Source organism: Cavia porcellus, unplaced genomic scaffold, assembly GCF_034190915.1.
Source record: "Cavia porcellus strain 051 isolate PalLab524CR breed Dunkin Hartley unplaced genomic scaffold, mCavPor4.1 scaffold_11, whole genome shotgun sequence".
Taxonomy (NCBI): domain Eukaryota; kingdom Metazoa; phylum Chordata; class Mammalia; order Rodentia; family Caviidae; genus Cavia; species Cavia porcellus.
The window spans coordinates 12,117,189-12,189,277 of record NW_026947494.1 but is presented as its reverse complement, the minus strand read 5'-3'; the positions used below and the strand labels follow the sequence as shown (position 1 = coordinate 12,189,277).

The window sequence follows — 72,089 nt, the reverse complement described above, 5'->3', positions numbered from 1 at the left end:
TATGAATAATTCTTCTGTGTCTATTTTTAGTCTCTATGTAAACATGTTTTCATCTCCTCTGGGTTGATACCCTAGAGCAAGATTGCTGTGCAATATGGTGCAATGATTAATCCTGGTTATCAACTTGCCTGGGCTGAGACATGCTTAGGAAATTGGTAAGACACACTTGAGAATGTGCCTACATGGGTGTAGTTGGGAAGCTTTGTATATAAGTCAGTGAGTGATGGAAGGAAGGCCTGTTATGTACATGGGCAGCACCATCTAGCAGGCTGGGGCCTAGACACAGTGAAAAAGTAGCAAAGGATGAAGCTCCCACGCATATGTATGGGGCTCTTCTTGAGCATGTGCACTTTTCGCTGCTCCTGTGGCCTGTGGACTTCAGACTCCAGATACTACATCATTTGAACATGTACTTGCATCAGTGACTCAATCAGAAACTTCCAGGCCTTTATCCTTGCACTGGGGTGGCACTGCTAGTCTGAGGCTTCTGCCTTCTTAAATTAAGTGGTTCCTGCATTCCAAGGTTCTCTACAATGCATGTGGCCTTCGTGGAGCCGCCCAGCTGCTGATCATGTGTGCCTGTACACACTTACCCAGTGCATCCACATTTACAGTTGTAAGTAGGTGTGAAACATATACATATTCATTCTATTGCTTCTGTTCCTTTGACAGCGTACCATGCATGGTATGATTAGGTTCAGTTTTGTAAGAAGTTGTCAGGTTGTGTCACAAAGTGGTTGTACCAGTTTCGATTCCCATCAGCAATGAATGAGCGCTCTTGTTGCACTAAGACTGCATCTTTGCTAGAATTTGTTATTCCCAATGCTCTGGAATTTGGTCATGTTAATAGGTTCTTAGTAGTATTACACTGTTCTTTTAATTTGCATTTCTGTGATAACATGTCATGGGTCATATTTTTATATGCTTATTTGCCATCTGTGCATCTTCTCTGTGGACGTCTCCATTAGATTTTGACTCACGTAAAAGAAAATCAGGTTATCTGTGTCTTACTGTTGTATATAAGTTCCTTTTCCATTGCTATAAAAAAGTGCCCAAGGCTGAGTTACATACAAAGTCTCATTCTTGTGGAGGTCCAAGAGCGTGGTGCTGGTTTCTGCTCAGCTCTGGTGTGTGCTTCCTTGGTTGCATCACAACATGGCAAATAGCATCATGGGAGACAGGGTGAGATTAGATGGAGAAACAGAAATAAAGCCAGAGAAATTCAGGAATGGCACTTGTTATCTTAAGACCACATCTTAGGGGAGATATAGTCACTCCACAAGACCAGCATTAATCTCTCTGGACAGCAGTGTCCTCCAGTGGCCTAATTCCTTTCTACCAGACCTTACTTAGAGGCTCCATTGCCTCTTGGATCTCCCTGGTGGGAATCATACTTCACATTCATCAATTATTGGAAGAAAGATTATATTCAAGTCAAACACATACTGGCACAAAGTTTAAAGAGCTCTTTGCTTAGGCAAGGAAGAGCAAAAGAAAGTAAATGGAATTGTATGAACATAGAAAGCTTATGCACATCAAAAGTAAAAATCAGCAGAGGAAAGAGATGGTCTGTGACCCGAGGGAAATATTCACAAACTATAAACTTGACAAAGGGTTAATATTCAAAACATAGGAGTAACTCGAACAACTCGAAAATTTTTTAAAAAGTCAATTTAAAAAATGGAAAATGATACAGGTGTGGTGGCACATGCCTGAAATCCCAGCCCTCTGGGAGGCTCGGGCAGGATCACAAATTTAAACCCAGCCTGGACAACCTAGCGACTTAATGAGACCCTGTGTTCTTTAAAATTGAGTCCAACAAAAAAATGCTTTAACCCCACTAAAGATTACAGTTAGGCATTCATGTAAATGGCTATGTTACAAAGTCCTATTCTGTCCAGAATTAAAACCTTCCATTCTAAGAAGAATATATGTTATTTATTTAGAAATATAGTATAATTTTAAGACCATGGGAACAACTCCAACCCGGGTACCCTGGGAATGGTGAGAAGACGTCTCCTGAAACAGAAGATAAAACACTTCAGTTCCACCCAGAAGTCCAGTACGCAAGCAGGAGGATTCTAGGGAAGAATTCACTAAGTCATGCAGCACTTCTTGACCATTGACTCTTTCGAGGGCCTGGGAACAAAAACATCTAAGAATCTAGAGGATTCTTTAAATCTTGCTTCTGGGTTATCGCACCCGTAATGGAGGCAAGAAACAAAGTTCCATCCACGTTCCACTTGCAACTTGGAGCACATTAATATTGGCTAAGCTGTCATCAGGAGAGCCTTCAATGGTTTCAAGGAGAACTGGAAGAACAGCTGGACCCTACACCACCCTCCTGAGAGTCTCAATCTCTCAGTGTATGAGCATGGACTATAATCCAGCAGTGTATAAGTATGTGCTTACTTTTTTCTGTTCTCTGTTACTTCATTCTGGCTTTCCATCCAAGCTGCCAGACCCAGAACCACCTCTTCCACATTGTCTGGAGTTCATTCTTCAGCGTGGTCTCAGGAGCACGCACCTACACTCACCTTTCCCGTGGCTAGGCCGAGACCTCTTCTCCCACTTCTTGTGGATCTCTGGATGTGGAGGGAGTATCAAGTTTCCTAGTCTAAAAGCTGCTGGCATCCTGTTATCCCCATTTAAAAGCATCTTTAGGCTCCACACTCTGATACTATTGCTCTTGGAAGTTTAAATTGGCCATATGATGACTGCTTCTCTGGACTCACTTTTAGTTGAGGTCCTTGGCCACTGTCACAATGATCAGGGTCATCAATATCCCACTAAATCCCTTGGCCTTTCAACTTCATTCTCTTTTAGTGAGCTACTCCCAGAACCAAGTCATCATCCTGCAAAACTGATTTTTCTCTGAATCCCGAATCCTTTCATGCATCATCCTCAGACACGTTATTTCTAACTGCAAAAGAAAACCTGTGTCCCTAGGTGAAGAAAGGCAATGTCACTGCGGGTGAACTCTCGGAACCTAGGCCTGATTTACAGTTTCACCCAAGAACAACTTCATGCTTCTACTCTCGGTTCTTGGATTTCCTCTCAGGATGATTCTCAGCACACGCATTTACTTCTTCCTCCCTCAGCTCTTCCCTGCAGCAACTTCCCGATTCCTTCCCTCATCTAATTTCTCAGTCTTCATTTTTCTGGTTGTATTCATATTCCTGCTCTGCTGATTCAAGCTCGCCCTGTTCTCTGGAACACATCTCCATCCGCCTCTCAAAGGATTATTTTCCCATTAACTCTCCCCACTTTCTACAGGATCTGAAAATTCTAGCTGCCGACAGTCTTCCCGCTTGACATTTAAAAAACCTCAATGTAATCTGTTTCTGTTCTTTCCATCACAGATAATCTTGGTGACTCATTGCTCCCAATCCCCATGTCCCCTTCCCTTTCCCACTCCTCAATATGCCATCACATGCACGCATCCCACTAGAAGAACCTTTATTTTGTCAACAGCAATAGCAGGGTGCCAATCAAGGGACAGGTTTCTTTGCTCACAGCATTGGATTCTGCAGCATGTAACATTGTGTGACAACCTCCTGCCCTCATTTCTCCCTGTGCCTCAAATAGCTATTTCCTGGTCTCACACCAAAGCCCCCTTATTTCAATAGTTCTTTTATATTATTATGGTCCATGGACCACAGTGGTTCATCTGCTTTTCTCAACCTAATCAGTGAGGGCTTCAGAGACCACCTTCATAGCCCAGATTGATAGATCTTGAGTTAAGCTCTCAAGTTGGACAACTTAGGGTAGAAACCTGGAATCAACATGTAATGAATGCAGCTCCTCCTATGAGCAGCACTGTACATTCTAAGCAGGTGGTCATCTGTATGCAGCAGTGCTGTTTGTACAGCTCTTGGGCTGCAGAAAGGGCTTTATGGGAGCTCTACAGGGAGGCCAAATGCTGTTATCACCTATGGAAAAAAATTCTAATTTCATTTTGAATTGAATTTCACACTTCCACACAGTTGATATAATGAGAAGGGCCAAAGCGTTCCCTTATTTTTGCAAAGAGAGCTTTGTTACTACCTTGCTTATTCACAAACTTTAGAAGCCAAGTGGGTTCTGCTTTTTTTGTTAATTTTATTTGTTAATTTTATTGGCATACTGTTGATATAATGACGATCACATTCATTGTAGAATGTTTGTACCTGTACATAATTTATCTTGATTCTTCTTTTTTTCTCCTCCCCCTCCCACCACTTTGGAGAGAAACATGGATAGACAGCACAGGTCATGCTGCTAGGTTGGCTCTGCATTGGGATATGGAGTCTTGGGGCACACAGTGCTCTAACCCACTCATAGAGTGAGAGGCAGCAGCGTCAGGTAACATCATAGTCTATAGAACAGTGGGTTCCTTGCAGGATTCTTCAATCACAGAACTATTCATGCTTAGGTCAGACAGCTCTTTGTAATGGGAAGTTGTCTTATGTTTTATAATAGGATGTTTAGAAGCATCCTTGGCCTCTGCTCAGTAGATGTTAATGGCACTCTTTGCCCCAAGTTGTGACAACTAAAATATTTCTAAACATTGTTTCATATTCTTGATAAACTGAAAACTTGACCTTAGTTGAGAATGACAATTGGTTGAATGTATTCCTGTACAAGTGGTATTAGTGATTATAGCAGGTTGCCGGCCAAAAATTCAAGGCTTGGAAAATTTTGCTTTTGCAGTTCCCAATTTTTCTATACTTGACTTGCTTACATCTGTGACATTTTAGAGTTGGGGTTATTCAGGGTCATCAAATTTGAAAAACACCATTAATTCTGAAGAGCCAAATTTAGGGTGATTGGAGTAAGAGTCCAGTGAACTGGTGGATTTGTTACCCTGGGAGAAGACTGGGACGTCTCACCCTCCAGGGTGAGCTCCAGGGTGTGTTAGGTGTTGTGGAGTTGGTGTTCTCTACTTTTGGACAATTTTAGAGGCCCTGGAGGCTGTGGTGCCGGTATTCCCATTATTATCACCAAAAGTGTGCTTCCAAAGTGCTGTAGATGGGCTAAGAAAGCAACTGGATCGTAATGTGAGTGGAGCAATTTAAGTTTTCAAGAGCATCTTTTCAGCCAAGCAAATGGTTTTTCCAATCAGTGTTCAGCTCAGTTATAAAAGCAGAGAATGATGTTTAGATTAATCTGAACTGAGGTTTTAAATGGTATGTGTGACTGATGGGGTCTTGAGAAAGCCAGATCAGAAACCTCACTTAGAGAAATTCCTAGTATACATATTAATCATCCTGCTTAAAAGGAGTAGTACAAATTATTTGCCCAGTCATAGCTAACATTCAAATCAGTACTCCAATGCCAGGAAAGCAAAGACAGAGAGGAAATGTAAAGCCCTAGTAACTTACTTATAAAAATTAAGTAGGAAGAGAGTCCCAGGAAAGAATCAAGAACTTGAGAAATGGCCAACGGTAATTCTAGTGTTTTCAAAGAAACCTGCCGTGTTTCAGCATTTACCAAGTGAAGGCAGAGTTTGTCCGGTTAGTAGGCACCCATTCATATACACACATACGGTGACACTGTGTCTCTTAATTTTGAAAAATTATTATTTGTATGTAACTGACCTGAAAGAGAATGAGGAGAATTAAAATCATCAGCCCTGAAAATAGTCAAGTTGGGTCCAAATTCTGTGCTTGACGTTTCTGACTTTGTGATCCTAAGTATGACATAGAATCTCTGTGTCACTCAGAGTCCTTACCTGTGAAACGGAGATTATTGTAGCATCTATTCATTAGGGAGATGTGAGGATTATCTGAGTTAGAGTATATAAAACACTTGGATCAGAAACAGGTTTATAAGTGGTATGTTGCTGTCATGCATTAGTCACCAACCTGTGATGTGATTAAAAGGTTAATGTTTAGTTAAAATATATATAAAATACATATAGAACCTATGTTAAAATGTATTGAACCCATTCTCCTGCAATAAGGAAAAGAGGCAGATGTAATGGAAGCTTCAAAGGAGCGATCAGTAAAGCACACAGTTTCATGAAAAAAAGAAATTCTTGGATGATGTTGAAAATGGAAGCAAAATCAGTTTCTTCCCCAGAGGACAAAAAACAAACCTCTACAGGTCAGGATTTACATATCTTTGAGCAAAATTCACTTGCATTTGATCAGTTACATTGGCTGTACTAGAAAATCACTTCCATAAACCAAGTGAGATTATCTGGAGGATCACACCTGAATACAGACAACACTAGTTTCACAATGAACCTCAAATTCTCAGCTGTAAGATAAACATCTTCTTGGTTGACCAGTTCTTTCCAATGTAGCAAACATTTACTTGAGTCTATGATTCAGAATAACATATATGAAAATTGTAAGTCTAGAGATAGAGGTTTGGAGAACAGTAGGTTTTTGAGGAACTGCTACTAAAATAATTGGTAGAGTGTGTGTTATTATACTGGCTATATTGTGTTTAGGATTTTTGGGGGGTTTCCTGTACATTTTTTTTCAAGCATGGCTCAGAAATGCTTGCGTTATTTAGTATCAAAATGTACTGCACTCTGAAAAGATGGAACATACAAGTGACATTGGACAGTTCTGCTGGAGTCAGTATCATACATCGATGGTATCCATTTTCCAATGACAGCAGCAGACAATTCTGCCCAAAAGGAATGCTATGCCAATTAAATAATCACAACTAAGAAACACAGTTGTGAGATACAGAAATGCATACAATTATGAATAGGATCTGAGGCTTAAAAACATAAGGAGAGCCAGGTATGCTAGTGTATACCTGCAATTTCACTATTCTGGAAGGCTGACGCAAAAGGATTGCAAGTTTGAGCCAGCCTGGATAACCTAGCAACTTAGAAAGAACTTGTCTCAAACTTGAAAATAAATAAATAAATAAAAGGAGTGGGAATATTGCTCAGTGCAAAGGTTCTGGGCTTACTCCTCACTACTGATAGGGGACAGTCTTCAGTTTAAAGGAAATCAAATCCAAGTTTAAGTAGAGATCACTAAGAGAAAAGAATGCAGCAGACCTGGAGGGTGGAAACCAGCGCATCACAGAGGGTGGGCAGAGGCAGGGTTGTAACCAGTGTGCACATACGAGCTGAGACTGCAGTCCAGGTGGGTGAACTCCTAATTCTGCAGCTCTGGGGAGGCCCTGGGCAGCTCTGGACTCTGGATCACTGTGTGAGCCCCTTTTGCTCACTGCTTCTCCGCGATGCATGACCTGCTTCTCCCACCTCATAGCCTTCACTAGCACTGCCTGAGAAGCACAGCGCTCCTCTGTATTCATCTCTGAGGGCTACAACATCGAAATTCAAACTTCAAAACCTGCTTATCTTGAACAGAAATTAATTGTCTCTAATTCTGGAGGTGTGAAGCCTCAGCTGAAGTGTTAGCAGGACCCCTGATCCCTGACTGCTCTTGGACACAATCCGTCCTTGCCCCTTGCAGCCTACACTCTCAGTGGGTCACTCCTCGGCAATCCTGAGTCCTAGCTTTTTAGCTCTAGGTGTACGGGCAGCTCTGCTCTGTGCTTCCTCACATGGTCTCCCTTCTGCATGTGCCTTTGTGTGAGGCCACCAGCCCTGAAAGATTAACATCCACCCGAATGAACTTGACTTGATTGTCTCTGAAAGATGGTTTCCAAAGGTCACACACTCTGAGGCACTGGAGATTGCCACTTCAACGTACCCTTTAGGGGGAAGAAGGTGGGGGGAGCACAGTTTAATCTACAGCCCTCTAATAAATGTATTTAAATCAATTTGTACACCTTTAGACTGATTTTCTATGATCCTAACCTCAGATACAAAATTTAAAGCAGTATCTGGGCCACAAATCCAAAATGATACAAAACTTTTTAAAACACTGAGTTTGAGAAATAATTTCACTGTAAGATCTGATCCCTGTCAGCACCCAAATGTCCATCCATTTGTTTATCTGTCCATCCATCTTTCTTTCTTTCTTTAAATAAAGACATTCAGTGTAACTTTTGATGGAAAGTGGTAACACTTATGATTTGTGAACTGAATTATTCTATCCTATGAACAAGGCAAATGTTGGCACAGGAGTTTGGCACTCGACCAGCTAAATAGGGTCCTTTGTGGCTGCACAAAGCCAGGTTTTACTTCAGAGGGGAAGCTTTTCCCCCAGGCAACACATGAGTAGGGCTATGGGAAAGTAAATGTCACACTAAAATTAGGATGATTTTACTTTTTAAGGATACTCATTACTGCCAAAAGAATCGCCCAACTTCTCTGTAAGTTTTGATCTTATTAGAGCAGAAGAGCAAGAGGGAAAGAGAGACGGGGTGAGGGAAATGTACATGCACACAGGGTGCATTTTCCTCACTTTCTCCTAAGGTATTGTTGGAGCATAATTATAAAGTAGAAACACATTTATGAGGTGGCAAACTTAGAGACGTTTAGTGATCAATCAGAGGTCTCTAACCAAGTTTCTGCTGTTTCTGCTGAATTCGATTGACCTTGACAGTGTCTACAGCCCAGCTGCACAGCTCTGATGAGTGCTGAGTCAGAGTAACTGTTCCTTAAGGCACCCTGTGCTAATTCAGCAGCCCCTCCCCAGAATGCTCCTAGATTGTGGTAATGCCTTTCACTATGCTCACTCTGTAAGCTCCCTTCCCTTATTCCAAGTGTTTCTATTGTTTTAAGACTTGGTTTTGGAATTTTTCTGTACCAGTATTATCTGAGAGTACTAACACTCTACCTCTTGTTTTCCAGGCTCCTGCCTTACTGCATTATTCTCTCTCCCTGATTCTACATTTTCAGGTCCCTTAAGATACTTTAAACTTGTCTCAAAGTATCCATACCTTACCCAGGTTTTACTTCCACTGACCGCTTCTCGGTTTTACCATTATTTAACTCTTACCCATTATTAAAATGTTGATAGTGTATTTGAATCATTTCACTTCCACGCACTCAGTATTAATGTGATAAAATCGGTGATTTTTCCTTCTAAATTAGAGTTTTAATTTTTTAATTTAGCTTCTTCCTTTCAATTATTTCCTAATAAGTCTCTGTATTCACTGGGTTCTGCTTATGTACTGGTCACTGTGCTCAGCACTTCCCAGCTCCTACTATTCACGTGACTAAAAGTGCACTTAAAATTCATTAGATTATGGATCCTAGGATTTATAATTAAAGAGTTGGAAGATAAAATTGAGAAAACATGATGTAAAGTGAGTCACTGTAAAGGAGCAAGTTTAAACCAAGAGTATCAGTTCTTAAAACCCAGCACTTTCCTTAAGACTTCTAGACAGACCAGAGAACATGAGCAAGAAAGTTAATTTTTAATACTAGAAGAGACATTTCCACAGTGGAAAGATTGTGTGTATGGGTTACCTCTATGGTCAGCAAAAGCAAAAAAGAAGTGATGGAGACATAATCACGTCATTATAAAATATTTTTAAAATCTCCAAATATAAAGATACATTCATTAAAGTTCTCAGAAACGGACAGAAAAGTCAACCTCTGTGTAATGTGTGTCAGATTAGAATTCAGCTTCACGCTAGCAATACCAGCTCTTTGAAGGTGGTGAACCAATGTCTCAAAAGGGGTCTCAGGAGAAAAAAATTTTTATTTTTCACCTTGAATTTCTTCTCCAGGCTACGTTTTACTCATTAGTTATTTTGGGAGGACAGATTAAACATATTTTTGTGTACGTAAAGTCTGAGAAATTTTATTGTCTACATATTGACTTGGATATTGGCTCTTTCTAGGAATAATCATAAAAAGAGGGAAGGATCAAAAAATGACTTACCAAAAAATTCCCAAAATTTGACATTTTTTCCATGAACCAGAGAAACATGAGACTATACGACATTATCCACACACAAATAAAATGAAAGGCCAGTAGGAATTCTAGGAGAAAATAAAATATAGACAAGAGCAACAAATTGTCAGATTTTCAACAAATAATATGCACATCATTGTCATAATGTAAATGGTTCTGCATTATATTTTTACATTTGGAAGGAAATAAGAAGTTAATTGGTGTTATAGCCATAATGCAAACGGTTCTGCATTATATTTTACCATTGGAGGGAAACAAAAGTTAATTGGTGTTATAGTTTGGATCTAGATGTCCCCTACGGACTCATGCAGTCCTAGGTGGGGCTTTTTCAGAGGTGTGTGAATCTCGAGTATGTGATGCTGGGATTAAGGGTGATTATGAAATCAGTCTGCTAACTGGTTTGGCACCACATTGATTCTGGTAGTCTGGGGACAGTATAAGGGACAGAAGGAGACTTATTTTCTCCCTTGCTTGCTTGCTTTTGCTGCCTTTGGCTGCCATGAACTGTTGCTCCTTTGTGATGCCCCTCTGCCAAGACATCCTGCTTTGTCCCCAGTCAATTATGAACTGAAATTTCTACAAACTGTGAGCTAAATAAACCTTTCTTCCCTTTAACATTGGTTGTTGGGTATTTTGTCTCAATACAAGAAAAGTAACTAAGACAATTATCTTGGTACCATAACAGAATATTGTAGACTGAATATGATGAATAGAAATTAACAGCTCACTGTTTTGCAACCTGAGAAGTGAAGGTGTTTGTCTACACCTATGATGACGCCTACGTAGTTGTGGAGTATGAACTTTTGGATGATTTGTTGAATTCTGTGGGCTAGTATCTTGATGACGACTTTTGTATCTATATTCATTAAAAAAGATATCAATAGTTTTTGTCTTTTTGGTTGGATCCTTGAATGGATTTGAATTCAGTGCAATGCTAGCTTCCAGGAAAGACTTTGGAAGTACTTCTTCCTTTTCAATTTCATCAAAGAGCTTGAGGACTATTGATGTTACATCTAAGTTTTTGTAGAATTCTGTAGTGAATCCATCCAAACCTGGTCTTTCCTTAGATGGTAGTTTTGCATTTTTATTACTCTTCAATCTTTTTATTATTCAATCAATCTCACTGATTGATACTAGATTATTCAGGGTTTTTCTATCTTCTTGGTTCAGTTTGATAATCCATATGTATCCATCAACTTATCCATGTCTTCTGAATTACCCTTCATTTTTTGGCATACAGCTTTGCAAAGTAGTTGTTAATCTTCTGAATTTTGGCATTGTCTCTTGTGATTTTACTTTTTCCATTTCTAACTTCATTGATTTGGGTCTCTCTATTCCTTTTTCTATCAGGCTGGTTAAATGTTTATCTTGTCTACTTACTTTTTTCATGGAACCATCTCCTTGATTCACTGAATCTCTGTTGCTATTGCTGCTGCTGCTGCTGTTATTGTTTTGATACTGATTTTCATAGGTTTCTGATTTTTATGATTTCCTTCTTTGTAGTAGCTTTGGATTTGGATTGTTCTACTCTTCTGGGATCCAAGATCCATAATAAGGTTGTTTATTTGGGCTCACTCTGTGTTTATGCTGTAGCTATTCACAGCTATAAACTTCCCTGCTAGGACTGCATTGGTTACCCTAAACTATCTTAGTGTGGAGCAGGTATGACCAATCATTGGATGCTGTCTTAGTTATTTTTCTCATTGCTAGACTAACCACTTAAAGAAGAAAAGGTTAATATAGCACAGTTTGTAGAACTTTCAGTCCATAATCAGCTGGCTCCAAGGCAGGGTGGCATGGCAGAGGAGAAATAGTTCATGGTGGGCAGAAGATACCAAAGCAACAAGGAATGATCACAGCCTTTCCTGTTCCTTACATTTTATGCAGGCTACTTAGGAAAGGTAACACACCCTTACTGCTAGTGCTTTTGATCCAAGCATTGCATCATGAATCAACCCCAGCATCATGCATACTAGATCTACATCCAGCCACCTCTGAAAAAACCCAACCTGTGACTGCCTGAGACTTTGGGGGAACTTCCAGCCACAAACCGTAGCAGATGCAGAGTCCACTGAACTCAAATACAATTCTAATTATTTTTTTCTTTGACTAGAAAAAATAATAAGTTACCTGAGCTTATTTTATTTCCATACTTTATTTTCTGTAAAAATAGAGTAATAACAACTTCATTGAAAGATTGCTGATCATTCGAATCAGAAAGTTTCTGGTATAGTGGATTTCCAACATGTATATTCTCTTAAGACCCTACCAGTCTTTCAGTTTTAATCTAATCCTAGTGTAAGGTATTTTTCCCATATCAGAACATCAGGTCTTTGTTTTATGTTTATCAAGGTAGCAGCTAATAATCAGAAAACTCAAACCAAGTGCTAGAGTGTGCAAAGAAATGCTTACTAGCTGAGAGTGTCACACAGGGAAGCACTAATCACAGAAGTCCTTAATACTTGTCCTGACTTAAACCTTGTGTGTCTTGTATGAATCACTTCTCTTTCTGAGCCTGACGTAAAATATATGAATGAATGCATTTTGTTAACTATAAAACAGCACATCAGCCTTTTAATTATTGTTTTATTACATTTCCCAATGTTACCCACTTTTTAGCAAAAATATGGTTTTCCAGGTGATAAAACTCTTCAGGAAAAAAAGAGCACTTATCATAGTAAAATTTCGTACCCCTTTTGATCAACACAAAGGTATTTTAGGCAAGCGGTCATCTTTACAAAACAGATAAACTGACTTGATAATAACTTAGTTTTGACCTACGTTTCTTTGGATTTATGCAAAAGAAATGCAGCATGAGCTATGGTAACAGTCTGTTGAAGGTCACAGACTCCTTTCCAAACATTTGGGGTTCAATAAAATTCCAGATGTATTTGGCCCTGAGCAATTTTGTTTTGTTTTTAAACCCATGTGCGTTTTAAAGAAAATTTCATCCATATGCTTTTGATTCATTTACACTTCAATCATTAAAAATTGGTTTATTTCATAGTTATCTAACGTCCAAGAAATTTTCATTATAAGTGTTTAGAAATTCTTTCCTTTAAAAAAAAAAAGTCATTCCACAGAAAAAGCCAGATGACTGGAAGTTATTTGCTTGCCAAGTGTAAATAAATTTTACACACCCAAACTTTCTACCTTGAGTCCAAACTCCAAACTGTTGGTTATCTCTGTATTATACCTAAAGGAATCATAGCACAATATGTTCTCTCTACAATAAGTAGGAAAACATCAGATGAAAGCAAATTTTTAAAAAGTTTAAAAAGCAGGGTGCTCAAGTGACAAATGCATACATATATTGGCTGAATTCTACATAGATATTAGCTATGGATCATGGAATCAAGCAGAGTACTTAGGTTCCTCTATAAATGGGTAACCTTGGGAGACTTACTTCATTTGACAACATTTCATCTTCCTACTTAGGAATATGAGGTAATCGGGTCAGCCCTGCATATGTCAAAGCTTTGAAGACATAGTTAGCTTGCATGCAGAATAAAAGAGCAATTTAAAGATTTTAACGATATGATTGCTTTGTGTCTAAAGAACAAGAGAAAGTGTGTATAATATTAGTATAGATCAAAGAATATAACATCACTTTCTTAATTTTAGTGAAATATTATTCATGGAAAATAAATATGAATTCTGATGCTTTGGTTCTTTAATATTCAGTTGATAAAGTTCAGACATTTTTCCCCATTATATTTCTCTTAGTCCAGAAATATCCAAATATTTTAGTGTAAGTGCTGCCGAAGCGAGCATGGTATTCAAATATTTTAAGAAATTTAAAATCTCAAGCTAGTAGTAAATGCCCATTAAATGTGTATAATTGGCTAGCTCCTTTGATATGCATTTCTTGTTTAATCTCATTTAATCCTGTTAATAAAGTTCATGAGTCTCAATTTGTAGATGAAGAAATTAAATGAAACTAGTTCAAGGTTACACTGTAAGATTAAACAGCGCTCAACAGATGCAGGCTTTGGGATCCAAATCTTTCAATTTCCTTCAATAAAGTTGTGTCCAATTTCTCAGAATGTATGAAAAATTTTTCAGCTCTGAAAACATTGTATTCTTCAGGGAGCAAGTTACAAATGTAATACAAACAAATAAAACAATTTTATAAAATGTTGGTTTATCATCACAGGAGTGTAGCATACTCCTGGTGGAGAGTTGATCCATGTGCATTTAATGCACATAACACATTTTAATTGTTTTGTGCATCCTGTTTCCCTTCCTTCCTCTCCCTTCACCCATCTCTTTATCTCCTTCCTTTTTCGGTATGTTTGCTGTACAGGATGGTTGCATGCCTTGTCTTAAGTGCATTTATTTACATAATACATCCAATTCCTTCCGCTCATCTCTGCTCCCTTCGTTTCCTTCCCATTTCCTCTATAACTTGATTCCCTTCCCCCTTGAGAACGATCTATCTCCCTGCTTCCTATTACCTGTCTTTTATTTTGCTTTTTATTTTCACACTGGGTTTTTCACGTAATCTTTAAGCTTGTATAGATGATTAATTTCACTTAATAATAATTTGGTCTCAAGTTACACCCAAGTTCCTGCAAATAACTACAGTTATTCATTATTAATACAGCTTCAAGCCTGGGATTGTGATGCCTCTCACTTTGCACTGTTTCACTCAGGGTTGTTTTTGCTCTTCTTGCTCTTTTCTGGTTCCATAAAAATTCTGGGATTGTCTTTTCCCATTCTGCAAAGAACGCTGTTGGAATTTCGATGGCGATTGGGTTAAATCTGTATATCAATTTTGGACAAATGGACATTTTGACTAAATTGATTCTGCTTATTCAGGAGCAGGAAGCATCTCTGTTTTCACAGGTCATCTTCAATATCCTGTTTCAGAGTATTGTAGCTTTTGCTGTAGAGGATTTTCACTTCCCCCGTAGGTTAATTCTCAGTGTTTAATTTTTCATTGTGCGATTGTGAATGGTATTTTCCGCTAATTTCCATATTAGTAGATTTGCTATTAGTGTACAGGAACACTGTTGATTTTTGTATGTGGATTTTGTATCCCTCTACATTGTTGAATTTGGTTATTAATTCTAAGATCTTCTGCTGGATTTTTTTGATATCTTCCATGTAGAGGATCATTTTACCATAATAGTGATAATTTGACTTCTTTCTTTTTTATGCATATGTCTTTTTTTTTCTTGCTTAAATGCTCTTGCTAATCTTTTGAGGACTATATTGAACAGGAGTGGAGGACTAAAAATAGCTCTCTTTCATAAATATCAATTCAAAGTCCCTTGGAAAGATACTGACAAGTAGAATGCAACAAATCATCAAAAGTACCATAGGTCATGGCCAAGTTGGCTTCAACCCAAGGATGCAGATATGGTTCCATATATACAAATCAGTGAATAAACATCACATAAACAGAAGCAAGGACCAGAATCACAATGGGCTTAATACACACATAAAATCTTGACAAAACCCAACATTCTCTCACGACAAAACACTAAAGAAAATAGATACAGAAGGATATTATTTCAATCTGATAAAAGCCATCTACAACAAACCCATTGCCAATATCATATTAAATGGGGGGAAATGAAACTTTCCCTCTAAAATTAAGAACAAGAAAGCAATCATTTTTTATCACTTTCCTGGTTCAATCTTCTCTGGTCTCTGGTGAGGGACTGTTTATACAGTATCTTTAAATAGAAAGTTTAGCATAACTGTTAAATGCTGCTATGATACAATTAACAAAAGAAATTTTATTGTTTTTATAATGCTAGGATTTACATCTTGTTCTCTCCCTGAGTAGACATAAGCTATTTTATTTTCCTCAATTTTAAAACATTCAGTTATGCTGTTTTATATTTTTTGAAATCCATGGCAAAAGAAGTCATCATAACATATTCTAGAAAACATGAGCCAGTTCAGAAATACACACACACACACACACACACACACATATATATATATATATATATATATATATATATATATATATTTGTTTGCTTGCTTTGTCTTTTTGAGACAGCGTCTCACTATATAGTTCAGGCTGGCCTTGAACTTACTTTCTAGAACAGGCTGGCCTCAAACTCATAGCAATCCTCTTGTCTCAGTCTCCCAAGTTCTGGGATTATAGGAATATGCCACCATACCTGGAAAGAGGTATTTTTGTTGAATTCCCAGAGCATAGACTATGGTGATCATATTTCCCAGCAGTTGCATTGTGTTTATGTCTATGGCTTGCATGTCATTGCTAGCTTCTATAATTCACCACATTTGTTCAAAAAAGTTCTGTGTCAGCATTTCTGACATAATACAACATTTCAGCACTTAATTGCTTTAAATAACATTAATTTTGTCTGTGACACTGTGTCTTATTTTGTTATGCTTCTGCTCTGGGATGGCTTGGCTCATTTAGGCAGCTGGCTTGTTGGCTGGCTGGTGAGCTGGTAGCTGATGGTCTAGGATGGTTTCAGTGAGATGTCTGGCAGTTGGCATTAATGGTGGAGTCACTCGGCTGTGTGTCTTGGATCATCTGGCAGGCTGGTCAAGGCTTCTTCATGTAGAAAGTGTCACATTCCAAAAGAGAAAGCTGGGAGATACTTGAGGACTTAGCATGACACAGGTGCAATCTCACTTCTGCTAATTTTTTATTAGCTGGAGGATGTCACTGGCACGACCTACACTCAAGGGTGAAGGAAACAGACTCCACCTCTTGTGAGGAGGGGTTATAAAATACAAGGCAAATTTTACTATTTATCACAAGTTTTCTCATCCATTTTAAACAGATATTTCCCCCTAGACTACCTTTAGCATTTTATGTAGCCTTCAAAATATGTATCTTATGTCTGTGTCACCATTATAGTTGGAAGTGTAGTAACTTGCTTTGATTTCAGAGGCTCATAGCTAGAGGGGAATTTGTCTTAAGATGAATCGTGTCCTGATTTCACTACTGTGATTTAGATGAGACTCTGGTTATTTGTTTGTTTCTGGCAAGACTTTTTCCCAGTGTGTGTGTGTGTGTGTGTGTGTGTGTGTGTGTGTGTGTGTGTAGTGTCACATTAATTTAAGAAAATATTGGAATTCATTGTGCCTTTTACATATATTCATATAACACATTTGGATGCTACCCATCCCAACTCATCCCCTCCCCTAAACTCCTTCCTAACTTCTTCTACTTATCTAATAGTGTCATTCCTGCTTTCCTGACATTTGGATTTCTTTCTAGATTCCATGCACAAGGAAAGTTATTATGCAATGTTTCTTGTAAAACTCATGATTTTTGACTTTTGAGTGGATGCTGGCATAATTTAAGGCTTTTGGGCTATTGGAATAGAATAAATATTAATTTGCACGTGAATAGACATGGATTTGGGGAACTTGGAGCATTATGCTATGGAGTTCACATGTTGGAAATTTAATCCTGAACACAAAAGAGATGAGACCATGAAGAGGTAAATAGGTCATGGATCCTCTGCCCTCATGAATCGATTGACAGTGTTATCACAGGAATGGATTTCTCATCAAATGATGAGTTCACTTCTTTCCTTTCCCATGCAGTATCTTCTATCATATTATGGTGTAGCAAGATCTTCATAATAAGCTGCACATTGATCTTGGACTTCCCCACTTCCTCCAGAACTGTGAGTTTCTGTTCTTTATAAGTGACCCAATCTCGGATATCATTATAGCAGCACAAAGTGGACTACAACAAAGAGTGCATGGAAGGGGACCCCACTGATACCTGCACAACATGTCATCTGTCTGCCTTGCCTAAGATTCTGCTGGGCACTCAGAATGAATTCACTATGAATTAATACAGATTTGGATCTCTGAGCTCTCCTTCCAAGGAAGAGAAGCACTTGTGAGTGCCACTCAGAGTTCGTCCCAGGGAATGTGACACTCACATATATCCAGTCCCAGCCCACTGCTGGGAGACAGTTCTGTACGGGTTGCTTTATTTCTAGGTGTCTGCTGACTCAGTCATTCATGGTCTTATTCTCTTCTCAAAGACGTTTGCATATGAGCAACCTTGTAAGAGAGATAGTCTCCCCACTCCGAGCAGAAAGCATGACTGTTTACTGTCTGTCAAACACTGAGATGTCATCAGGCATAGTGGCACATGCCTGCAACCTCAGCATTCAGGCAGCTGAGGCAGGAGGATCACTGTGAGTGCAAGGCCAGCCTGGGCCACATGGCAATACTCTATTTTTAAAAAAACAAAATTCTGTGAAATGTCTGAAACTGTACCCTGCGTGTGAGCTAAGTTCATCTGTCACAAGTTCATGTAAAGTAAGATGCAACCAGGCTCACCGCTATGCTTTTGAACATTCCATTTCCCTTTACCTGTAACATGTATGGGCACTGGGCCATTCTGCTTTGTCCATTCTGGCATCCTAGTCAACTGTCCTCAAATAGGAATTATCAGGCTAGAGAATCACAAGACCTGACCTTCATGGTCAGAGGTCGGTGTTAACAAAAGGCTGACAGTGAACCAAGAGCTACTTTTCAGAGCCATGTTGGTAGCCACATCAGAGAGACCATGAGTCGGAAATTCCAAGTAATGTCTGTAAGTGAAGGTTGCTCCCCTTTGCCAGATGGTAAAACCATCAGTCACAAAGACTTACAGTTCACAGAGGTCACAGGGGATTATGGGTCCCAAAGATAAAATGAACATGCCACAGGTCTCTGAGAAACTTCTTCTACTGGCTGTTGGTTTGGCTTCCACTCAACCATGCTGATTTATGGGTTGGCTGGTATAAATGAGACAGTGGAATGCTCAAGGGAGTCACATATGTCCCAGTACCTTAAGATGCTAAGGAGATAGAGCAGTTTTTCTTCAATTTCCAGGAGGATTAAGCACTGTGAATTCTACCACATACCTTTGAAGAAACAGTTTGGCAGGCAGGATTCTGAGTTTTGTCAGCCACCCCAGATAGGAGAGGTACAATGACACTACAGCCAGGGCAGTGCGCAGTGAGGTCTCTGACTTGTCAGCCAACAATACGTAACCTAGAGGGGGAAATCTTTGAACAGGGGAGGAAAAAGGCACCCATTTTAAATCCTTAATCTGCCCCCTCCCGATGTTAGAGCAGGTGATGGGGCCTTTGTTGCCCTGGAACTTCCTGATGGGAAAAATTCTCTATTATGGAACACACCAGCACTGTAATTGCTATTACAGGATTATACATATCTTCCTTTTTCTCTTTTCCTAAGGTAATAGAAATTTCTGAGCCACTGAGCCCTAAGATGCTTAAGAAAAGATTTTTGCTAGCTATTTATGTCAGATTTATTTAATCCCTTTCTGGTATTTCACATAACTTACCTATAATATCTTATCAAACATAAAATCACATGATCCTCCAAAGTTGGGGAGGTATTAAAGACAACAAACCTGTGGCCAACTCTCTCAGGATGTATGAAGCAGCTCAGAGCATTAGGAAAGTGTTTTTATGACTCATAACTAGTTAGCCTGTTTGCTTAATCCAAAGACACCTGGACTAACCTTGTGTTCGATCCTTTTCTACTCCTCCAAAAATGATACTGTCCCATGCAGGTAGGTGTATGTTACCTACTACTGGGCACACTTGCCCAGTTTTTTGTCTTTGTTTCTTTATTTTATTTTAAAAAGTAAAACAGACACTTACCTGGCAGGGGAGACACCATGATCACGAAGGTAGTTTTCCCAGAGCGAGGCTCATCCATCGCACTGCGGATATGCTGACCCCTGCAATTTCCCCAAATGCAGGAAACTCGAGAGCATAATTTGTGGTAGTGGGCGACTGCGTTCGCCCTCTTCCCTGTTTAAAAAAAAAAGAAGTAGAACAGAAAAAAAGCTTACAAGTGGTACAGAATTTTTAAAAAATACTAGGCCAGTTTTTATGGCTCTTTAATTCTACTTCTTGTGTCAAATGAAATATAGTTGAAAGGCAAGAATTCTAGGTACAGTTTAATATAAAAATTTCTGGTTACTTTCCTTCTCTCTTCTTAAATGTCCCACATTTCCTTAGAACTGTGAGAATTCTGTGTGAATAAAGACCTCTGCAAGGAAGAGACTTTGTGCCATCCTAATTAGGGTCCAGCATCTTATCTACTGAGTTCCAAACTGCCTGGGACATCTGCCCTGCTTAGCATTACAGAGATTCCCCAAGTACTGGAAAACATGTTTCTAAATCACTCAAGTGGGCCCCCATAGCTGACTTTGTACCTTTTTCTTATTTGTGTGAAGATTTTGGCTGCCTGCTTATCACAATATATGTGCTAAGTTTCACCTTCCCTTAAATATGTAATCTAAATCACCTTTCCTGCTCAGTGGTTTGTTAAGATTTGGCCACCTGGAGGGACCTTAAAAAGATGATGTTCTAAAAATACTGAGCTTTCTGTCAGTTCCAGATTCCGCTCATGAGTCTGGGACTGGAAATTCCACAACTTAACATTTCAACAATAGTTCTTAATTATTTCAGAAGAACTAAGATACTCCAAGGAATGCAAAGACAAGTTCTTACATACATGATCCAGAGGTGGTGGGGACATGTGCATTTGAAATCACACAGGGCTGACTGTGGTCCAAGCCTTGGTAGAAGCACAGTTGGAGGGAAAGGACTCTAAAAAGTCCTGGAAGAACCACAGCAGATCAAACGTTGAGCGAAGACCACAAGGGCCAAAGTCCTTGGGTGAATGTCGACTTGTGTGCTCCAGGTACCAAGGCTGGGCTGAAAAAGAAGTCAAGGAACAGTCACAGTGCACTTTGAATGTTAACCTATAGGTTGTGACCCTTGTGATTTGCAATAGTGACTCATACAAGTTTTGTGCAAAAATGTATCTTTACCAGGCCCAAGACAGGATGTGTACGTGATCACAGAGGGGCGATTTCAAGTAGCAAAGCCCTGGAAACGGAGCTAAAAATCTGTGTAGAAAAGACACCTGGTAGAGGTGTAGAAAAGACACATGTGCTTGTCTTTAATGCAATGCCAGGCACTCATGACTTTTTCTTTTAAAACAGTTCCTCGGTTTCCCTTTTAAGAACCACATTTCTCCAGGTAATGTAGCTCAAGTGCTGTTGATTACACTCTTGGTTTCAGAGCTGGACCTGTGGCTTTACGACTCCAGAAAATCATTGTGGCCCCCTAACTTAAGTGATGGGTTCTGTAGTGAGAGTCATAAATAATAGAGGGATTATTCCTATTAGGTTGTCAAGCTTCACTTCAAAATCTAATTCTTTTGTGAGTAAAAGACCCATCACTTATAAAACAGGGAATCATAAAACCACAAGAAAAAGTCTTTAGTTCAGGAAACTGGCTTCAAATAAGAGTCTATCAGTCAGCTATTGCCATAATAATGTGGCATAAAAAGGCATTTCAAAAATCAGTGGCTTAAAATAGTTACCACTTTATTCTTGTTTTCTTTTCCATGAGGAGGCTGGAAGTCAGCTGAAATGGACTGACAGCTGCAGTTGCAACTTTGCCTTAATCTGTGTATTGGACTTTTCCAGATTCCCCACCATACATTTGAGTTGGGTCAGTTCTGTGCTTTATTCTAGGCTCCATAATGAGGCAATAGCTTCGCAGGGAAAGTTCTCATAGTAATGACACAAATGGAAGAAGAAAGACCCAAACGTGTGCATATACCAAGTCTTTGTTACTGGGCCAGACACAATTTCCTTTTAGACAAAAGCAGGATGCTTAGCTGAAACCAAAGCCATGATGCAGGGATATATGTTCGACCTATGTGAAACCAAAGCAAAATTCACATGGCCAAACCCAACCTCACTGGGAAAGGTTACTATATGCTGAATAAGATGATGAGAAGGAAACTAAGTGTTTCTGAACAAACATTTATTCCCATGCATCATTTTTACTACCTAGATAGCGATTTATCCAGAACTATAAAATAACTCAAAGAATGAAGAGATCATTCTAGAGGTCATCATGAGATAAGTCGCTCTCAAGTACCACTGGCTCAGCTTTGAACACAAAGTGATAATTCTCCAGAGGCCATATTAAAGTAAAAGTGACAGTGGGGCATACAATTAAGTGACACTGTCAATTAGAAGGCTGGGAATACTGACCTATAATCAGCTAGGAGAAAATGTATGCATTGAGAAGAAAGAGGCCAGAATATTACATTTAAACAGAGGGAAAGAAGTAACCAATCAGAAAGAGAGTAACAATAATTAGAGAACCAAAGCACTCAAGGGGAAAAACTACTGGAAGAAAAAACAGCTTTGAGATATTTGATGTAGTTGTAAAAGGTTAACATATTAAAGACTTTGAAAAGTTCAAAAGAATAAGAACTCAGAAAGCAACATTCTTAGTATTTGAAAGGTAGCCTTTCAATGCCCTTTAGAAAATAGCTGTACAGCAAATTGGGGTCAAGAAAATTACAAAGCACACGCGGAAAAATTGGAGTAAAGAAAGTATATAGTTACTGGAAATATCTTACATTTTCTTAAAACAGAATAAAACAAAACAAAACAGAACAAAGCAGATCAGAACAAAACACTGCAACCAACGTAGGATTTCAAAACAAGACAACAGGAAATCGGCAGTGCTGCTGTAACATGGGTGCACATACATCACTGTGATGTGATGTTTTCAGTTCTTCTGGGGAAATGTCCAGAAGCAGGATAGCTGGGTCAAATGGGATTTCCAATCCCAACTTTTTGAGGAAACTCCAGAAGGATTTTCACAGTGTTTGCACCAGTCTACACTCCCACCAACAATGCAGAAGAGTTCCTTTTCCCCCACAGCCTCTCCAGCATTTGTTGTCGGTGGTTTTCTTGATCCTGGCCATTGTTTTTGGAGTGAGATAAAATCTCAGTGTTGTTTTAATTTTCCATTTGCCATTTGATTTCTTCAGCTGAGACGTGTGTACTTATCTCACATGCCCATTTTTGATTTGGGTCTTTGAATTTCCAGGATCTGATTTTTTAAAAATTCTTTACATGTTCTAGGTAGAAGTTCTTTGTTTGAAGGACAGTTGGCTAATATTTTTTTCCCAGTTTGTGGGTTTTGATTTCACTCTATTGGAGATTTCTTTTGTTGATTCTGGGAAGTATTTCTGGTGCAGTTTGATTTCTGTTCATGAATTCTCTACCTACCCGTATGTCCTCAAGATTCTACCTAATTTGTTTTCCAGCAGATTTAGTGCTTCTGTTTCAATGTTTAGATCTCTGATCCATTTTGACTTTAGTTTAGTACACATTGATAAGCATGGGTCTAGTTTTAGTTTTCAGCAAATGGGAAGCCAGTTTTTTCAGCACTACTTATTAAAGAGGATATCTTTCTTTCAGAGAACATGTTTGGCCCCTTTGTCAAAGATAAGGTAGCTGAGTGTCTTTGTAGTTGTGGTTGTATCTTTTAATCTATTCCATTGGTCTTCAAGTCTGTTTTTATTCCATTACCACACTGATTTTATCACAGTAGCTTTGTAGTATAACTTCAAGTCAGGGATTATGATACCTCCTGCCTTGCCTTTGTGGCCCAGAATTGCCTTTGATAGTCTAGGTCTCTTCTAGTTTCAGATGAATTTTAGTAATGACTTCTCTAGATCTGTGAGGTATGTTAATGGTGTTTTGATTGGAATTGCATTAAATCTGTTTAACAATTTTGGGAGAATGGCCATTTTCACAATGTTGTTTCCTCCTATCCATGAACAAAAACTGTCTTTCCTTTTTCTGAGATCATCTTTGATTTCTTTTATCAGAGTATGGTAATTTTCACTGAATAGATCTTCTATTTCCTTTGTTTGATTGATTCCTAAGTATTTCATTTTTTTTGGACGCCATTGTGAAGGATGTGGTTTCTCTTATTTCTCAGTGAGTTTATTTTTTGTGTACAGAACTATGATTGATTTTTGAGTGTTGAATTTGTATCTAACTACAATAATATATTTGATTATTACATCTAGAAGTCTATCAATGGTGTTTTGGGGGTCTTCTATGTAGTGTATCATGTCATCTTCAAATAGTGATAATTTAACTTCTTTCTTTCCTATCCTTATTCCTTTTATTTCTCTCTAATTGCTCTGGCTAATGAATAGGACTGGTGATAATGGACATCCTTGTCTGCTTCCTGATTTTAGAGTAAAAGTTTTCAGCTCTTGACCATTTTTATATGATGCTGGCTGTTGGTTTGTCATAGATGTTTTTTTTCTTTTTTTTGTATCAGATTGAGGTAGAGACCATTGATTCCAATTTTCTGTAGAGTTCTTATCATGAATGAGTTTTGGAATTTATCAAAATCTTTTTCTGCATATATTGAGATGATCATGTTACTCTTCTCTTTGGCTCTATTGATATGGTGTATTATATTTATTGATTTGTATATACTGAACCATCTCTACATCCTGTGCAGTCCTTCAGCTCATGCACCATGGTGCACCAAGGATCCCCAGCTGTTTGAAAACACTGGGTGGGGCCCTACTGAGTTCCCAGCAAGGCGCCAACATTGCACAACTAGATGGAGTTTTCTGTACAGGCCTTTCTTTTAGTAAAAAATAGTGCTTTTAAAATAATGATAATATTCTTAGAAAATATTATTTATGCATAAATATGATATCTTTTTGTATGTGTGTCATGAAATTCATTTAAGCATTTCCTTTTGATGAGGTAATTAAATTCTTTACTTTGTCTTGCTAATGTGTAAAGCCCTATTATATATTCCTTATTAAAAAGTAGCCCATATTTCTGCCATTTGTTTAGGGAAAAGTCCCTAGAAAATGTATTATTTGATCAAAGTTTATGAGTATGTTAGACTCAATCCTTCATAAAATATTTAAAGTAATTTAAATTCTCAGTACAGTGTAAGCCTGAAAGTGCCTATGTGGGTTACTTTTTCCTTCTTGCTGGGACAAAATTACCTGACACCTAAAATGCTGGAAGGAAAGGCTTAGTTTACAGTTTTTTGGAGGTTTCAGACCATACACTCAGTTAGTTCCAAAGTAGGGTGACATGGCTAACAGGCAACCATTCATGGCATTCACAAGTGACAAGAGAAAAAAGGGGAGAAGGACAATCATGACTCCTTCCACCCTTATATTTCATGTCAGCTACCCACCCCTAGAGGCGGATGCAGCGCTCACATCACCAATTCTACTGCTAGACAAAAAATCAATCACAAATGCTAGATTCAGTTGCCTCCATGACAGCATGAGGCTTTTGGGGGAGGCACGCAGACACAAACCATAATATTTCACCCCTGGCCTGCAAAAGACTCATGTTACATTTTTAATGTAAAAGATATTTAGTCCATTTCCAAGAGCTGCCAAAATCCTAACAGTTTCAGCATTGCTGAAAAGTTTAAGTCCCAAATCTCCTCTGAGATCTAAGGCAAAGTTTTAGTTATAACTCCCTGTACAAATGAAAACAAAGTTAAACTTTTGACATGTAATAGTACTATTTTAAAGGGTACAAACAGGAGGATAAAAGGGAATGGGACAAATGAAGTCCAAAATCCAGCAGGGCAAACATTAAGTCCTGGAATTTTATGCTCAGTATTGAAGTAATTTAGTTGTGAGCTCTAAAAGGCTTGAGTGATTTCACTCCCATGGCACTTTCGGTGATTGTAGCTCCCATGGCTTCTTTCTTGGCCTGGCTTTGTTCCATCCTGTAGGTTTTCTTAGATGACTGATACACCTGGCTTTTTTAAACTTCTAAGTTCTCCATTGCACCTTTAACTTCACACTCACAGCTTCACACACTGCCCTCTCAGGGGCACACTGCTTGGCCTCCCAGGCCTTCTATAGCTGGAGGGAGCCTTTTTAACTTCAGCACTCTTGTGTTTTGTGTACACCTAAATCCAGTGCCATGTGGATGATGCCAAGGTCTGCTGCTAGTTGGAGCAGTAACCAGACTTTCCTCTCTCTTGGATATAGGGATTGAGTGCCTGGGTCACTGAGCACTCTGAACCTTATTGTGAGGAACAGATTTTTTATGTTGTTGCCATTTTAGAGTAGGTGCAGCCACCAGTACAGCCACCAACATTTTAGAACCTCTAGTGGCCACTGCCTCCATTCTGGAATGTGGTGTTCTGTGGCTTTTCCTCAAAGCAAAGTCTTTAATTTTAGAGTATTGAGGTTGCAAATCATGGAGACCCACTGCTGCTTGTGATGCCCTAATACTTTTATATTTTTCTATTTCTTCTCAACAATAAAGACCTCAGCTCTATCTTTTTAGTCCACAGCTTTACTGAAGTTTTTTTCATGACCAAACTCACAGTGTTTTAGATCATCTTGCTGGGATCTTTGTTCTTGATTTACAACATAAATCTGGCTAAAAACTTCCAACAATAGCCATGTCATCACCTCAATGTTTGACTGCCTTGAAATTTCTTCTGCCAGATCAATTAGTCCTTAATTTCAGGCTCAGGAAAAGTCTCTGGACAGGAGCAAAATACAGAAAAGCCTTTTGCCAATCAAAATATGCATCATCTGGAGTCCAATAGCCAATGCAGTACTTCTTCCTGGCAGAAACCTCCTGAGCATGGTCTTTATTGGTTTTCTGGTCCTCCGAGCTCTGAACAGAATCTCCCATATGGAAAAGGCCCAAGCCATTCAAACTCTATCTATGCTTGCAGGCAACATCTCTGAACCTTTTCAGACTCTTCCATAAGTCATTACTAAAGGCTCTTGAACCACATGGCCAGGTATAGTCACAGCAATTACCCTATTCCTGGTACCAAATTCTGTGTTGGTTACTTTTCTCTTGTTACTGGAAAAATTACCTGATGCCCAAACTGAAGGAAAGAAAAGTTTATTTAGCTTACATTTTTTGGAGGTTTTAAGTCCATGTTCAGCTGGTTCCAAGGCAGGATGGTGTGGTTGAGGTTTAACTGTTCATGGTGGCCACAAGGGACAAGAGTGAAAAGGGAAAACTATCCTTACACTGTATGCCAGTGATCTGCCCCTGGGCAGGTGTAGCACTCATACCACCAATCCCAGAACTATAAACAAACCAATCACAAATACTAGACTTAGTTGTCTCCATGAATGCATGAGGCTTTGGAGGGATACCCAGTCACAAACCATAACAGTGCCCCTTTGTAAGTATTGTGTATTTTAAATTTTGTCCTGTTTAACATACAAAAATCTAACTTTGTATCTTACTTTGATTATCTTCTTTTAAAATTTTAATCTACATTTTAATTTATTTAGTGGATTTAATTTTTCCTTCTTTTTATAATGTTTGTTACCCCTTTGAGTTTCTTTCAATGATATATAAGATAGATTGTGTAAAACATTAAAGCTATTCAGGCATTTCATATTTCTTACAAGTGTTTGGTCAAGTATATTCATCAGAGTGGGGCTGTTAGTGTGCTATAGCAGTGATCCCTATAGTTCTACTTACGTTTCAGTTGGGACATGATATCACTAGCTATGCTCAGGAGCATTGGAGTAAACAACTGTAGCATGGGTGCTCCCAAGTTGTGTGACAAAGGAAACAGATGTTAAATTGCAGTAATCAGCATGAGGTGAAAGATGGGAGCATCAAATTTTTCACAAATATTAGCTGACTTATTTCTGGAGTTACTGTTATTCAGTCTCAGCATTCTAGTGGGAGTCTATTTTTTTTTGTGAGCTCATCTATCATACTTAGGCATGAATATTTTTAAATGAAATGATGCTTTCTGTAATAATTCAAAAATATATGTTTAATTTATCTGAAAAATAATGTTTATTAAGTGGAAAATCTACTGGTGAGTTCTGAGCTGGAAATGTTTAAATCAGTTTCTAGTGCTAATGTGGGCTTATGTGAATACATGGTATCAGTAATTTATACTTTGCAGAATTACTCTCTATTACAGTTTTGTTTGTGGATTAGTATATAGAAATTGTGTAACTATATTACATGTATTTTGGAGAAAATAAATAATTCCCGCATGGTAAACAGTTTTTTTCCTTGCTTATTCTTTTCTCTGTAAGTAGAATTGTTCAAATCCAACTTCTCATTTATTTGAATTGCCTTGAATATTTCTAGAAATTTTATTGTTGTCCTTGTGTCCTTGACAACCTAATACAGTATGCTTAATATCTGTGGAGGTCACTGGGAAGAATCCCCCTGAAGGAAGACCATTTGTCTCCATTTTGGCTAATCCTTGCCCTGCTTTTCTGCATTGGTATGTACAGAGCTGGCTAAGAAGACCCTAGACATTCCCAGTTGGGTTTAAGCAATGTAATTAGGTCTAATCAAGGCACCGGTATGTAGGCTTTGAAGCAATGAGACAGGTGAATGAAGCACCACCTATAGTTTCCCCTGTTTGCATACTGCAGAGGTGCTATTCCACTTGCTGCCTAGCCCAGCACAGAGTTCTCACAGTCATGAGCCCTGAACTGTCCTCCTCTTCACAAATCAGTAAAACCCAGTTTCTGCCTTGGGTCATGGCCACTGTTCTGATAGGACTTAGGATCCCCTGGAGACACCAACGAGGCCTGGATGGGCCTCCTATGTTATGTATATTTTAATGTCATGTAGATCATGCTAATAATTTCTATTATACTTTCTTTTTGTTAACCTCCATAATTTACTTTTTGAGCCTTTTGAATTTTACTTTGATTTCCAATTTGAAAAATGTGCTTCCCTCTACTTTCCTTGTATTGCTGGAGCCTGATTGTGCCCAACATTGCAATGCCTCCTCTATGACTTCCTAAGATGCCTTCAGGTGAGTGAATGCATCTGAGCCAAACCTGGAAAATAGAAATAAGCCATGTGGGACTCTAGTTGTGTGAGAAGTTGGCTCTTCTAACTCACACAATAAGAAAGAGTCTCACTCTTCCTGTTGGCCATGGGAAAGATCTGTAGCTTCCTGGGTGACAGTGGGGAAGAGTCATGCAGTTGCAGGAAGCCTTGTGATGGTGTTGGGTGTGTCTAGAGGTCAGTCTGCTTCAGATAAAAAGGCTGATGGGAGTAAATACCAGAGCTCACTGTTTTCTAGAATTCTCTGCATATGGTGTTTCATTGCCCTTTATATCAGCGTTTCCAAGAAATATGAGCCCAGCCAGCCTCTTACATCTCTTTCATTCAGTGTATCTGAGGAGGAGCTGGTAGCTGGATAGTCACAGAATTCTTTTTTTCTCATTTTGAAGAGTGTTTCTATGGGAATCTCAGAAAAGATGTTGCAGTCCAGTTAGCCATTTGCCACAACCTGATACTCAGGTAGTTTGCTCTTAAATAAAGGTTTGCTGTCCACATAGTCTGTGGCCTTTTCCTCTGGGTGTGGGAAAGTTGTAGTCCATGAAAATTCAGTTTGAAATGTGCAATTGCCTGAGTATCACCAGCCAACATCTGTGTCATTGTCTCTTGCTCATCCTTATGATCCTAATAAATTATTTTTATTCTTGTATCCTGTCATTAAGAAGAGGATGGATTTTTGCTTCTACTTATAAAATGACTTTATTATACAGATAAAATAGAGTGCTGAAATAATTTACCTCATGTAAATTAGTATTGTATGAACTAAAACTTTTGCTCAAATATTACTTAACTGAAATAAATTTTTCCCACAGCATATTAAGTTGTACCAATGGACAAATTAACCATTATTCTTTTATCGTGGAGATAATTATTTAGTTTCTTAATCAATGCTTATACAAGGTATAATAAAATTATTTGGTCAATAGTGAATTTTTGAAAAGTTATTACATACAAGACATGTTATTATTACTCTTCCCAAACTACTTTCCCTCACTTTGAATGCAATTATTGTTTTGCCACTTTTTGAAGCAGTTCTGAAAGTTCTCTTATGTGTCCTAACGAAGTGTGATCAGAAATATGATCGGGAGACCGGAACTATCAATATGCTTTATCCAAGAAACACATTTAACTCAAAAAGAAATTCATAGACTGAAAGTCAAAGAGAGAGAACAATGCTCTACATGACAGGGCATAAGGAAAAGGCAGGGACAGCTTGCGCAACAACCACAGAATGGATCAGAAAGATATGGCATTTTTATACAATGGAAAGTTACTCAGATATAAAGATAACCTAGAGCTCTTGTAGGTAATGGATGCAACTTGAGATCACGCTCATGGGTAAAATGGTTCAGAGTCACAGGGTGCACGTTGTGTTGTCTCCCTAGTATAAGAGACTGAGGGAGTTAGTGGGATCCAACATGCATAATGGATATTGTGAAAGTGAAAGGAAGGGAGGCATCTGACAAGGGAAGGTGGTAGTCACTGTTAATTTCCTATTATGTTGTTTTGAAGCCATGCATTGCTTTCATTGTTCTGTTTTGTTTGGTTTTATTCTGCTTTGTTTTGTTTGATTTTATTATATCGGATGGTATGGGCAGCTACTTCAAAGATAACAAAATATATTATGGTAACCATTGTTGATTTCCCATTATCCAGCTTCAAAGTCCTACATTATTTTTATTGTTTTGTTTTGATTGATTTTATTCTACTTTGTTTTGTTTGCTTTTATTATATCTCAAGGTATAGGCAGCCACTTTGAACATAACAGGAGACATCATGGTAGCCACTATTAATTTCCTATTGTCTTGTTTTGAAGTCCTGTGTCATGTTCATTGGTTTGTTTTGATTGGCTCTGTTCTGTTTTGTTATTTGGCCTTACTCTCTTCCAAATAAATCAAAATTTTAAAAACGTGATGAATTCTGTGCTGGGTGCCATCCAGCAGAAAGGCTCCTAAAAACATTATGCAGTGTCTACCCCAGGACACCAGGTCTGCCACCTTGCATCTTCTGGATCTCTCTTCAAATCAAAAAGCCCATGAAAGGTAAATGTTTTGGATCAATTCAGGATATCCAGGAAGCTACCGCAGTTCAACTAAAAAAACTCACAGAAGATTTTCAAACTGCTTAGGAAGTGGCAAGAGTAATGGTACTAAGTAGGCTTGAATAGAGGGAGGGTACTTTGATGGACAATGACATCAATGTGTCTTCTAACATAATTTTTAAAAAATTAAACATTCACTGTGTTTTCACTCTCACTGTCTTAGGAGCTATGAGTCCGTCTATTTCGTCTCCTGATAATATATAAATGTTTAGGCAAAACAGAAACAGGAAATTTAATTAGCCCTGAACCTGCAAACTAACATAGCCTTTCTCTCAAACTTTGATCCTTGCAAATATTCCCTTGGTTTGGGACTTTTTCCAATTTTCCAAATTCAACAAATCCTTGGGAGAACCTGTCGAGTGTCAGGCACTGTCCTAGTCACTGGGACAGACAGATGAACCAGAAAAATCCATGTGGAGCTTTCATTCCATATGGAGTTAAGGTGGAACAAGAGAATGCTTTAATAGTGCTGTGAGAGAAGGGCTCACTAAAGGGGTGACATTTGTGATGACATCAACTAGGAAGGCTTCATACAGAACTTCTGGGATGTTTTCATTCACCTTGTTAGACAATGGCAAGAGTGACAAGTGTGACCAGTTACCAGCTACCATTTGTGTCCAACACACTGTTAGTAAGTTCTGATGATCATGGATCTGATGATACTGTGACTTCTTAAGAGCAATCACTAGAAGAGATGAATGGTAAGATATTGGCAAGGGTTGGAACAAAATAGAATTAGCTGAAGTGCTGAAGTTCTCTTTCGCATTATTTTTAAAGGTTTACTGCACTGGACCACTGAGGTAAATGACTCTGCAGTCTTTTCCAAGCCTTAAATTCTACAGTTCTATACAATGAAAAGCCTTGTACATGGGACAAAGGAGTCATAAGCCCTTCATGTTTTTTAGTTTATATTGTACAGTGTAGATTGTATAGTTTTTCACTACAAAACCATGTAGTTACTGTCATTTAACATTGGATCAGTTGGAATTTCCAATAATCTTGTGGGATCGGTATGATGGCCTACTTATCATTGATGAAAAAATACAGACTCATAAATCTCATAATACGAGATTTATTTGAAATTTTAAGTTGCAAAGTAGAAGAATAAGACTTGAAACGAGGTCCTTTGCATCCATGTGAGCTGCTTTTCCTACAATATCATACGCCCATATGAATGAGCTATGCCACTATTGTGGCCTTGAGTTATCTGCTATATTCAGTAAATTAAACATATAAACAAATGAAACACAGAACTATGTAGCTCACTGCCCACCAGAGGAAGAAATTTATGCACTTCAGAGAGATCCACATTTCCCCAAGAACTAAAGAAAAAATTGATTCTTTTTTAAGGGACATCAGATGACATACTAAATATTAACTTTGAATGCCTGCAAGGGTTGCAGAAAAAAATGATCAAATACCTGCTTCTCATCATTTCATTTTTATTCAACAAAAGCATTGATAGTGAAATCTAAAACAATATGATCGACTCCTCCCTTTAACACAGAAATGGCATGCGGACAGTCTGAAAAATAACTTCCTCAAATATAGGGCTTATTATTTCAGCAGTTTGTAGGAGCTGACCAGTCCTCTGATGAATGGATTTTCAGCATATGATTGTAGCCTCTATATTGTTAAACCAAATATGATTCAGATACCAGAGGTAGAAAAGGAGACTTCTTGCATCTCTAAAATTGTAAGTGATTGACTTATGCTTTTGCTATTCAGAGACCCACCATCTCAATGGGCAAAGGGACTAGCACTTGATGAAATTTTTCAGGCAGTTGAAATCTATCATCACAAGGTAAAGTACTGGAGCATGAAATATCGACTCATTGCAAAACTATTCCTCTTTTCACATGGGAAATCCACTGCCTGCAGTAAAACGGTAGTAAAAACTGTCACATTCTCTTTCCCACATACACACAAAAGGAGACATTTCTACTCATCTATCTCACTTGCAAAGATGCCACAGATAAACTATTGCTTAACACGAATATCAAGTTTGGCAGTCTTAACATTTCCATTTCAAATGGAGTATGTTTGCTGGGCAGTCTTACTCATAAGCTGAAATGTTTTTCAAACATGAAGTGTGATTATATTAATTTGACAATTTCTCAGCAATATGCTTAACATATATACAAGTGAGAGAATTTTTAAATCAATTCACATAAGTTATATTCCTAATAACATTTTCCAGCATTTAGCATGTCTGGACAATATCAATTCCAACATACTTTGTCAAGTAAAATAATAAATAAAGCTCACCCCATTGTGGCGATGTTCTGCTAACTAAACATTTTGACTCTTCTTTGTTTATACGACATTAAATTTACTGTCTTACAGTTGGGCATGTTTTCCCACTTCTAATTGCTCAAATTTCGTTGCAGAATTATTTCGGAGTATTCTGCTCTATCCTTCATGTTTCTAACTTCCTAATTAAAGTAACATGCTTCAAAATTCTCAGGAACACATGTTCTTCTCAGACATCTCCTTTCTATAAGAGGTGAAATTGATAGAGGGGAAAGAAATTCCCAATCTACTAGATGTCTGGTACGAGGTCGTGTTCTCTGAAATCAAAGAATGAATTTTAAGAACAAGGGAAGTTAAGGGCAGAGTATATTTATTGAGAGAAAGAAAACTTCTGTCTGAGAGAGAGAGACAGAAGGGGTCCCATGTGGGTTATCAAGGATTCTGTCTTTTCTAGGGATTTTATAGAGCAAATCTCCAACTTGAGGCAAGTCTAAGGTGCAAAAAACATGGAAACTCACAAGGTGGGTGTGAGATGGGACAGAACTATGGTCAACCAATAAGATTACAAGTGTAATTACTCAGGTAAAATTGATTGAACCAGGATCAAACTGGGAAGTGTGTCATATAATAAGTAATTATGCATAAAGAGCACTGAATCTTCCTGTAGGGTGCCAGGATGATGACTCCTGGCTTCTCAGGGTCACAGAGACCTATTTAGAATGTCAATTCCTTACATTTTCCATAGAAAATATGTGGTGTATTTGTTTTATCTTTTTGTCCTGAGGTCTTCCCCCATAGTTGCAAGGTATCTCAGCTTCTGCACTGGCTCCTTCGAGGGCCCAGCCTCATCTGACTGCCTATAACGTTTTTATCTAACTCAATTGCTTGTAACAAAACAAGCTTTGCTTCTCTTCCGATTTTCTAGTCATCTTTTATACATTACACACATTAGGAAGAATATGTGATATTTGTCTTTCTAAGTCTGGCTTTTTTTCTGAACATGATAATCTACACATCCATCTATTTTGCGATGAAAGACAAAATTTCATTCTTTTTTATGGCTGAGTAACTACAATGTGTATATGTGTGACATTTTCTTCATCCATTCATCTGTGGGTGGGCACCTCATCTAGTCAAATACCTTGGTTATTGTGAATTGTGCCACAATAAACATGGGTGTGAAGTGTTCCTATAGTATGGTGACTTTTATTTCTTTTGATATATACCAAGATGTGCTGTAGCTGGGTCAGTGGTGGCTTTATTGTTAGAGGTTTCAGAAACATCTGTACTGATTTCCAGAGGGCCATACTGATTTACATTCCCAGCAGCAATAGGGTAGAAGGGTCCCTATTTCCCTCCACCCTTGCAACATCTACCATTTTTCATATTCTTGATGTCATTCTCTTAAATGGTTTTACATTGTTTTGTTATATTTGATGCTACAGTATACAAAGTTGTACTCAAAGATTTCAAGGAAAGAGACAATATGGTAACTACTTTTATGTCAGGATATCTTGTGGTTAAACACTATTTTGCTTAAATGATTATGCTTTGATTAGTGGCCTGCGTGATGCCACTAAGACCCAGTAGGCTAGACCAAACCAGGTCCCAGCGCCTGGAGGTGCACCCTAGTGGTGAAGCTTTCAGTAGGTTGACCTGGAGAGGCGGGCCCAGCAGAGGCTGCCCAGGTCTGTGTCTCCCTAGTACACTGCAGTGGGCGGGAACACCTAGCCACATTCAAACAAACCGTAACCGAAAAAGAGAAAAAAATTGGGCCTCCTACATTCGCTTGTATGGAAGGAACAAAAAGTATGGGAAGAGGAAGCAATAAGAAAGGGTCCTCAGTCCCCAATCCTGAGAACACTGATCCAGGAAAGGTAAATGCAAAGGAAGAGAGAAAACGTGCAATATCAGACATGGCACCAATAGACATAAAGCGGTATCTCCAGAGCCTCATAGATGAGTTTAAAAATGAAGTATTTAATGAAATAAATCAAGATATAAGTAAAATAGTTAAAGAAATGCTAAGCACCGCCCAAGAAAAAACAGATGATGGAATGGAAGAACAGAAAAAAAGGGGAAAATTGTTTGATGGAGAAAATAGAGAAAACATAGAATACGTGAAGCAGGTTCAAAGAGATTACCAGGAAACTAAAAACTCTATCGAAAGCTGGCATAACAGCTTGAAAGAAACTAAGGATAGATTATCTGAATTGGAGAGCAGATTTGTAATTTGGGAGCATGAAATGAAAAACTTAAAAATAACAGGAAAACAAACAGCAATAATACAAAGGCTAGAAGACGATAAGAGGACCTGTAACTTAAGAATTAAGAACATAAAAGAAGAAGTAGGGACACAAACAAATGGACTACAAAAGCTATTCATGGAAATAACCCAAGAGAATTTCCCTAATTTAGCAAAAGGTAAAGATACTCAGATGTATGAGGCATATAGGACTCCAGCCACCTACAACCCAAACAGAGCTACACCCAGGCATATATTAATCAAAATTCTAGAAATCCAATATAAGAACAGAATACTAAAAGCCGTCAGAGACAAGAGACAGATCACCTACAAGGGAACACACATCAGAATTATAGCAGACTTCTCGGCACAAACCATCAAATCATGAAGAGCATGGGGGAAAATAATTCAAGCTTTGAAAGGTAACAACTTCCAGCCAAGATTGATATATCCTGCACAACTGTCCCTAGAAATTGATGGAAAAACAAGGTGCTTCCAGGATGAAGAGGAACTAGGGGAATTTGCAACCACCAATCCAACTCTACAGAGAATACTGCAGGACATTCTAAAAAAGGAAAATACCAAGACTTCAGAAACAGTGGCAGAGAGGCCACAGTGAATGGACCAGAAAGCGAAATGAAGAAGACAAACTGACAACAAACGACAGAAAAAGAGCTCAACAGAAATGAGGCAGAGAAGATTGGATGGTAGGAACAGCTATTTTGGAGAAAACAAGACATCATAATAGCTAGTGCTGATTTAGTATCATCTTGCTTTGAAGTCCCATCAAGCTTTTATTCTTCTGTCTCCATCAGTCTTAACAGGTTGTATCTTATTGGATTTTATTATATGTGATAATATAAGCAAAAACTTTTATAGACGAGGAGATTATACAGAAACCATTGTTCATTTTCTGTTGGTTGATCCTAAATACCCTGTAATACTGTCATTCTCTTAAATGGTTTTACATTGTTTTGTTATATTTGATGCTACAGTATACGAAGTTTGTACTCAAAGATTTCAAGGAAAGAGACAATATGGTAACTACTTTTATGTCAGGATATCTTGTGGTGAAACACTATTTTGCTTAAATGGTTATGCTTTGACCTGCGCTGTTTTGTTGTTATGCCCTCTTTTATCTAAATCTCCTTTTTAAAAATTATTTACTTTTTGTTATCTTTTTAATTAAGGGAAAAATAAAAAAAATAGCAGGATACATTATAGTAACCTACTTTGATTTCCTATTAACTTGATTTGAAACCCTGGATAGGCCTCACCATGTTGCTTTGACTGATTTTCCTCTATTCTGCTTTGCTTGATAGTACCAAGTTCAAAAGTATAGGGCAAAACTGTGAAGACAATAAGATTCGTTATGACGCCCATTCTGGTTGACTATTGTCTTCTTTTAAAGTCCTGTAATGTCTCCAATGTTTTGGTTTTATTCTTTCTGTTTTGCTCAATTTTATTATAACTGATGATATAGGTAATTCTTTTTAAGATAGCAAAAGGCAGTATGGTAACCATTGTTGATCACCTAGTATTTTGTTTTTACATTATGTATTATGTCCATCTTTTTGATTTGACTGACTCTGTTATGTTATGTCACATTTGATTTTACTTCCTTCCAAAAAAAGTAATAAGAACTGTGGAGTAATAAAACCCAAAATGTGTAATTGTCATTGTACAAAAGAAAGGAAAAGAAAGTGCTCTAAAGAATATAACTGCATATATATTTAAGTGTATAAGATAGATAACCATATTACTGAGTTTTGTTGGATCATTGAACAAAACTCTTTCCAGTGTCACTGTTTGAAAGTCCACTTTATATGCTTTAATTTTGTAACTTGAACAACTATTTCTAAGATAACAATATATAATCTATTAACTAGTGATTTCCTACTGTTTATTTTTTCTGAAATTCTGTATGTACCCTTTTTCTGTTTTTTTTTTTCTCCTTAAAAAAAAACTTCTAAAATTAAGATGCAATTTACTGGGTTTATCTGCAATGACCTTTTTCAGAACAAAAGGCAGGAAGAAGGAGAACCTTAAAGCAAAATTCCAGATGAGAAATATAACACACAGACACGTTACACCAGACATAATTTGAAATACTGATGTCAAATTGTTTGGACACATTTTCTTTAAACATATGTTAAGTAAATAAAATTACCATAAAATGTTTTGGTGCCATTCAAATACAGTTACTAAGTTTGTTTTATTTTTAACAATGATAGAACATAATACCAGAGAAATCTGCTTCGAATTTTAAAGTGCTTTTCTCCCTAAAACAACTACCTTTTGAAAGTGAAAAATGCTCAGTCTAAAATGGTTCATAAACAGTAAAAAATGAGCAACAGTCTTCCTATACTTGTTTTCCTAAAAAGGTTAAATTCTCATTTGACGTTCCCTCTTCACCAAAATCAATTTTTTTGTTTCTTTGGCAGTACCTACAAGTTACTTTGTTCCACATCTGTCCTTTCTGCTCTATCGTTATCTCTACTACAAGCCACTGAACTCAAAGCTCTCTTTCAAATAGATCCTAACTCAGTCCCTTCCATCCATGAAAGATATTCTCGATTTGTGTCTTCTAATATTGTTAGTTTTTGTGTGTGTTTCAAGTAACTGATTCACTGATTCCAACTTTTTTTTCAGAACCTCACTTTCATTAAAAAAAAAAACTAACCCATTTTCATAGCAGATCTTTGAATAATAGATTTACTAAGCAAAGTTCTATCAGGATGGCCAAATAAATGTCAAGATAGTTTGCAGGTACCTTTTTATGTAGCGAGATGTTTCTTTAACTTGATTATACCCTTTGGGTTTCCTCAGTGGAAAGATTTCCATCATCTTGGGTTAACGGAGGCAATCAACAGCCCTAGCAAAATAAGAATTATTATTATCTTCAAGCATTGTCTTGTTTTTCAATGCATACGCTTATGCTATAGCAAGACCTGCAGAGGTGTGCAGTACAGACCTTGTATCTCAACCAAACTGACGAGCAAATTCTCCCAGGCATCCAAGGAGGGTCCAGCCTGAGACTTCCTCACAACAGACTTCTGATTGTGGCAGCAGCTGTGCCCCAAACTCCTCAAGTGCATAACTGGCTCCCTGGAGATAGGCTGCAAATGATACTCCCTGAAGAAGGAGCCACAAGGCTACTGCTGTGACATGGTGGGCGTTCCAGAGGACTACAGCAGTGAAGCAAAAGTGGCACCACTGACCCTATGAGTGACCTGGGAATGTGTTACTGATTTAAGTCGATAAGAGAAATAATAAGTAACTTGAGCTCACGCACTGTGCTGAAACGTCCCTCGCATTCCAGCTCATAGTGCTTAAGCCTGTGCTGCTCCTGGTCCCATCAGACGCCCCTAAATTCCTTTGCAGATTTCACAGGCACTTCCTCTCCCAACTGAAACCTCCAGTACAAAACTGCAGTTTCTGCTGTCACTATAATCGACCTTCTTGACACGTGTACATCGTCTGTTAGGAATTAAGCACTGTACATTAATCAGCAAAACTACCCAGCAGTTCCAAAACAGAGGGTTAATTTGGAAAGCTAAATTTAACTAAAGAGTGAGAAGGATTTTAATATTAATACAGATTCATTTATGTATCTATGATTCATTTCTATCAATGAAACCAAATTTGTTTTGGATGGGGTAACATGGATCAATAACTGTCACTCTGTGAGACTTAAGTCACAGTAGAATTGTACCCCATGATTTAAACACTACCCCCCAAATAAACTTTTGCTATAATTTTGCTGGAATATAACTGAGACTTGGGAATCTTGAAAAAAAAAACTACTAGGTTTTGAGTTCTCCACTAAATAATCTAAACATCAAAATAGAATACCTAGGAATAGATTTAACAAGACAACCTCTCCACTGGAAGCCACAAAACATTGCTGAGAGAAATAAGGAGATTTAAGTGAATGGAAAGAAATACACATATGTATGGATTAGAAAGTAATGTTTAGATGTCTGTTCTCTCTAAATTGCCTGATAGAGACTCAGTGAATTACAGGACATACATTCACAAACCAATCTGAAATTTCCATGGAAATAAAAAGGACTAAGATAACAAAAACTGTCCTGAGAGGGAAGAGCACTATTGCAGGAGTTGTGCCTCTGATTTAAAGACCTGTAATCATCAAGATAGAGCGTCTGGCACGATGACAAACAGACGAACGGGTCAGAGTTGATGGTCCAGAAATGGGTGCACACACACATGCTGAAATGGTTTGCAAGGAAAATGCCAAATACACTAAATGGGAAAGTGTTTTCTTCAACAAATAATGTTGCAACAAATGGAGGAATATATGGAAAAGTAATTAAGATTAACTCTTGAATCACACCATTCAAAATATTAATAGTAATTTTAAGACGAATAGCTAAACATTATAGAATAAAACTATGAAAGTTCTAGTAAAAAACACCAGATAATATTTGCATGATGGTGCAGTTCTGTAATCCCAGCACTTGGGAGGCCGAGGCAGGAGGATCACCACAAGCTCAAGGCCAATTTGGGGTAAATAATGAGTTCAAGGCGGTCTGAATTGTGTGGTAAGGCCCTGTCTGAAAAAAACAAAATCCAACAAGCAAAACACTTTAAAAAATATATTTGCATAACTTTGGGGTAGACAGAGAGGGGTACAAAAAGAATGAACCATACAAAATAGATAAATATGGCTTCACCCAAATATAATACTTATTTTTAAGAAATACTGGAAGCTAGACATGGTGGCACACATCTGTAATCCCGAGGCAGAAGGATTGCCATGGGTTCAAGGCCAGTCTGGGCTACATAGTGAGTTCAAGGCCTGCCTGAACTACATCGGAAACCAATCTCAAAAAAATAAATACTGAGAAAGATGATGAAAGGGTAAAACTTATTTTGAGAGGAATTCTTATCTATCTATCTATCTATCTACCTATCTATCTATCTATCATCATCGTCTATCCGTTACCTACCTATTATCATGTTTCCATGGATTTATCATCTATTACCCTGATTAGAACTTATATCTGCAATTTAAAACTCCCACGATTCAATAATAAAAAATTAAATGCAGAATACAGAGTCCACACCAGTATAGATTTTAGAGTATGTTGTAGGTAATGCCACAGTGGTGCTGCGGTTTTATGAAAAGCGAACCAGGCAGGCAAGGAGCCAGCTGCAAAGCTAGAGAGCCTCGGTAGCTCCTCGAGGTTAAAGCACTTTTCCTCAATTACTTTAAGGTGTGAATGATGTCCCCAGTGACTTTAGAAGTATTACAGAGAAAATATTTAGAGAAGGAACCACAATTCCTCCAAGCAAATTTCCAAATTAGTCAGGAATGAAATGGTAGAAAGAATCCTGAATGAAAGCAGAAATGCCCATGTTCCTGAACCAGCAGCCTGTGGCTGAAAGTGAACTTGTTTTGTTTTGTTTTGTTTTGTTTTGGAAAACATGCATCCTGGACAACAGAACCGCTACTATTTCTGCCAGTGCTAAACTTAAGTGATTGATTCATAGATTTTATTTAGCAAGATTTTATTGGTATCTAATGTCAATATTTGCCTAGCATCATTGACACATAGGAGGACAAAGACTCCCACACTTACTGACTCCATCCGTCCCAAGTCTAAGCAGAGGCCCCAGGGCTTCAGGAGCCCCATCAGCGGGTCACTCTGCAAGCAGGCTATGTGCACCATGCCAAGGGGAGTGGGCGCCACACCCCAAGGAGGGAGCTGTGCCCTATTCCAAAGAGCTTGGACTTCATTCTCTGTCTTTTCAGAATCATCATTATTTCTTTTCTTCCTTCTAAAATAAACATCTGATCAGAACGTTTTGTCTAGAAATAGACAGGATTGATTACAAATTATTTGGTAACTTTCTTGACTCATACATTCTTGAAACATTACTTTTTTTCCTCAATTTTCCATGTTCCTGACCTTGAGAGATAGTTGGCATTTTGAGTTATCTGAGGTATCTGTGGATTCAACTGATAATAAATCAGAAATATTTAGAAAAATATTGTGTCTATATTGAGTATAAATAAACTACTTTCTTGTCATTATCTCCTAAACAACACAACTATTTCACAGCCTTGATACTGTATTAGATGTTACAGAAGATTTAGAGCACCTGGGAGAATACATGCATAGATTATAGGCAAAAATGATACCGCTTTATTTAGGACTTAAATTTTGGTATCCACAGGCGTCCTAGAACCAATCTAAAGGTATCAAGAGACCACTGTATTTAGTTTCTCTCTTGGAAAGGTTTTTGTGTTCCTCTCAGTCTCCATAGTGCTCTGACATACCATCAGAAAGTTTTTCTAAGCAATTTGACTAAAGGACACTGAGTAGAGATAGTTTTTCTAACTGAAAGAAAAAATAAATATAGTCTCCCTCCTGAAAATGGCTTCATTCTCATTTCTTTACTCTTTTGCAATGCAGAAGAAAATGTAATTCAAGTAAGACAGTAAGAAATTTATAATAATAGTGTTTTTAAAAATACTAGACATACGGTGGCACCTGTGATGATTTTTCACATACCTAAACCAGTTCTTCTGTTTTCGTTTATGTTGGCAGCATCCCAGTTAGTTAAACTGGTAAAAAAAAAATCAGCCGTATGACATTTGGGGACACTAGCATAATAAATATGATTTGGCTGGACATTTGAGCATTCCAATTAAATTTATTCTGTTTTGATAATAGCTGACCCACCTGAACTATGTCTCACAGCATACATGTATTTGTGTATACTCCAGCTACAGGGTATCTTAACATAGTGCTAAAGAGAAATACTTATTTAGGCCTATACTTTCAAATATTTGATGAGAATATATTTCCAACATTCATATCACACAAGATAGAAAGTCTGTAATACCCAAATATGTGAGTAAATCTGAAGTTTAGTTACCAGATTTTTATCAAAAAATTAGATATGGAGGTAGATATTTCAAGTCAGAAGGGGAAAATACAGAATGTTATATTCTTACAAGATCATGAAAGCTAAAAATTCAGAAAGTAGAAATTGACTCCACTAATTCTCTCTGCTGCCTACAGCACTGCATGAGGACACACAAAAGCCACTGGCAAAACCACATCTACCAACTGCAAATGCCCAGCTTCTGTACCTTCCATTTCCAAATTCACACAAATGCCTTTGATTGCTAACATTTAGACCAACTCCCTCCTGGTCAATAAGTCAGGTTCCTCCAAACTGGAAGGCCCGTATTACAGGATTGTGTGTTTGAGAGCACAGGAATCACACTGCCTATCCAGAGACAATCTCTAGCTTAGTTCTTCACTCATATATTTAAATTTCCAAACACCAATAATACGCTTTTGACCAACCTACTGAAACTGTGTCTCAAGCTAATGAAGGCACGATTAATCTCTCCTCACAAGGCGACACACGAGGACCCTAGCGTCACAGGTTCCATCTCTGGATACTCTCTGTCTCAGCCACCATCGCATCCCGATGAACTGTTTTCAGGATGAGCTCGAAGCCTGATGGCTGATAGAACTCCTCACACAAGTTGTTCAAGAAGAAAGGGGAAAGGAGCTTCATGTATCAGCTCATAAAAATTATTTTTGTACAAATTTATCAGTAAAAGCCTATCTACATAGGAAAACACAGGAAAATAGTTACTGAAGTCCTTCCTTCTGTGACTGATCTCAAAGCTATTATTGGTCAGGACGGGCTCCTTCTATCACACATTTCATATTCTCTTCATCCTTAGCATCTCAAATACATCTGGACTCTTCCTGGCAGAGAAACCCAGCGTCAACATTCAGTGGTTCAAACCATTGTTAAGTTTTACCTTTATTGAGTAACCATGATTTTCATCAACAGTATTAGAAATAATAAGACACAAATGCAGAAAGTTAGTTTATATTCTTGGCTTACTTCTCCATCCCTGATGATAACATCAGCACTGCTTTTTTTTTTTCTTTTTCTCCTTTTTCTTTCTTTTTGTTTTTTAAATTAAGTGTATTGTAGAGGCTGGGATATAGCTCAGCAGCACAGCGCCTGCCTGGCAAACATGAGGTCATGAGTTCAATTCCTGCTACTCTCCTCATAAAAACTAAGTTTATTGGTACATTTTACATGTACATAATGATCACATTCATTGTAGGGAATCTGTACCTGTACATGATATATCTTGATTCTTTTTTTTTTCATTCCTTTACTCTCCTTTCAACCCTTCTTTCCCTTATTTGCAAAAGTTTTGCTGTCATGTTCTTCCTTTCTTGTGTTTTCTTTTCCTTTTCTCCCTTGCCCTCTCTCTCTTCCTAGTTCCCCTTCTGTATCAAACATTCTCTCCCTATTTCACAATATCTATTATAGATTTTTGTCTTTATTCATGCTATCAGTTTCTCACATCAAAGAAACAAGGCAATATTTACAAATGTGGGTCTGATTTATTCCACTTAAAAGTATGATCTCAAGGTGCATCCATTTACCTAGAAATGTTTCAAGTTTATCCTCTTTATGGCTGCATAGTGCTCCATTATATAAAAAAACACCACATCTTCTTTATCCATTCATTGATTGATGAATGTTTGCACTATTTCCAAGATTTAGATATTACAAACTGTGAGCTATAAATATGGATGCACATATATTACTGGGGTATGATTCTTTTAATTCTTTCAGGAAGATATCAAGAAGCAGAATCTCTAGTTTTAGTTTTTTGAGGAATCACCACATTGATTTCTACTGTGTTAAGAAACAGCACAATGCTTTCACAAAGATAGACCAAAGATCAACAGAACAGATTTGAAGGTGCAAAAACAACTCCAAACACAGTCACCTATCTATCTTATCTTCCACAAAGGGACTAAACACCTTCACTGGAAGGAAGATAGCCTGTTTAATAAATGGTTCTGGAAGACTATTTCCACATGCCAAAGACTAAAACTAGACCAGAAATTCTCACCACACACTAAATCAAAATGCACCATCCCTATTTTATATTCCCTCAATAAACAGGATCAATTAGCCCAATCAGCACAATATCCCTTTTCTTTGTTATTTTAATGACATCATAAGTTCAATGTGTCCATGTTACAATTTGAATTCCAAGTTCATAATGTGCTCTGGTTAAACTGTTCTTTCTTGGAAACCAATATCTCAGAATCCACAAAGCCCAAGGGCAGATTATTACATTACAGAAGATGATCCAGCCTGAAACACTAAGAGTGGGTAGTCTAATTCATAGCTAGAGCAACTACTATAGTAAGAACATGTAGCTACTCTCTCCATCATAAAATAGTTCCAATGTAGCCAGCTTGGTACCAGGAGGTTGGTTAATTACTCTGGAAAATAATAGCGTAGGTCCAAATTGGTCTCTGCTGTTGGCAGGCTGGCTCAGCACAGATCATATTCAGATCATTTTTACCTAGAGGAAACCCCTATTTTTAAAAACCATTAATATCGTCGGTCCTATTACCAGGCATATTTAGTTCATGGGTTCACAGAGCCAACACTAAGGTCCTGAGGGGAGATGCTGATGGACATTCACAGTGAGTGGGCTTTGATTAACACATTCATAGGCAGAACACTTCCATGTTATCTGTACCCTGATAGCTCCATTGTTAATACCTTCATATCTCTTATCCTCTAGACTGAGCCAGCTAGGTAAATCACATCAGGATGTTACAGGACTCAAATCCCTAGCATCTTTCAGTGGTTTTACATTGTATTAGTCTTTAAAATTCCCCAGGACTGTCTGCGTACTTCTGTTTAAATTTTGGCAGTGGTTGTAGGGCCCCCCGCTGTCGCTTCCTTCCATAGTAGCCCTGCTTCCTTGTGGGAATTCAGCCTGCTGAAAAATACATCTAAATCAGTTGTGCAACTGGGAAATGGAATATAACCACTGTATTTCTGAAGACCCATGAAGAGTACTGTGACACAGACACAGGCCAAGACCCTCCCGGCCTCAGTCGGATGGGACAGTGTTGCATTTAAGTTTCCCATTTCAGCCCAAGACAATTGTCTAATAAATCTTCCAACATCCTGAAAACTGCATTTCTCCAGTTGACAGCCCGTCACCATGTCTAAAAGCCAACTGTCCTGTTGATGAGCCTGGAATACAGATTTACCATCAATGGGTATGACAGCAGTGTCCCAGCTCTTCTCAGGGAGACAGTCTCTCCTTACTCAAAGTATTCTTGATCTTAGAGTTGGTTTAAGTCTGGGAATTAACACATTCAGGACAGGGCCATAACTTGTGACTCACTGCTGGCTGGCTGTCATTTGAATTCAGTAGGTACCGTCTCCAGCTTGAACCCACCACAGTGTATGTATAGCTGTCCCATCAGGTGGCTTGTACTCCCTTTTTGGGCCTCTTTGATTGCAATAATGTAATGAAAGGTATTAATTACCAGGCTCGATGTCATCATCTTACAGTTTCTCAGGGAACACATTCAAATGGTATAAAAAGCTTGTATTACAGTACAGCAAATTTGAGGTACGGGAATTAGAAATATATATTATATTGTATACACCCGCAATGGGATACTTTAAAACTTCCATTTTAAAGTTTAGAGAATTAATTGATAAACTATTCATGAATATAGGTAAATTCCTTTTATTTTTTATTTATTTTTGTTTTGTACCGGGGATGGAACTCAAGACCTCATGCTTGTTAGGCAGGCGCTTACACCACTGAGCCAAATCCCCAGAAAATTCCTTTTAATTTAATGAAATACATTTGTTGATCACGTAACCATTTTTAAATTGGTATGAAAAGTACTAATTAATAATTGTATTGGGCAATAATTATTTAATTTCAAACAACTAACTATAACCCATTCACTTATAGACTTTTTATTAATTTCACTAGTAAAAAGAACAATAAAAATGATTAGATCTGTTTGTATAAAAAAATGGATAGGACAGTGATACATGTACCATCAGGCATTCAAGATAGAAGGAACATTTTAAGGAGAAAATGGTTTATTGCTACCATTATTTTGAATTAACATTTAAACTTTTTCAATTACATATTTTTAAGTACTATTGTATCAGGCTTCTTAATTTTTTCAGTCTTGAATATACCATGATAAGTTAGTCACTGCTAAAACTAATTACAATAAAACTTTTCTGTTCACTATTCAAGCTAAACTATTCACTTTAAAAGTTTCATTTGTTCCTGCTATTACAGTGTGACCAATGGCTTCTAGTAACCCACAATACCCTATTTATTTTTTAAACACAATAGCCCATTTTGATGATATCGTTACAGTTCAGCAGGCTCAAACAGTCCAGGTCCTTGTGTACAACTGGGAAACAGAATTGCCAAGTGTACACCTTGTAGTAAGTAGCTACTTTTACTGAAGAACACGGGACAGTAGTAGAAACGGGCATAAAGGCAGCAGGAACAGGCAGAAAGGAACTCTCAGAGAGCTTCTACAAACTCCAGATTTCACAATCTGAAGGGTCAGAACCCTCCAACTGAGGGTGGCTCCCTCAACTGCAAGTGGCTGTTAATCCAGGGGCTTCCTGTTCTGTCCCTCATGGGTGTTGGAGCTAAAGGTCTGCTGCCGTGGGCATCGCAACCTCTTAAACTTAAACCCAGATGCTCATCAGAGCAGTGCCATGCCCACAGCTGAATGAAGGGGAGGGAAGGCTCACTCAATTTTCCTCTTTCTGGCTGTATCAGTGTCTCCCACCATCATCCCTGACCTGTAGATCACAGTTACTATGAATCCTTGTGCCCCTAATCAGGATATTTGCCCAAAGTCCTTAGGAGGAAGGGCCCTCTAGTCCCTTATGGTGAAAGAATCAATGAATTGTTGCGTGTGACAAATTCATTCCAACCATCTCTTCATTCCTAAGCCACTGCATTCCCTTTTCTCAGTTGTACCAAGCAATTTCTTATATCTCAACTTTGTTTAATGCAGGAAAAATTTGAGTCCAAAATTAAATTAAGTGCTAAGTGAGATTGTTAAAGTTGTTCTCAACTGTTTGAAACACCAGATTGAATGTAGAATATTGTTGTTTTGTTTCAGGGACATTAGTAAATTTAACTTATGTTAGTGGTGAGTTCATTCTTTGGTCTTTCTTAGAATGCATATCTCACACATATGCCCTGAGTTTCTCTGAATATAAAATAGCGAACATCTTGCATCTTTCTGAAGTGCATGCTGTGTGCTGTTTGGTCTGCATCTGTGTTTAAGTCCGTACCATGAGATGCTGATTATGGGCTGGAGGAAAGGAGGGTACCAGAGCTGTGCTGTGATGAAAAGTCGCATCTGCAGGCCAGTGATGGTCTCGGGTGAAGTCACTGGCAGGTAATCAGGCAGTGCTTGAGGAAGTGGAAGGGTAGCAGCTGCTGCTTCTAGAAAGGAAGCCTCAGTGATGCTAGGAGATCAAAATGCTCCAAGTCACTGGGATCTATCCAAAAGTTATCATGCCAGGTCTCATGTTCTCGATCTTTCCTAAACCCTCATTTTCACATAAAAGACCTGCTGAAACTGTGAAGCCAGTTGGTTTTTAATATCTACAACCTATGGGATCAGATTCTTAATCTGGCTCTGGACATCTTGGGTGAGAGATCTTTTAGGACTGTTATAGAAGCTCTATGTTTCACTAACCCATAAATTTATCATTTTCCAACTAAAACTCCGCTGCAATAAGAAGCAGCCAAAACACTCTGAAGATTATATAATAATCATTTACCCTGGAATGTTGTGTTGGAATAGCCACTTGGTCTTTTCTTTCAGAGTCACACAATTCCAAGCCTGAGATTATCAGCAAATGCTTTGTCTCTGCATGCTGTGAATTACCAATAACCGACTTTTATCAGTTAGCCACAAGATCATTACTGCTTTCAAACCTAGCCCAAATAGCTGATCCAAGATTACTATCTCTCAAGTGTCCATACCAAAGTTTAGAACCAAAGTCTGTACTGGAAAGGTTCAGTCAGTCATTTGGAAACTGCTCTTGACATCTCAAAGATTACGGGCTTATACAACCAGTGAGAGGGCTGTGAGAGTGAAAACCAGGGAAACCAGCCAGCAGCAGGAGATTAAAAGTGCTGTGATCCCAGAAAACAACTGTCACTGAATGAGCTCAGCGGCGTGCAGCATTCCAACAAGTCGGCAGAAGCCACTAACAACGTGGAACAGCAATTTGCTGCTGGACAATCTCTTCCAAACCTCACCTCTCAATGGCAGAAGCGAAATGAAAGCCCAGTGGCAAGGAGGTGGGAGCTTTCCGCCCCTGCAGTTGGAAAAGTAATAGAGGACAGTGGTGGGACTGAGTATCAGCACCACCTCGAGTGGCTAACACAGTGACCGTGGGGAGGAAGTCAAGAGCCAAGCTGCAAAATGCACTCAGCAAATATAAACTGATTTGCTGTGATCCTGTCTTACTTTTCATTCTTGTTGCTGAGACAAAATACCCAATGCCCAACAAGAAAAAAGGAAAGGTTTATTTCTTACAGTTTTGGAGGTTTCGGTCCATACTTAGCTGGCTCCAAGCAGCAGGGTGGCACGGCAGGCCACCATTCACCGGAGCAGTAAACAGCAAGGTGCAAACCAGCAAGAGAGAGAGACACGCCTTCTTCCCACCATGACGTCATATCCCGGCTCCACCTCTAGATGGGTGTGGCACTCACACCACCAATCCGAGTACCACACAATGAGCCAATCACAAATGCTAGATTTGATTGCGCTCATAATGTAACTCAATTGTGTTTCAGTTTTCACATTTAGATCTTGCATGCATTTTGATTTTAGTTCAGTTCACGGTGAGAGATATGGGACTAGTGAGTCATTTGTTAGGAAAATGAATGCACCTTGAGACCATACTGTCAGTAAAATAAATGAAACACACACGTTTAAATATGCATGGTTTATCTTATATGAGAAACCCAAAATATAAATAGCTTAATGAGAAAAATAAAAGGTAGATAATAGGAAACAGGAAGATAGTTCTTTTGCAAAAAGGAAAGGGACCAAGAGATATGAGAGAGGGGAGTGTAAAAGTGATGAAAAAAAAAATAAGATGTGCCATGTATGTGTACTGAGTCCTCACAAGGAATATAACCACTATGCCCTGTAAATATACACTAATAAAACTTTTTAAAATGATTAAATTGAACTCTATCAATTCTAGCAGGGTGAATTTGATTATTAGTTTCTTTAAACTCTCATTTCCTACTCTATAATTGGAGTTAATTGTAGCATGCTTCCTTCTTTTTTGAGATTTGTTTTCTAAAACAAGAGTAAGCAATCATTTCTTTAAATGATATAATACTGTTTGGTTTGTATGAAAGACATATCTAAGTATATTTCTGTGCATATTATATTTTTTGACTTAATGAAAAGACAATTCTTAGAGCTGAGTAATTTTATTTAAATAATATGGGCAAAACTAATCTATAAATAACAAAATACAGCTTATATTGAGATTAAATATCATATCATAATAAAGCAGCTGAATCATCAGCCTTGTGGTTCCTTATTTTATTTACGAATAAAGAATTGTAATAAGAAAGACTTTTTTTTATACAACAGAGTATTACTCAGCTATAAAGAGGAATAAACGAGATATTTCTAGGTAAACAAATGCGCCCTGAGAACATACTCTTAAGTGAAATAAATTAGTCACATATGTGTAAATATCAGTTTTTCTCTACTGTGAGAAACTGAAAGTGCAAGCCAGGACCAATGTATATAATAGGTATTATGAAATAGGAAGAAATTGTTCAAGACAGGAGGTAATTATGGGGAGGGGAAGGAGAAAGGAAGGAAAGGAAAAGAAAAAAATGATAAAATAAGGGTAAAATGGAAGCAAAGCTTTGTAAATAGGGAAGGGGAAGGGGATTGAAGGGAGGGGAGGGGAGGGGAGAAAAGAGGCATCAAGATACATCATATACAGATACAAATTCCCTATAATGATTCTGATTGTTACGTATATATAAGCTGTACCAACAAACTTAATAGTTAAAAAATAGAGAATTGTAACTTTATCAGCACTATAATTTTGTATCTAGTTTTTATCTACTCTGAACTAAGATTAAACCATTGATTTTAAATTATTTGTCTTGAAAAAAATGATAACACATGGATTATGAAAAATTATTAATGTTATGTTAATGCCACAAATTAAAAAAACATTAACTTTAATTAAATTAAGTTTGATTAAATAAAGATATTTTCTACCTCAAATCTCTTAAGAGATTTATTCCACTGACAAAGTGCAGAGTATGTTCAAGTAATATTATTAAAATCAAGATCAATAGATAAAATGTTATTTTCTTAACCTTTGTATAGGCTTAATTTAATGTTAAAGTTTTAATTGAGAAATTTCCTGTATTATTGTCCATCTAATAATCTGAATTAGTTGTGTTAGTTACTTTTTTTAGTCCTGAGACAAGTCACCTGACACTCACAAGTTGAAAGAAGAAAGTTGATTTTATCTCACAGTTTGTAGAGGTTTCAGTCCATAGGCGGCTGGCTTGAAAGCAGGGCAGCATGGCGGAGGGACATTGTAGAGGAAAAACACTCCAACGTGTAGTAGGCAAGAGGAAGCAAGCCTTTCTTCTTTTTCTTTTTATTTCATCCAGACTACAAACTATGGGTTTGTGCCACCCACACTCAGAGTGGGACTTTCCTCTTCGGTAGATATATTATCCACACTGAGAACTATGCTAAGCAAATCAGTGGACTAACCCAGCATCACACCCCCATGACCCAGTACCCCACACCCATGATCCAGTCACCTCGCCAATGCCTTACCTAGAGCACGTGAGAATTTGGGGTCATCAAGACACAAGCCATAGCATTAATCACAGTCCCACTGTGAGTAGAACTATGTGTATAGCTTTGCTCTTGCATAGCTTTGCTATTGTTTTGTGTGTGTTTAAAGTTTTAAAAAATTATAACTAATCCAAAATGAGAAAGGAAGAAATGGGTTCATATAACTAATTCTATAATACGTTTTTACACTCAGTTATTTAATTATCCTCCTTTCTTACCCCAGCCTATTTTAAGTAATAACTAGTTACAAAGTCCAAAAGTTGGAAAAGGGAAATATTTTCCAGGGCGATGGAGTCTTTTTGCTCAAAAGGATACAAAGTGCAAAAATATTATTGCCTGAAGTTGTCGATTTTTGAGTTAAGAAGTTGTTATGTATGTTACCCTTGTTATTTTTCTTCAAATATTTTGTATTTTGAGTCCAACAATATTGGACTACTATATTTACTGGAAAAAGGTATGTCAGTTTGAAATACCAGATCAGATCACACAGAGATAAAGATGTAACTTTGTAGTTGATAGTTCTAGGTTCTACTATGTCTAAAATTCACATTATCAATAAATTTAAAAGAACATAAACCCTTAGGAAAGTGTAGTGTTAATAGTTAACAGACAAGACTCTTCACTTTAGGATTGAAATCATATCTAAAATGGCAAAATTTCAATTGTTCTATAAAAGATATGAAAAATTAGTCATATAAATGAGTCCTAATATGAGATGAGTTTTATTGTTAATGATTTTTTAATGTCTCCAATTTCAAAGCATGCTATTTCTCTAACTAGGTCACACATTTTGAAATTATAGATATCTTTTGTTTACTACTTGTTATAGTCTTAGACTCATTTTTGAGCCACTGAAACTATATGTTATGCTTAAACCCAACTTGCTATTCTTAATATTTTAAAGCTAACAAAAAAGCAGCCTCAAGGATGAGAGGGTGAGAATCATTATTAAAAGAAGTCTGGGAAAGATAACAAAGGGAATAAACATCCATATCAACACTTGAGGGATATGAAAAGTCTGAGACTTCAAAGTCAAGGTAATCGAGCCCAGTTACTATTGCAGACAAGTCTAATGAACTTGACACATGAGAGGTTTATTTCTTGCCTACATAGAGTCCAGTTCAGATGCCCCGTCCTCTTTCACCCTGTCCCAGGGCCATATTGATGATTCCTAGTCACCAAGGCAAAGAAGGAATCTTGAAGAATATATTCATGAGTCAGTCTTGAAATGCCTTGCATAACTTCAGTGATATCCGAGGAACCAGAACTAAATGCACCAACTACAAGGGAAATTGGGAAATGGGAAGGTCCCAGAGCTATTCAGCAATCCCTGAGAAAAACACAGTAGGCGTGACTTGTCCACTCCCTGATTTTCAAAGCTTACGAATGAATATAGTTGCACCTGGTGTGATATTTTTCTCTTCCATCTCATCCCAGGTAAAATAATGATAGACACGTTGTGCCTTCAATTCACCCTTAGAAACTTTCATACCCAATCAGCTGTTTTCTTTCACTTAGAGGCGGTAGATTAAGGGGATGGCTCAAGACACTAGTCACTTTTGTCAGTGGGATAAAATTTCCAACACTTTCTTCCTTTTCATTTCAAAAGATTCAGTCCATGTGTGGTCAGCTGGGTCTGAAGAAGAAATGGGATGGCGGAAGGGCATGGGAGAGGAGAGTTGCTCAAGCCACAGCAGCTTACATGCAGAAGTAGCTAGGTGTGAGAGTTCGTTCTTTGGGCTGGGGAAATAGCTCAACAGTACAGTGCCAGCCTGGAAAGTGTGAGGTCGAGAGTTTGATCCCCGCTACCGAAAAAACAAAAACAAAAAGAATCCACTCTTCCATGTGATGCCTCCAGTGACTCACTTTCAACGAGGATCCACCTCACAGCCTCACATTCAACTATAAACTGCTTAACGGGTTAATCCACAGATAAACATAGTGCCCCAATGATCCAATCACCTACCAAAAGTTCCACTTCTGAACACATGAGACATTTGTGGGAGAATAGTTTAGATCTAAAGCAAACAGCTCTGCAGTCTCCCAGGCCTGGAAAGCCACTGTGTGCAATGAGTAAGTGATCTCTCTTGAGCCACGTAAGTCGCCCTCCTCCTGCTCCAGATGTCTTTTGTGTCATCTGGCGGTGGTGACGCAAAGCAGCCTGGCCGTACAGCGCCAGCTCACCAGCTCGTCTACACAATCCATCAAACATCTTTTCTCTATGGCTGCTAAGAGATGCCACTTCTTTAAGATTCCTCTGATGGGTCCTACCGAAACTTTGAGCCACTTTGATGGCTGCTTACTTTCAGACAGTAAATGTAGACAAAAAGATTCGACCCCTCTCTATGGTATGAGAGGTTGAGCCCTCCCTCCTCTCACTCTCATGCCAACCCTCGGTGTTATCCTTCTTATCTGAATGCATCAGCTCAACTGTTCTTGAAGAAATCATATCATAGAGATCCATGCGAATCCATGTTTATAAGAGCTAAATCTTGGAAGTGGTCCTTACATTCATCAACAGACAGATGGTAAAGAAAGTGTGGTATATAGATAACTGGTACTACTCTAGCATACAGAAGGATAAACTTGAATTGTCTGCAGGAAAATAGATGCACTTTGAGCCCATAATACTCAGTAAAAGAAGTCAAACACACAGCTTTAAATATTCTGCGGTTCCTTTGATAATCAGACAGGGGAGATCAGTTCATTCTTCATCATTCAGCTTTTTTTAAAAAAAATAAAGTGTAATGTTTCACGTTATAATGAATAACAGAGTTTATCCCAAGTGGAGTAAAATTTCAAGAAGACAAATAGTTCTCAAATTATTTTTCTTCTGCATCTGTCAATCATTTGAAGTGCAATTTATCTCTCCACAGTTAATTTTTAAAAGCAGCATGATAAGTGAGTATCCAGAAATTATCTCCAACTTCTCCCTTTCTCCAATCCTCTTATCTAATCAGTACCAAAGTCCTGCAAATCCTGCTCCTTAACACTGCATAAACCTTATTCCGCTACCACTGATTTATTTTAGAATTTATCATGTTTCAATTGCCTTCTAGCTGTCTCCCTGGTCTGGTTTTATTTCTGTCTCATTCTTTTCAATTCTATTTCCAGAGTGATTTTTCTCAAGTCAGATTCAATTGTATAAACATTCTGCATAAAATTTCTGTGTGTCCAATGAAAGTGCTCAGTAGCTCTGCTGCTGACATGTTATACCATGAGATTCCACATCCATGAATTAGGCATTTCACCAACCCTGGGTTTGCTGTGCTATCTGAGGCATCATGGGCGGAAAAGGCATACTCACAGCCAGTGTGACCATCAATCATGACTGTCCAGTCAATTGCACTGAAACACAGGATTAGTACAGCACATCTCTGAGTGTGTCTCGGTGTGCAGAATACACTGGCACAGAGGTCAGTGAACAGAGGCGGTGCCACTGATGGTGGGCAGCAGTGACCAACATGGTAAAGGTTACACATCTTAATATAGAGCTCTGCGAAGAATATGAAAACCCCTGTGTCTCATAACAAAGGGATAACTCAAAACAGTGGTCCAGGAGTTCTTTGAGAGGCAAGTAGGTTTTTAGCTTAGGAAGAATCGAAAGAAGTGAGAGGCGGGTATTATTAAAATACTGTGTGTTATCATTACCCAATGAGCCCTGTTTTAAAAAAAAATAAGCACATTTCTTCCCACTGTGCAACTATGTAATTTACAAAAAGGAGACAAATTGATGTTTCATTTCAGTAATATACATCTTTTCCTGTTTATCTGAGCTAAATTTTTTAAACAAGATTTTTATTCAACCCATGAAGTGATCTATGTATAACAGAATTTTACATTTCAAGTTTTCAAATTATTTCTCAAAGTTTGTGTAACATATTTATGTGGTTTTGGTAAATTATAAGCTGAAATTTAAAATATTAAAATATCTTTAAGATACTGAAAATAAATGCTAATATTCTCAATGATAATCCTAAAATCATTATATTAACCTTAAGGATAGTGACAAGAAATAAAGCCATTCTAAATTTTAAATTTACATTTATAATTTTGTTGCAGAGCAGAACAACAAAATTTCAATCATGAAGTATATTACATCAGAAGAAAATTCTGTAGAGAAGCAAAACAAAATACAAAATGAAGAAGAAAACAATGTAGCATTTCAATTTCTCCAAGAAGAATTTGCTCATATTTTGTTAAAATGGATTATGTGGCTGCCAAATCAAGACAAGTTTGCTTTTATTTAGAATATAAATATTTACAATATATTAGAAAGTAAACCATTTTCTAGTCTGTAAACATTTTACTACATTTTTCAGCTTTCAACTTTAGAACTATGTTGGGGTAAATATCTGCTAAGTTTTTTGTAGGACATATGAATAAAAATATTTTGGTTTACCATTCTAACTTCGGGTGACATGCATTGCTCACATATCCACCCATTCTGAATTTAAAAGGTCCTGAACCCTACAGTTGTTGCTCATTATATTGTGGATATAATATCTTCTTGCTGTATTTTGAGATCCTGGCAGGCAGGAGAGTTGCACATCGCTCTCTACATGTAAGTCATGGACTGACAATTATTGGTGGGGTAGAGTGTTGATCTACATTTTTAGGAGATAACAAACACAGGCCGTGTGGACAATCTGCCCAACGGAGGCCTCCCTAGGTACAGTGTCCTCAGTGGGCATGTGTGCCTGCCTCCTCCTCTTGGCTCAGGTCTCTCTTCCAACTTTCAGTCATTGCCATGTGATTTTCATCACCTGCTTCTCTCCACTTTGCACCATTTAAGTCCTGTTTGCATGTTTCTAAGACCTCTTCCTCTATTCAGTGACTCCTAACATACCTACCACCACTCCCTCAGCAGACATCACTAATCGGCAGCAGCACAGCTGATGAGCATGGACACAGCCTTAGAGCCCACACTACATATGTGCTGTTTCACCACCAACAGTGGAAGTTACCACTGAGGTTGAATATTGTTTACCTTCCCAGGGTTGTTTTCTCCTTGTTCTCCACCCTCATGACCCCAGAACTTCTCCGTTCCACATTATTCTTTTTTCTCCAACCTCTGATTTGATACCACTGATTAGTATTTATTTTGACACTCCACTAAACTGTTTCTACCTGGACATATTGCTCCCATTAAACTTGGAAAATTTAAGTATAATTTTCTTTTCTGCAAGTTCAAGAATATGGTCACACAGCAATACTCATAAAAGACTTAAATCTTCAGAGTCATCATGTTACACAACAGACTGTAACATTCCAGGGCTACCCATGAGAGAAATGGTTTAGAAATATTGGAACCACTAATGACAATATTAGGAAGAGATAGGCACAGGCAATAATAATAATTATTTTTCAGTTTCACTGAAAATATCCTATGTCTCAAAGGCACAAAATATGCAATGCAGAAAGATTTACTTTTGCCAAGGCTGTTACACACTTATTTTTAAAAATCTGTTTAAAAACTATCCCTTTAGATACTTAAGACATTTTTCAAAAACAATTCTCTAAAAAATTTTGGATATGCAAGAAAAAAGTTCTTAGCTCTTTGAGTGTGGCATAAATGTTAATTTCATTCCAAAGTTTTAGTCATTACCAAAATAATAGTATCAGAGCCACAGGTATATTTCTGAATGTGTAGTAGTAATTATTGTCTTTATTAAAGGTACAGAGATGCACTGAATACAGTCATTGTAATTATATATCTACTTAGTATGAGGACTTGAAAAGTTATGATTAAATTTCTTTTATTGATTTTTTCTGATTGAATTTTATTAACTTAAACGTAGATAAATTTCATTCAGCATTGTATAGCTGTGTGAGTTGGAAGAGCAGGATTCCTAGAAGTCAGAACCTGAAATTGCAGCCTGTATCTGCTGGGTATCAGCTCACCAGTTAGAGTTCTAGTAGTTCTAAAACTTGGGTAATGGGAGAAACACTTTCTATCTAAAAGTGTTGCAAAGATTTAACTAGATGTTGCATATGATGCCTATTGTTGATACATAAAACACCAGGCTAACTAAACATTGAAATAGGGAATTTGTTGCATAGATTGGATGCATCTCAAAAAAAGATCTTGTGTTACTTGTAAAGTTATATTGAAGGTGAATGTTTAATGATCTCACAGATTGTTTTTACAATTGCACTTATGAGCATGATCATACAGGGTGTGTAATAGGATGTGAGGTCTAGGTTACGTAGGAAGCTAAAATTTCTGAATTGAGCTATGGGATCATTAGAGGTGCTCTTTTGCTGAGAAACAAATGAGAGGAGGAGCAGGTTTTTAGGGAAATGTTCAGTTCTATTACAGAAGCACTGACATTTAATACTTCAAAGTGAGTCACAGAAGAGACCACAGCTGCGACAGCAGTTCAAAACAAGTGTGTCATTCAAAGGACTAATGCACTAATACCTTTCAGCTTGAAGCTGGGGAGAGCTCAGGCAGCCAGGCTCCAGATGTCTGGTTCCTCATGAAATACCCTGCTCAGATTCCTCCTGAAACACTCTCAGCTTCTAGGCTCTGAGATGCTTCATTAGCTACCCTGCACCTCATTGTCTTAGGATGCACAACACAGGTGATGTTAAGGGTACTGAGGCAAAGAACTGCTATTGTAATTCTCAACCAGGGGCAACTGCAACCCCCAGGGGCACTTGGCAACATCTATTTTTGTTTGTAAAACTTGGGGCAGAACATGCTAACACAACTGAGTAGAAACGAGTGATATTGCTAAACATTTTACAGTGCTCAAGACAGCTTCCTCTGACCCCGTCAAAAGCTGAGAAATCCTGGCTTAAAACCTATTCCTGCAACAAGCGCCAACAATCTGAACTATGATCATTACCTTCTCAGCCTAAGTGCTGCTAGATTTTCTTTTCTCCTCTGCTAGTATCAAAGCACAATTCTACTGTGCACTGTGTGAAACAGTCATTTTTGTAAACAACTATTAAATAATTTTATTATTGAATATTTGAAAATAACTATTAAATAATTTCATTCTTCTTTCTAAATCTAAAGGACTCTCACCATCACTCCACATCCATGGAGAGAGAGAGAGAGCACAAAACTCAGTCTTGTTACTGTGTACAGTTTAATGTCCAGATCTAGGGGGGAAATTCTGTCATACCTGCCAGATCCACACAGATCTGCTGCTGATTGGTCTGGTCTCTGTGGACTTAGAGAACAGCTTATCTTCTGCCCCTGACCATGCACCAAGCTGAAATATAGCTCAGTGCTTCTCAAGCCGTCCACAAAAAAGGACTGGCTTTGCTTGGTTGCTGCCTAGTTTTTCTACATCAATCCATCATGGACTTATATTTTTCAAATGGAAAATTCTAAGAAAACCAAAATGGAAAACATATACATGAGTTTTTAATAGACTCTATAATCCACAAAGTTACATTTCTATAGCTATCATGACAATAAACATAGCAAAAATAAACCAAAACACTTAGAAAATTACTCAACACTCATTAAAAATGTGTGAGTGGAAGATTAATGTAGGGAATTACTGTGACACCAGCTATGAATAAAACCATGATTCTTGTATTAAACATCTGTATGAAAACTTGTCATGAAGACTTTACATTTCAATATGTAAACCTTTTGTGAAAAAAGAACTTGTTTCTGGGTTACTGACTTACAGATCTGGGTGGGGCTGGCAACCACTTCTGTCAGAAGAGACTATGAATCTAAACTGTTCTTATGCTTTGTTTTAATAAACTTCAATAGCAGAGACATTATCATCACGTGATGTGTTGATATAAGCAGGAGAAGCTTTAAATCATCTTCTGCAGGCTTACTATGCTCATTTCTAACTTTTATCTACAATGAAACAAGGATTATACTTTTCAAAATTCATTTTCAGTCCTTTATCCATGGTCAGGTCCAATAATTTATTGGTAAATATAGAGAATTATCTTTGAACAAAAGAAATGGATTTTGATGAAGAAAAACTCAAACTGTTCTGTCATTCATTGTATCCTCAACATGCAGCCTGAAAAGTCACTACAGACAGGGACATCAAGCCAGAATGAAGGGAGAGATTAGGGAAGGCTTCTTGGAAGAGGTCACATTCTGGAGGAAATGGTTCCTGATGATTGTGGATTGAATATTTACGTCTCCTTTCCAATTCATATTTTGAACTTCTAACCCACAATCTGATGATTATTTGGTGCTGAATTGTTTGGACTGTGATAGATTGTGTTGTGGTCATAAGATTAGGGAACCTGATGGGAAGAGTCCCTGGGAAAAGATGGGAACCCTGACTTATTTAGCTACCACATGAGAACATAACTGTGCTGTGGGTCTCTGAAAGCCAAGCCCAGAGCTCTCCCCAAGAAGTCAGTCTCCAGGACCTTGATCTTGGACTTTCAACCTCCAGAAGAGTGGGAAATAAACGTCTATTGTTTAAGCCATCCAGCATGTGGTATATTATTACAACAGCCTAATAAAACAGGGATCAGATGAAGGAAAAGAGCAGGGAATGTAAAGTGTCATGGGCATCAGTCACCTCTGTGAGCCTGGTCAAGTGACACGACCTCTCTGAGATCCTATGTCCATAGTCACCAGTGTCTTCCAAAAATCAAATGAGCAAATGTACTTAAACTTTCTCTGGAAGTACACAGTGTTTTAGAAAATGGGAATTACGAAGAGAATGGTGTAACTGACATTATTCCCTGTGCAAGACATTCTGAGTCTCATTGTACTACAAAGGAAACTATTTCTCCACTCCGAACTGCAAAACTGAGAGCCGCAGATTTGCTCTGGAGGACAAGGCTCTTGCAAAAGTATTCACACACCCAGGTCGATTTTATTAAGCAGTGTCCTAATTGGGAGGCCTTAGCCTGGAGAAGGGATTAAAGCTGTCTTTTATGTTTATAGAACCGTGCAGGTGCAAACCTTCAAGTTGCCTTTGGTAGGCAGCCTGAGGTTTACTGAGTTATGGGGCAGTTTTCCGTCAAGAAGGTAAGAACTGAACATTGAACATATCAAGATACATTGTGTGGCTATCAAGACTTCTGAGGCTTAGCGAACGATTTCAATAAGTCTCAACTCTATTTGACATTTGTTGCTTTTTTCATTTCACTGAAGCTTTATTGGCTTTCCCTTCTATCACTATTTTCAACTCTACAAACCTGTTTCTGTTAAGTGAAACCATAAGAATGATTTGTACTAGATACAAGAAATCTCTTAAACGCCTTTTTGGTTTGAAATAAAAATGTTGTTTTGCTCAAAATCTAGAGTTTTCTGGGAGTGATAACAGTCTGGTCACCACATTAAAACTGTGTCTACCAAGAAATAGTGAATAACAAATCACAAAATTCCTAAAGAACTAGCTTCTCAATACACCGTAAACTCAAAATGAAGGTTTTTAGTTAAAAGATCAACATGTGTTGGGCTTCATATACGTAAGGGAAATTTGTACAGTTTAAAATTTGTCCGGTCACTACCCTTAGAGCTGCCGTCATAAAAAAAAAAAAAACACTATGTTTGAAGGAGTTTGGGTATTCCATACTTAGGAAATTGTATTTAGGCTGCATGTTATGTTCCTGAGTTTATATCAATTTTCCAAGATATCACTCATATTGTTCTGTTTCCTACCATAAACACAAGAATCGCAATTCTGATAGAATCCGCCTAGACCAGGCATATTTATATTAATGATAGTACATAGGTTACTTAAACCTACAACTTTATAAAAGCAAATAAAAGGTTCCATTGAAAGTAGCCACCCTCCATTGTGGAAAGTACAATCAGTTGATTAAATACAGTTTCGAGGCATGCTGACATTTTGAAATGTTGACCAGTGTACTGTTGATTACTGGTATTTCCTTCCAGTGTGCAGGCCTTTCTCCTTTCGGCTGGCTGGTGGTCTGTCACAGCCCTGCCACACAAAGCTGCAAACTCCTGAGAAGCCTTAGTGTTCAGAGGGACAAATGGGACATTTGGAGAAAGCCTGATGTCCACAAGACAAACAACTAAAAGACTACCTCCTGCTCTATGTTCTTCCTTACTACAAACTAAGAGAACAGTCTTTTAATTGGGCAGAAAGAGACTCGGAAGATAGAATGGTATTTGTGAGTTGGTAAGGAAAAGTGGACTCTACCATTGTCCTAAATCTGACTCTTCCTTTGAGAGGATGGACATGGTCATTCCTAGAGAGGTCCAAGCAGCAAGTGGGACCCTGGGGCAATAATAGCTGGAGATGGATCAAAGCAGACAGAGCTTCAGATAAACACAGGATGCCTGTGACTGGGGGTGGATCCTGAACAGATGAAAAAGAGAGCATCCAAGGATACCCAAGCCTACAGCATCATACCAGGAATGGCCCTGAGATTACAGAGGACAGAGCTGTGCACCTCATGGTGAGGCTGAGCAGTCAGCAGTCGTGTTGGATGGCCCTCCAAGAACCAGATGAGGAAATGAGATAAGGACCAGACAGAATGACAGACCAAGGACCAGTCAGAACCAGCAGGGCAGAAACCAGGGAAGCGAGGTCATGGAAATTCAATTTCTACCCCCAAGCCTCTGAGCATATAGACATAGATTTGGGGGAAAAAGTGTTAGAGATGGAGAAAAGAAACTTGAGTTGTCTGAGAAGAAATTTCTAATGTCTGACAGAGTAAGTGGAGAGCTCCCCACAAAATTAGATTCACTTTTTTAATGAAAATTATATTATTACAGAGCATTTGAGTCTGTGACCTGAAATTCCTGTCCATCTACTCAAGATGATAAGTCTTCTGAGATCTGCCCATAACTTGTTTTTATAAAGGAGCATCGTATAATATTCACTAAGGCTAATGAAATAGCATAGGACAATTCTGGGCCCCAACTGGAGGACCCCAGGCAGCACTCCTCACACACGACATGGGAAGAGATAGCTACCTCCCCCTGGGAACCAGTACTCTCCAAGTGTGCACCCAACTGTATGTATACGGACTTCAAACACAGCATTTAAGGACTGAAACTTTGCCAGTTGATTTCAATGAGAAGTTTTGCTTTCATCCCAAATTCTATTGAAAAATTCTGGCTCTGATTGCGCTTCCTAGTTGCGCCTCTCTGTGATCTCAGGTTCTGAGTCTGCCAACAGCTTAGTGCGGTCTCTGTGCTCTCTCTGACTCTCTGGCAGCTGTGTTCTCTTGGTAGGATCATCAGTCTTCTGCAGGCTGTGGTGAGAGGATGGATTTTTAAACTCTTTTGGCAAAAACAACCACTTCCTGCTCACAAGGCAAGATGAAAGTGAACCCCACGTTGTGCAGAAATGCAGACACCGTGACGGTCTCTGCAGAGTGCTCATCCTTCTCCTCCTGCCACAACTCCCCAGAATGTCGCTGCCTCTGGACCCAGAGCTACTTCCACCTCTCAGCTGATATCTCATCCACTCAAAGTCTATTTCTATGTACTGGGATACTCAGCTTCATATTTTTAAGTATTCAGAAGAATTTCTGTATGTATCCCTGTCATCTGCAAAGGTTTTAATGTAAGATACTCTCGGTAACTCAAATGTGTACACCATACTTTTAAAAATAACTGCCCTAAAATTTCTAGTGCAAGTAAAGTGATTCCCTGGAGCAGTAACACAGGAAAAGGTGTTAAGTTATAATCACTGATTCTTGGAATGCAAAGGACATGTATGCTCCTGATTCTTCCTTGTGACTTTAGGTTATGACAAGTAGAGAGGGATTTCAGAACTTGCTTCTTGTTGCTATCATCTACAGAAAAGAGCCTGGGGAAGATTTGGATAATCACAGGAAAGTGAAATCATCATCATGGGAAGAGTCCTAGGCAGAAATGAGGACACCTAAGCTCACACCAAAGCTCACACAGGGTGGAGTTTTCCCTTATCTTACCTGCCTGCTGTCCACAGGGATTTGGAAGTTATCATAGACATTTTCATTTCTTTGTAGACTTTAGCCCATTTCTCTCTCTTTCCATTTTCTAAATTGCCACAGTGCCTGCCACATAGGCAGAGCTCAGCAGGGGTTTGGAAATAGGACTGAGTTGAGAAGAAGCTCTTCACAGAGCCTGTGTCCCCCTCTAAGGCAAGGCTTAGGATGAAGAGTGTGGAGCTTGCAAGGAGCAAGTATAGAGATGCTTTTCCCAGCGCATGAGCTCTCTATTCAGAGAAAGTGCTGTCTGTTAGAAGGGACCCTAGTGGTGCAGTCTCTAACCAGTCTGTATGGACGTGAGGACCTCTCACTCTGCCCAGCTGCTGCATGTCAGGTAGCTCACTGGGCTTGGACCCTCTCATTCCTCAGTGTACTCTCTCTCTCACTGAGGAGGACCAGACAGGCTCATGACTCCAGACAGAACATGACAGATGACCTCCTAGCTGGTTTTCCGGGGAGGAATTCCCTCCAATAAGATAGCTTGTTTCAGAAACCCCAGCCTCTAAGATGGTGTAAACATGGGCTGGACAGATGGAAATAAATTCCAAGCCAGAGGCAATAGAGAAGGTGCTTGCTAGAATCATTAGCCTGAAAGAAATTTAGATATCTATTCTTACCAAACCCTCTGAGAGAACTTGAGATTAAAAGGACTTGTGATTATTTTTAGTTGCTCTGGTTTACTTCAGAAATTCTGCCTGTGGGATCTACAAACACTAGAGACAACAATATCCTGTTCTAGAACATGGAAAGAAGGTATATATATACCTATAGCTTTTCTCCTTTCTCCACAGAGGGTTTGCTAAATATGAATGATCTTTTGTTTGTTTAAAGGCATTTACTGACCTACTGGGTTCAACAAACCCAGAGCACATATATGCCCATCTGTTACTTGCCAGAAGAGTCACTTTATTTAAAGTTTTACATTTTGTTTATCATAAATTAAGTTTTAGGGGAGTATTAATTGTATTCTTAAAAAACATGCATCAAAGCTAACGTACAGATTAGTTGCAAAGAATGAACTTAGCTTGCATGAAGCTCTGGGTTTAATCTCCAGCACTAAAAAGTAAAATGAAATGAAACGTTTTGCATCAAAAATATTGTGTCACTTTTGATCTCTGAGTTTCTGTGCTTTCTTAAATTTTGCACCTTTGGTAGCTTCTTATGGTTGCCATGACAAACTAAGTGCTTTTAAAACAATAAAAATATTACAGTCCTGGAGCCTAAAATCTAAAATCTAAAATCAGTCTGAAATCTAAAATCTAAAATCTAAAATCAGTTTAAAATCATGCTGCAACCAAAGTACCCTCCCTTGAAAACCTTGCTTCTTTTGCCTTCTGGCAGATCCTGGCTTTTCTTGGTATGTGGCAGTCTTGTTCCAATCTCTGTGTCTGTCTTCACAATGCCTATCTCTGTACCTCTCAGTGTAAAGCTGTCCTCTGCTTCTCTCTGATAATACCTGTCTCCTTAAATGCAGGGTGATCTTACCTGGAGAATCGTTACCCTTGCAAAGCTTTTTCACCAACTAAGATGACATTCACAGATTCCCAGGGTCAAGACTTGCACATCTATATTTGGGAGTCACTATTCAACCACATACAGCACCCAAGACCAGCTAGCTCCTCCTTTGCCTTCTCCTATATGCCCTTTCCATAAACACCAGTGTCCCTCATTGGCCTCTGTATCATCTCTAGAGTCCCAAAAGGTCCTTTTCAGTACTGTGAAATCAATGGGTGAGAGAATGTAGAATAGTGAATAGCACACACAGAGTGAGTGGGGACTTTGTGTAACTTGATCCACACATAGAAGGTCTGGCGAGGGAAAGAAGGTATTACCTCTGGATTGAAGATTTTTCATAAGGGTCTTAAGGGTAAGTTATAGAGAAGCTTAGAGGCAAACTTCCATCACACTACAATGATATATCTTTTAGGTTTTGCTTATGTAATTTTATTTGTCCCTTGACTTATTTTCTTTCATGCAAACACACACACACACACACACACACACACACACACACACACACACGTACACTATTGGTCTTTTGTTCAAACCACAGCTGCATGGCTGTCATAAACTGAAATTCTTAGAGCATGATCTTCTTCCTATGATCGTGGGAAAGAGCAAGCTACTTTAAAAACACACACACATGCACTCACTTCTTGAAGCCATATGGAGGTTTTATTCATGCAAATGGAGCTCAGTTTTCTCCCAACTTCCCACAAAGCACTAACTAGCCAGCATCGGAAACATCTTTGTCTCTTGGTATGACCTGCTAGGAAGATCCTCCTCTGTCTAAAGGATTCCTTGACCCTTGCTTTAGCCCTTGGAGATGTGCATCTTTTATCTTTGCCACAGTGGTACTGAGGAACCGTAAAATATGAATAAGGACAACAGTCAGGTCTGTTGAGTAAGTTAAAGTTTTTATGTAAAGTACTATTTCAGAGTAATCTGTAAGTGAACTCTACAACATTAGACAAGCTATGACTACTATCTCCAGAACAAATTGCATAGTCATGTGATTGGGTACTTTCTCATGTTCAGTGTGTTTAAAAATTGGCATCATGTGAGCAAATTATTTGCAGATCACTAGACAGGGTGAATAATCTGACACCATATGGAGACTATTTATGAACCACAATAATTTCCACACTGTTGATCATGTGTAAGATAAACAATGTAACTGGAGTGAATTATTATTTTTCCATTATTTCTTTGGTATATTACATTTAATGTTTAAATTGAGAGAAGCTGTTTCTATTCTCTTGTATGTATCTTACTAGTCATTATCATTTAAGGGGGAATTATTTGTGTCTGCTTTAATATTTTTTTACTTTAATACAAAACATGCTTTCCTTTACCTCAGTGCCAACTGATATTTTATAGAGAAGAGGATTAAATATCAGAGCATTAAGTCAATAGAAAGTTTTATTCATGTAATCTAAGTCCTTAAGAACTCATCATGAGGGAAGAAAATGTGTATTTCAATAGATGTGGGCATGGGTGACAATTACAAAAAATGTGAATTTAGTTTTAACATGCAGATGTTTCTCCCAAGCTAGAGCAGATGGTAGGTTGTCCATGAACAATGAAAGAACTATCAAGGTAGAATGTTAATTCTATTACACTAAATGTTATGGATTAAAACTTGTGGTCAACTTAACGCCAGCTGAATTAAATCACCATGGTGCCGAGTGTAGATGTTCCATCTTAGGAAAGTTGCTAGCATAAACAGAGATGTGGAGAAGGAGAAGCTACTGCATTGAGGCATTGAGGCATTGTGGATTCTCCTACGTGTTGCTGTTTGAGCCACTAGTTCTCCTGGAGAAGCTTTGGTCCTCACATCGAGCATTGCTTCCTGGCTCCAGATAGGAAGACAGGTGCCATTTAATCTCCAAGATGAACTCATCACACTGCTTCCTGGTATCTATTCAACTGTTCTTATCATCAGAGGAGCTCAGGGCCTCCGTGTCAATAAGGATGGCTGTGATGCTTTTCAGGACAGACCTGTTCTTTGTTTTGAGTGTGACTTCTCAGCTCCAGTGGAGAACACTCAACCCATCAGCACAGCTCCTTCACCCCGCTGACATAGACTTCCTGGCTTCTGCCACTGACCTTTGGGCCTTCTCATCATGGGTCTGTAAAAGAGACTGGCATGAGTCCTTCTTGTGGGCTCTAGACCTCCAGTTGGACTCGTGGGAGGAATTGTCATGAGCTCTGGGTCTTCATCCGGACTCATATGGGACATTGCTGTGGGATTCAGGCCCTTTGTTGAATATTCTATGTCTTTAGTGTTTTGGATAGATTTCTTATACTTTGTGTTAATTCTGGGTGACCATAATGAAATAATATATAAATTCCATGTCGATTCTAATTGTTCTCCGCACAACCTCAGACTATAACACTAAATGTCTTTTAAATCTTCCCCTCCTTCTCCAGCTTCAATACCACATGTAGTCTGAACTTGATTGATTTTATGGCATCTTAAGTGTTTTCTCCTATAGGAACCCCTCAGCCTTTACACCCTGCCCGAATCAACTTTCCACGCAGATCTGATCCCGTCACCCCACTGATGTAAATTTTCTAAGAACTCCTTACAGAATGAAGTCCTGCTTTCACAACTTGGCTCCAGGCAATGTTCATGATCAGACTTAACCACCTTTCACATCCACCTCCTTCTCTCCTGTGCAAATAGAACAGCCTAGAGTTTGGCGGTAGAGGGAAGGCAAAGTGGTTGGCAAATGGTGAAGAGAAGTGTGAAGGCAGCACCTTCTCCCCACCACCCGGAGTGCAGAAGGGGCAGCATCCTAATGAAATTCTTCTGGATGGGGTGGGAGTGGTGGGGAGCCAGCAGGTCTAGCCCTCAATCACACCTAGATTTTTAAGTGACTCATATCCAGCCTTTTAAGAAGTCTGCTCAAACTTGAACACCACACAATAACTTTTTAGGTTTTCCTAAATACGTATTTGGAAAAGATTGCAGGTGGCCAACTACCTTCACTTACAGACAAAAATTCAGTACTAATTGGCTGAGCTCCTGTATGTTGCAGCTGATAAAATGACAGCTAAGAACTCAACGATGAAATACAATAAACACAGCTCTCCACTCCACTGGCTGCAGTTAGGACTTTGGGAAGCACTGACTGAGGGACATGGGGTCTCAGTACTTGTCAGTTTTATGTAACTAAAATCATGGCTAAGGAGAGAGATTGAATTGGAAAGAAACGTGTTTTCAGAGGAAAACTAATGAGTAAAACCTAGAAAAAAGGTAGCCAACGCAGAGGGTGTATTTATTTTTTTATTTCCATTTCTGCATGTTTGCAGTATAAAATATTTAAACTTCTTGTGTGGAGTTGTACCATGCATGAGACACATCTTCATTCTTTTTTATTGTTTTTCTTTCACAGGCTTTTGCTCTCCCTCCATCTCTTAGTCCTCTTCCCTTTCACAAAATATCTACCTCCTTATTTCCTATTATCATAATTACTTTGCTTTTTAATTTATCTTCTGAATGTCTCACATAAGAGAAACTATGTGATATTTTCTGATTTATTTCACATAGCATTATGGTCTCAGGGTGCATCCACTTTCCTATAAGTGCTTAAACTTTTTAAGTTCATCCTTTCTTATGGGAGACTAGTACTCAATTCAGAATGAACATCACAGTTTCTTTATCCACTCATCTGTTGATGGACACAGGTTTCTTCTAAGAATTAGCTATGATAAGTTGTGATGCTACAAACATGGGTATGCATGTATCACTCTAATACATATTTAACTATTCTGGGAAGATACCTAGAAGGGGACTAGCCAGGTTAAGTGGAATTTCTAGTTTGAAGGTTTTGAGGAGTCTCCATACTGATCTCCATAGTGTTTGTTCTAGTTTATTTCCCACCAATGATTTTGAATGATTCCATTTTCCTCCCAGCCCCACCAACCTTCATTTTCACTTGATTTCTGGATGGTGGCCATTCTTTCTAGAGTAAGAAGGAATCTTACTGTAGAAGGAATCTCAGGGTTGTTTTAATTAGCATTTCTCAAAGTCGTAGTTATGATGATCTTGTCAAGGGCAAGGGTTTTCCTAGCATGGATGCAAGCTTTATGAAGTAGGCAATTAGTAGAGGTCCCAGCATGTAGACAGCAGTAGGCAGTCCTCCTTCTCCTTGTCATGTGGCCGAGTTCTTCTCTGTACCATGAGTTTTGACTTCAGTGTACAAGATGGTTTAGAACATTTAATGGACCCAATATCTCTGAAACCTTCATATTTAGACTTTGTCTTACTTGATCTGAGCTGCTATAACAGAATCCCATGGAACTGACTGATATACAAAAATTTCTTTTTCACTGTTCTAAAGGCTAAAAGTGCTAGATTGGGCTGCAGCATGGTGGATTTCTGGTGAGGGGCCTCTTCCAGCATGCTGAATACCAACTTCTCGCTGTGTTCTCATGTAGTGGAGGAGGCAAGCCATTGTTATAGCTAGTTACTCCTGGATAAGAACACTAACCCCATCATAAGAGCTCTCCTCCCATGGTGGAACCTCCCAAAGGCCCTGCTTCCTGCTACCATTGCACTGGGAGTTAGAATTTCAACATGTTAATTTGATAAAACCATAGCATCTAGTATGCCACAGACTTGGTTTGATCTTCACCATATATGCCTCAGGTCTCAGGAAATGGAGATGAAGAGTCAGTTAAAAGCAATCACTAAAACATGAATACCTGATAACATACCTTTCACTAAAGAAAACCGATTCTGGCAAGTGAGTCCTCCTACCACCTAAGAACCTTGGTGGGCCCGTGACAGTACTGTGACCCCTACTCCAACCAAGAGGACCTCAGCAGGCTGGTGAGAGCATAGGTGAGTCCTTCCCCCACTGAGAACCCCAAAAGGCATACAAGAGTGCCATTGACCCTTCCCTATACCCAGAGGACTCTGAACAGGTCTTCAAGAGAGACAGTGAGCCCTCCTTACATCCAGGGGAACCAGGGAAGGCCTGTGAGACTCCCAGTGACACAGTAGGGCCCTAGTGGGGACACAGACCATGGACAGGTGTATTAGGTAACATGGAAACATCTGAAGCAGCAGTAACAATACAAGCCAAGAGTTGGTTCACATCAATACTCCTAGGTAGTCAGCCAAAGAATTCAGACTCACTCAACTGGCCCTGCAGGAAGAATTATGTAGCTGGCCCCTTCCCTACACTGTAGAACATGGCAACTGGATGAAACACAGCCACACAGAAGGACCCTAAGACACACAAGGTGGACAGGCAAGATTGAAAAGACTGAAAGATGAACCAAGAGGTGAAAAGCACAAAATAAAAATGCAAAATGTAACCTCAGACATCCAGCACATCTGAGCCGAGTACAGGAGACGCACACATAGAAGACACTGGAAGACACACATCCGAAATTTCTGAAAAGACAGCAAGTGAAGCCAAGAAACAAATCCACATGGCTGTAGTGGAAATCAAATCAGAAATAATCTTTCAAGTAAGAAAAGAAATAACTTTAATGAAGGAATTGTTCAACATAGCTAGAAAAGACTTAGATTAAAAAATACAAGAGCATAGGAAAATGATGGGAGCCTTGAATGAACAACAGAATGCATAAAACAGATTCAAAGAGATATCTAGAAATTAAAAATTCCAATGAAAGCTGGAAAAACTTCTCTAATGAAACTGAAGATAGACAGGATCAGGAAAGGAAAGATCTCTTAAAAATAACAAGGAACCATGAAAAAACCAATTCAACAGCTCCAAGAAAATGCAATGGAAAAACAATGTAAGCTGATAAGTGTCAGCGAAAACATGGTAGACAACACAAATGACATTTAAAAAAAAACTATTTGCAGATGTAATAGCAGAAAATTTCCGTACCAAAGCAACAGAATCTGACATAGAAATAAGTGAGACATATAGAACTCCAAACAGCCATAACCAAAATAAATCTACACACAGACATATAATTATCAAGATCCCAGAAACATGGTACAAAAACAGAATATTAAAAGCTGTTAGAGAAAAAAAAAAAAACATATCACCTATGAAGGAAAGTCCATTAGAATCATGGCTAACCTCTCAATACAAACCCTCAAGTCAAGAAAAGCTTGACGTGAAGTATTTCAAGACCAGAAAGAAAACAACTTCCAATTTAGATTGATGTACTCTGCAAAACTCCTTCAAAATTAATGAAGAAAAAAGATATTTCCATGACAAATAATTGAAGAAATTCATGACCACCAAACCAACCCTAAAAGAGTAATAAGATATTCTAGATAGAGATAAAGATGACCACAATTCCAAGAACAATAACAGAAACAAGCCACCAGGCAGGGCAAGCAATTAACTAGAAGAGAAAAACAGGAAACAAACAACAGAAAAATATCATGACAAAGATAAACCAATACATATCACTTATAACCATCCATGTAAGTGGACTCAATTCACTAATAAAAAGAAACAGATTGGCAATACAGATGAAGACCCAACAATATTCTGTATACAACAAACTCATTTAACTCAAAAAGAAACTTGTAGACAGAAAGTCAAAAGATGGAAAACAATATTCCATGGAACACAAACCCAGAAAAAAACAAGGGTAGCTACTCTGTTTGTAGACAAGGTGAACTTCAAACCAAGAATGATCAAAAGAGATAAAGTTCACTACATCCTTGTTAGGGGAAAATTTTAAGAGGAGGAAATAACATCATAGATATATATGCATCAAATATGGGAACCCAACTATATAAGACAAATGTTAGTAGACATGAAACATCAACTAAGCAATAACACAATTGTAAGAGGTGACCATAATACCCCATTGTCACAAAGACACAGATCAACTAAACAAAAATTCAGCAAAGAAATAATAGAACTGAATCAAATATGTGAACAAATGGATATAGTAGACATTTACCAAGTTTTCCACCCAACAACATCAGAATATACATTTCTCTAAAATAGATCATATACTAGCCCACAGAACATGCAAAGGAACTGAAATTATTCCATGCCTATTATCTGACCATAGTGCAATGAAATTGGAAATTAATGCAAAAGAAAACTCCAAAAACACATGGAAATTAAATAACATCCTGCTGAATAACCAATGGGTCAAAGATGAAATTAAAGAAGAAATTAGATAGTATTTCAATCAAATGAAAATACAACATATAGTGGAGTCTGTGGTATGCAATGAAAGCATTCCTAAAAGGAAATTTATAGCAGTAAATTCTCACATCAGGAAAATAGAATGAGCACAAGTAATCAACCTAAAGCTTCTAAAAAAGGAACAGCAAGTCAAACCCCATGCTCACAGAAAGAATACAATTAAAAAGATAAGAAAGAACTTTTTTTTATTTTTAAAAGATCTTTCCTTTCCTGTTCACTAGCTGCAATCCTGTCTTCAATGGTCTTCCATTAGAATCATGGCTAACCTCTCAATACAAACCCTCAAGTCAAGAAAAGCTTGACGTGAAGTCAAGGTCTGAAATTCTATCTTCACTTTCATTGAGGCGGTTTTTACAGCTTTCAGTGGAGTTTTTTATTTCCTGTATATCTCTGTGCATCTGCTTTATGTATTCTGTTTGTTTCTTATATTGCTCATCTAGGGATTCTATCTTTTTGTTTAGTTCCTCCAATTTTTAAACTGTGTTTTCTTTAGATATATTCAGAATCTCTTTCATTTCTGTTATCATTTCTTCTTTTACCTGGGAGATTATTTCAAGTTTGAATTCCTTTAAAGCTTCCTGGAGTTGCTTGTTTATTTCAGTAGCTATTATGTCCGATATTTGAGGTGTATGGCATATAATTTCTTCTATATACATCGCTCCTAGGGTTTCTTGAGATGGGCTGGAGGTTTGAGG

The 72,089-nt window shown here is 38.2% G+C and overlaps 1 long non-coding RNA gene and 1 other non-coding gene across 2 annotated transcripts; one reads left to right on the top strand and one right to left on the bottom strand.

The window, feature by feature from the left end:
* Positions 1 to 19,412: 19,412 nt before the first annotated feature.
* Positions 19,413 to 19,576, top strand: LOC111755891 (U1 spliceosomal RNA). Its single transcript, XR_002790428.1, has one exon. It is a non-coding gene; the product is annotated as a U1 spliceosomal RNA (small nuclear RNA).
* A 711-nt stretch (positions 19,577 to 20,287) lies between these two features.
* Positions 20,288 to 48,591, bottom strand: LOC134477986 (uncharacterized). The gene is made up of 3 exons (XR_010050324.1): positions 48,506 to 48,591; positions 37,834 to 37,935; positions 20,288 to 20,485 (listed from the first exon to the last, which is right to left on the bottom strand). It is a non-coding gene; the product is annotated as an uncharacterized LOC134477986 (long non-coding RNA).
* Between the last annotated feature and the right edge of the window lie 23,498 nt (positions 48,592 to 72,089).